The sequence below is a fragment of the Condylostylus longicornis genome, unplaced genomic scaffold (genome assembly GCF_029603195.1).
Source record: "Condylostylus longicornis isolate FDR11 unplaced genomic scaffold, ASM2960319v2 ptg000004l, whole genome shotgun sequence".
NCBI lineage: Eukaryota > Metazoa > Arthropoda > Insecta > Diptera > Dolichopodidae > Condylostylus > Condylostylus longicornis.
The window spans coordinates 10,972,832-11,037,008 of NW_026577973.1; the positions used below are offsets into that span (position 1 = coordinate 10,972,832).

The 64,177-nt window shown below is 25.7% G+C and overlaps 3 protein-coding genes across 3 annotated transcripts; 2 read left to right on the plus strand and 1 right to left on the minus strand.

Annotated features, from left to right (window-relative positions):
* Positions 1-1,389: 1,389 nt before the first annotated feature.
* On the plus strand, positions 1,390-2,741 carry LOC129613162 (probable isoaspartyl peptidase/L-asparaginase GA20639). The gene is made up of 3 exons (XM_055527125.1): positions 1,390-1,395; positions 1,627-2,182; positions 2,263-2,741. The coding sequence occupies exons 1-3, from the start codon at positions 1,390-1,392 to the stop codon at positions 2,667-2,669; spliced, it is 969 nt and encodes a 322-aa protein (XP_055383100.1). The 3' UTR covers positions 2,670-2,741.
* A 372-nt stretch (positions 2,742-3,113) lies between these two features.
* LOC129613174 (uncharacterized) lies at positions 3,114-29,469 on the minus strand. The gene is made up of 4 exons (XM_055527137.1): positions 29,466-29,469; positions 13,278-13,481; positions 4,645-4,863; positions 3,114-3,424 (listed from the first exon to the last, which is right to left on the minus strand). Exons 1-4 carry the CDS (start codon positions 29,467-29,469, stop codon positions 3,114-3,116), a joined length of 738 nt encoding a protein of 245 aa, XP_055383112.1.
* A 5,282-nt stretch (positions 29,470-34,751) lies between these two features.
* LOC129613181 (uncharacterized) lies at positions 34,752-35,759 on the plus strand. Its single transcript, XM_055527149.1, has 3 exons — positions 34,752-34,816; positions 34,888-35,251; positions 35,635-35,759. Exons 1-3 carry the CDS (start codon positions 34,763-34,765, stop codon positions 35,757-35,759), a joined length of 543 nt encoding a protein of 180 aa, XP_055383124.1. The 5' UTR covers positions 34,752-34,762.
* The last annotated feature ends 28,418 nt before the right edge of the window (positions 35,760-64,177 follow it).

Consider the following 64,177-nt stretch of genomic DNA (forward strand, 5'->3'; position numbering starts at 1 on the left):
CTTCCTTTACTTGAAAAGAAAAAAAAAATGTTTGAATTTATTAAAAAATATTTTAACATGATTTCTCTCTAAAGTCCAAATAATAAGAGATGTAGGGCCGTTTCAAAACTTTTTCAAAAATTTGCTCTCAAAATATCTCAATTTTTCTATCCAATCAATAGATAAAGCAATATTCATTAAAGATTAAACATTAAATAACTTTTAGCACTACAGACCTTATAAAGAGTGCTAGTATAAGTAAGTTGAGTTGAAGCAATATATATATATAAGTGGTATATACACATAACATATTTCCTCTGATATATTATAGATTTAATATCGCATACATATTGTGTTAAAATGTATGTGAAATGATAAGAGTACGCGGATCATTTTAAATTTTTAGTTTAATATTAGTTACGAGTCCGGTATAATAATAATATAGAATGCAAAAACCAATATTTTTCTTTTGTTATACAAATTATAACAAAAATTGTAATGGCTACTATAGATCATAACAAAAATTCAAAAATTAGCTTGAGTATTCATAAGTAATTTTTTATGATCTCGACTCTGCTTTTCTTTATTTTGGTTTTTAGCAAATCTGTATAACAAATCAAAGATTTGCACAACTTAATATTAATAAAAATAATTGCGTCTACTCTACTACTTTTCCAATAATGTATATGGACGTTTTGTGCTTTAGTTTGTAAAATAGATAATCAATTTTTATAAGCGAATTTCAAAAAGATCATTGAATTTTTTAAGTGGCACTTATAAACTTTATATGAAAAACAAAATTCTATATTTGGTGGGACTTGAAACAAAAATGAATTTCCGTTTATAATATTGTACGAATGCAGATAAGTCAATTATTGTTTATTTTTAATTAAAAATTGCAACCTTGCAAAAATAACATGTACAAAACGACCCATGAGCAATAAATACATAGATCAATTAAAAGTCAAACGGTGTTATGAATGTCATTAGCATGTAAACATAATAGTGCTTAAATTTCCTCTATTTGTTTTATCGAAAATCTTGAAACTTTTTAATATACATAAATCAGTCGGAAAATAATGTACTTGCGAATTAATTCCACAAAAAAATGAGTCGAGCTGGAGTCTATAATCTGTTTGAAATTATAAAATTTTTCAAATCTTGTATCTACTTACCATCTCAAAAAATTTTGAAATTCATAATCAATATATTTTATTATCCTATAGTTGGTAAGAACATACAATTCATTCTCAATTGATAACATATCGAACGGCATAAATATTAAACTATTATTTGATTAATAATGATTATAGCGGTAAAAAAATTCCAATTTATCATCACTAAATATTAAATTATCAGATTTAGTTTGAATTTAGTTGTCGCACGGTACGCAGCACAGTAAAATCAAATATGATCGTAAGTTGATTTGTAAACATAAAATAATTTTTATTGCGATCGGGTTTAATTTTTGTTATTAAAATGTCAACAATAATTTACTTTAATAAATTCTAGCTAAAGTCGTTTCTTAATTGCATACTACTATCATGCATTTTATTGTCGAAGATTGAGGTTTATTGCCATGAGGTACATAAATGAATAACAACATTTTCTAAGACACTTATAATTAAATTAAACTGAATATTTTAGAGAAAATTTGAACCAATTGTTCTTGTTCATGGCGGAGCAGGTGATATTTCTATTTCATCGATCCCATTTAAGCTTAAAGGTGTAAAATTAGCAGCACGAACCGGATATAAAAAATTATTGGAAACTGGTAATGTTTTGGATGCTGTTGAAGAAGCTGTCCGTAGTATGGAAATCGATGAATATTTTAATGCTGGTTTTGGAAGTGTTCTAACTTGGAATGGTACTGTTGAAATGGATGCTTCAATAATGAATGGATATAATCTTGATGCCGGTTGTGTTTCATTAGCCGAAAATATATTACATCCGATTTCATTGGCCCGGCATGTTATGTATAAAACTAGGCATACTTATTTAGCTGGTGATGGCCTAATGAATTTTGCAAAAAATGAAAATTTTGAAATTCTACCACCGGGGGCTTTAGTTACCAAAAGAGCACAAAAAGCATTAGAAGATTATAAAAATAGTTTAAATGAAACAATTTTTGATTTAAATAAAAATTATATGTGGAAAAAACAATTTGGTGAACCTGGAACTGTTGGTGCTGTTGCTATTGATGGTAAAAATTCAACTTTTATTTATTCTATGCATAAGATGTAAAAAGAATTTAATTTTTTGCCTTAATATTTTAATTTAAAGAATTTGGTAATGTTGCTGCTGCAACATCAACTGGTGGAATAACTGGAAAATTACAAGGTCGAATTGGTGATTCACCAATATTAGGTGGTGGAAATTATGCTGATAATGAATTAGGTGCAGTATCTGCAACTGGTCATGGTGAAGCCATAATGAAATTTAATGTTGCCCAAAAGATTCTTCAACTTATTGAACATAAATCGTTTACAGCTCAAGAAGCTAGTGAATATGTTTTAAATGAAATGTTTCGAAAATTGAAATGGGATGCAGGAGTTATAACAATTGATCGAAATGCTAATGTTGGTATTTATTTTACAAGTAATATGATGTCATGGTCATATAAGAAAGGTAAATATGTTCGTTACGGTATACGACGTGGTGAATCTGATGTTGAAATAGATCCTGAATAATCATTTCCTGAATTTTATAGCAGTCTCTGTTCATTTCGTTTGTGAAATAATATAAAAGTAAAGTTGTTTTTAAAAATATGTAAGGTTTTTAATTTTATTAATATAAGCTTAACCAAAATATGTACATCTAAAAGGAATAAGGTAATAGCCAAAATTTGAAACACGCAAAAATGTATTTGAAAAAATTAAAACCCATATAACTTACTTCTTCTTTTGCTTCTCAAGAAATTCAAGACAGATAAGATCACTCATTTATTGTTAAAATCTGTTTTATTTTCAATAAATTAAAATAAATTACATAAATAAATAAATATTTCCAATTTAAATAAAAATTCATGAGATACACACTTAAATTTTTCCAATCATTATAAAATTTTTCAAATTTTTTTCAAAAATTATCAAATATTATTCTATCTAATACTTTAATTTATTTTAATTATTTTATTATTTAATATTTGGATCTTTTAAATGATCTGGCAATACAATATTAAATGATCTTCCATAACCGCTATAACCATGACCACCATGACCACTATGACCATGTCCACCATGAAAATCTTCATGGCTAACTGAATGCGAGTGACTAACTTGATGTACTGGTTTAGCAACAATTTCATATGTTGTTGATTTATGTCCACCAGATGTTAATGCTTTAAGTCCAACAATAGCTGATAACATTAATGCCATTAAACCGGTCATTAATGCTTTACCAGCTAAAGCAGCTAAAGCACCCATCGCTATGGTAAATAACATTCCTATATATAGAAAATAAAGAAGAAAAATAAAAGTAATCAATTTAATATTCAAATTAATAATACAAAAATTATATGAAACATTAATAACAACAACCAGAAAAAAAAGGAAACATATGATGTCCCTAACTCAGTTAAAATATAAAAATACCCACGTATTCTTAAAATATATTTGCTTCAACAAAGTTTACATAAAAAAATTGTTTCAGTCCTCATTGCCAGTTCTTTTTTTCTAATTCTATAAAGAGTTGAAAATTCGTAAAAGGAAACACCAAAAATGTATAAAAGATAATGGAAAAAATGTCCTTTTAAGTATAATTTTTTTCTTGTTCAAAATTTTTTTTTGTAACCAAATTATATTTTGGATTTTATTTTGGTCACGATTTAGTTATGTAAATGGACAGTATATGTAATTTATTAAATAAATGATTCAATCGCACAACATTTTTTTAAAAATGAAATTTTAGAGATACAAACTAAAAAGGATACAAAAAAAAGGAAAATATTTTGAATTTAACAATTTTTGTCTATTATTTCCCATCATTTTTCAAAAGAAATTTTTAAATTAATCCTTTTGCGTTTTACTTAAATTGTAAATTTCAAATACGTTACGAATTTTATATGTAAAACCTTTTGTAAAATGAAATTTTGTTACAATTAAAATCATGTTCATAACAAATTTAAAATATATTAAAAGCGTCCTGTAGAATATTAAATTTAAGTTGGAATTTGAAAGATTTCTTAAGTGTTTTGAATATGCCTGCTAAATTATTGAGTTTAACTACTACAAAAATAAATCTGAAAATCTTAAACTATTCGCCTTCATTATTAATCTTACAAATGTTAATTGAGAATTTTAATATAATAGTTCCAAATTGCAATTTGTGAAAGCGAGTAATTTTGTTCCAAAAACAATGGATTTTATAAGGCCATTGTGTTTTAATTTTCTTTGCTATCGGGTTTCAGTATGAATTGTCCTTATTAGGTTATTTAGAGCAAATTAAAACAAATTTTCAAAAAGCCAATATTCTTAAGTATTGAAATCATCATAATTAAATTTCCATAAAATGACAATAAAAGCTAATTTAAGGGAATTTGCAAATAAGCTTTACAACTTGCAATTCTATTACACTTCATTTAAGTAAGAGAATGAAAACAAAATTCACATTTTATCATAAAAATTGCAAACAAAGACTGTATATACAATGCATTATAAAACTTACCTTTCATCATCATACCAGCTGCAATAATTGCTTCTAAACCACCTTTTTTACCAATTTTATTACTTCTACGTCCAGCAAATTCAGATTTAGCATCTTCTATTTCTGAATTATCCGATAATTTGAAACGTAATGATAATGATTGTAAAAAATTACCCAATTTTGTTATTATATAACCATCTAACCTTTTATCGGCATCATTTGGAAAGCTTCTTGATATTTCTAGAAAAAAAAAAGGAATAATTTTTTTTTTTAATTAAGAAATTGGTTTTTTTTTTTCTTTAAATTAATTTTTAAGTATTTGATCATATAAGAAAGATATAAAAATTAATTAAATTTCAAAATTAATTATAAAATAATTTCATTTTATTGGAATGGTTTTCTGAGCAAAACTAATTACGTAGAAAAATGAGATAAGCTAATTACAAAATTTTCGAAAAGAACCTATAAATATGTGCTACATAGAGTTAGGTAACCAATATATCTTAATCATTGTAGAAATGTAAGTTAAATGAGATTAATTGCCTATACATTCTTGTTGTCTGATATTTGAGTGAAATTGCCGTCAAAAATTCAAAAGTTTCCAACTGTATTCTTGACACAAATACATTTTCGGCCTTTTATTTACAAATTGTAATATTTAATAAATTTTTCCCAAAATAACCCGACAGCGGAAATCAAGTTTCAATGAAATTTACTGATACTTGCAAAACAGCATTCACAGAAAATCTCTTAAATATGCTAGAATTTCAATTCAGGAAAATTTCTTCATTTCATCTTTATTCCATACTATCTATATTTCCTTATTTTCTTTATAAATTTAAAACACCTTTAAGAAATTAATATCTTTACATTATTATGGCAATAATATTTTAATATGTTTGAGTATTAATGTCGATCACTGTCAAATATAATGAGATTAATTACCGTTATAAATATGAGAAGGTGTCAAAATATATAACGGTGTAAGCGTAAGACAAAAAAATAATAATAAATTATTTTTACAATATTTTAAGATGAGAGATTAACAACTCCATACGAATAATGTAACTTGAACGAGATACACACAACAGTACATATTTGAGAAAAAATTAATTTATTTATAAAATAATAATTGAGAGAGGTTTTCATAATATCACTTACATATGTCATAGGATAAGGATAAATGATATTATTTAGAAACAAATATTATTAAAATTTTTTTGTGAACTAAAAAAGATATTCGAAATAAAAATTATGTGACGTATAAGTATGTACGTAGGCGTCGTATACATACGTGCGTATTACAATATTTTGAGTCGTAAAAATTCAACTACCTTGAGATATCGAAAGAGGACATTGTACCACTTCATATTTTATTATTAGTAAAGTTTTAAAGTTGATTTTATTTTTGTTTGGAGAAATCATAAGTTTTTCTCGAATTTAGAACAATTCGAGTTTCGAAATGTTTCTTAAATTCAACTGGAATTTGAAAATGTTTCTTAAATTTGAAATTGTTGCTGTGAATCATTATCCAGAAAGGTATAAGCACCTCAGATATTGGTGGATTAAAGAGCCCCCTGGATTAAACGACCCGGTCAATTTATCTAAATACGGGAGGAAAATAAAAACGATAAAATTGTGCTGCAATATAAAAACCTTTAAAATTTAAAATTCCGGTGAATTTAGAAAAATTCCATTGAATTGTATAAAAATTGTTTAATAAGGAGATAATTAAAAATTCTGACGCTAAGAAATAAATTAGATTTAACACCTAATTTGTCGCTTGTTTTCGTTTTTGGAGTTGAGAAATTACCTACGGCTACAACGCCCCTCGCATAATTGCTTTGTTAAAATTTTGGATGGTTATAACTTGAAGGACAGAGCCGATTCTATTTTCGCAAAATTATCGTGCCATTAAGATGCATTCATTTGTTTATAAAATTTTAGCTCAGCATCATTATAAGCATAAAAGACTTGTAAACGAATTCACTGGACACAAAAACTAATAAATGAACAAAAGTCAACTTTCTAAACTAAGCTAAGATAATTTTTATTAATGGAAAATAATTTCATCTTCTTAAAGAAAAATTGCATAAAAATTTTCTTTCGAAACTATTTTCTGCAACCTACAAAAACTTAATAAAATTATATAATAATAACTTAGAATTTATATCATTTCAGAATGATAAGAATTGAATAATTTTAATATTTTCATAATAAATTCAGAATTATACTTAAATATCCCTTAAATAACATTCGCACGAATACAATTATATAAACTAATCGAAAACACATGAGTGTGCTTGTATATTTTTATTCAGCTAATGCTTTAATAAATCTATATCTAATGCATTAATATAATAGAGTGTATAATAATAAAAGTATTGCTGGTATCCAACATTTTTAATGTTCAAATAATTTAAGATTCTGATTTAATATTCTATCCTTTCTCTAAATATTTTGTTCCTGGAACAAAATGTATGAACTTGAAAAGTAAATATTTTTATTATTTCAAATTTTATTATATTATATACATAAGTACATTCAATGGAAATCAACAGATATACATATTTATATGTATAAAGAAGACAATGTTATCTTAAAACTAAAAGCAACGAAAAAAATCTTTAAACCTTTATAAATTCTGTTGTATTTGTGTATGTGAGGTGATGCGGGCTATTTAATTTTGTCTTTTGATAGAATAATTTTCAATCTTTATTCTATTCTAATAAGGAATCTTATATTAAATTTACTTTATTCCATATGATTCTAATACAAATTTTTAACACTTAAATCTATTCTGTTGATAATTAGAATTTACTTAATTGAATATATAAAATTATTCGGAAAAAATAAGTGTCAACAACTCAGTATGACGAACACAGTCATAAGATGCTAAATAAAAATTTTTTTTAATATATTTTTATCCAGTCTTACTTTAAAATCCTTGTTTAATTAAAGTTTTCCATTATAGCATTTTTCTAATAACTTATACACAAGTTAAGGACAATATTTGAGAATTGTTGGAATGAGCAGAAAGTGCGAAAAAGCATTGTTTATAAAATCACAAATATTTAGAACAACGTGCTATATAGTAACTACTATAGGTACAATTCTTAAGGTTAGGTTACAAATAAATTTGTTTGTATTGCGTATTAGAGTACGCAACAAATAGAGTTGTAACAAATCAAGTTCAAATATTTTGCTCTAGCATTTTCAGAAAAAAATTGCTTTTGACTCTTTGAATACAAATTTTATAAACAATAGTGCTTGGAAATGCATTGAATTTACTATTTGGTTTTAGAGTTTTTAAAATATTTTCGAAATTTTTGGAAAACTATAGTGGTTTTCAAATAAATCAGCAACAAATATTGTTCAATAATATTTCTGTTGGTATTACTCAAAATATCATATAAAAATTTTAAAAATTATTATTCACAATTTCTCCCTTTTATTGATTTTTAATATTGCAAAACTCAATTCGAATTTCGGGCTCAAAACTTAACTAAGATGATTTTCCAATAAAAAAGAAAAATGAATTACGAAAAATACCTGAAAAAAATGTAAATTTCATAAAGTTATAATTTTCAAGAAAGATTTTCGAAGAAGATTTGTTTTTTTTTTTTTTATTGTTCTTTGGTTGAGAAAAGGGCCATTGTTTTAAAATCCAAAAATCGATCAAGAAATTTCTTCACAAATTATCAAACTAGAGTTATAGAACCAGTAAATAAAATACCGATCTGTTTACTGCTGCTTTCACGGCAAACTTTATATTTTGAATAAAAATTCAATAAAAATCAATATTCATTGTTGCTTTTACGTAAATAAAGAATTTATTTTTAGGAAAATAGGATCCAAGGCAATGAAATTCAAAACCAAATTATCGCCTTGCCCTGGATTCGAACTAGTGAACTATTTCTTTCTCTGCAAACATTCTTCAATTATATGCTTAATTATAATATTAGTAGTAATAATTTTAAGAGATCTACAGGGTTTCAAATTTTTGATTTCTTCTCTCTACTAAGCCCTCCAAATTATTTCTGATTTCAAACCGAAAACAATTCACAAAACTTAATTTTAAACAAAAATTATTCAATTTTATTTGAAAATCAGAAAGTTTAGAAATCCTTAAAAAAAGTTCTACCGTAAAATTCTTTACATAATAATAATGTTAGGGTTATTTTAGTATATTGCACGGATTTTGATTTCACTGATTATATTCTTATTCTATAGATAAAAACATCCAACTTTAAAAGCATCAATGAAAATTAAAATGTGGTCGCTTCTTATTTATACTATTGGGTATGCTATTCACATTAATTTTACTTTTTCCATTTTTTGATTTCTTTCTGTTATATTTTATATTTTTCATTTTTTTTTGTTTTATTGCGTGACTTGAATATCCGCAATTTTTATTCAAAAAGAAAAACTCTACCGCAATAATTTTCATGGCAACCACAGAAGTAAGAACAGGAAAAAGAAAAAAAACAAAATATTTCCTTTTGGGTCAGGAAAAGAAAATTTAATGAAAAAGGATTTTTATAATTCTATAAGAAATATTTACTTAAAATTTAATACTTGTTTTATTGTGAAAATTCTTTAAAATAAAAAAATAAAAAATAAAAATATGGAAAAAATGAAAATCATACTTTAAGACTTCCAGTAAATAAAAAATTTATAGAGAGAAAAGTTTGTATGTTTATGAGTGTATTCATATGTTTACATTGTACATACATAAAATATTGAGTAAAAATTCTTTTTTAAAGATATTATTTACAATTAAAAGTTTATCTTATTTAAAATTTATTGGTTTCATTAAAAAAAATAAAAACACAAACAAACTTCATCCTTTTCCCTCTGCCTCATTTTATTCCTTATTCTCTTTGCTTCTTATAACAACGAAAAAAAAATATTTTCTAAACTTTTTATTGTATTTAATAACTTTTTATTGAGTTTTGTACGATTTTTTTTGGGGTGAAAATATTTAAAGACTTTTATTAATTTAAATTTTTAATTTTAATATGAAAATTATGGCTTTTGTTAAAGTTATTGCTATTAAGAGCTTACGTTAGCAGTTTTCTGTTGATTATTGCAGAAATATGCACAACAAGAAAAAATTAAATGGCAAAAAACCGTCCCCAGTTGAAGGACACTTAAGTTTTGTAAATGAGCTTCAGGATCAATAAAACTTATTTTAAAATTAAAATTATAGCAATGACAATAAATGATTTTTCACTCATTTAACGTCATTAAAATTTTTCACCTGAAAAAAAGAAGAATAGGGTGTGAAGTGTTTATGATTTCACATAACACGATTCAAAATTAAAAAAAAAAAAAAAGATTTTGCATACTTTTAGGGAGCCAACATTTTAAGAAAGAATAAAATTTGAATTGTATTACAATGAAATAATATTCAGCTGCTTTAAATCTGTGAAAAATTTGTGCAGATGAAATGAAATCATCCCCATTCTGGCAAAATGGCGTTACAACTTGACTGTATATGCCAGAACGTTACTAAACAAATTAAAACCAATTATGAAAATTTTTTGACCAACTGTAATAGGAGCAACGTAAAAAAAAATTAGGCCCAATTCTTTGATAATTCTTAACTTTTTACTGTGTGTAAATAAAATTACTTGACTGAGTAAGTGATTACATTATTACATTATTGGATTTAATCGCACCATATTTTTGCATCCTACAATAATTAAGACCAAAAACTATAAACGATATAAAGAAAAATAATAGTTTTTTGAAATTCTAATATGCCAGAAAGCAACTATAAGAAAATCTATAATTTGACTGCGGCTTTTCAAACTTCTTCTCTTTAAAATTTTTTTGGAAATAGCGCGTTTGCTATTGACTATTATTACTGAAGATATTACCTTCTAGCACTTGTTTAAAAATTATTCCAAAAATTTGTATGTTGGAATAATTATTCCAAAAATCCATGTTGTAAACTTACAAAGAAAACATAAAAACAAAATTTGAAAAAATTGGCTTTTTTAATTTACAAAAAAAATGCTTACACACAATTGTCATGTCCTTGACCGTTTTCAAAAAACAACAAAAAGAGAAAAACACTTGAATCACCTCAATCCAACTATGCACAAATTTCACAAATTGAATTATAAATCAAATGGGCGATGTTCTCTTAAAATTATACCTAAGCGATGGAAGACACCAAAAACAAAAATTCAGCTTTCTTTTGAATTCCAAGAAAAATATTATGTATGAGTTTTTGTTTCTTCTGCAAAAATGTACGTAAGCTTCAATTGATAAATTTGAAAGAAAATATTCAAATTAAAAAAAAAAACAAAAAGGTTTTTTCCCAAATCATTTGCAAAAACATAAAAATTAGAAATGAAATTTTACCATTTTATCCTTAGGGATTTTAATGTTTATGACACTACAATGGTTATGCCAAAATATAAAATGTGAAAATGCTTAAGTTTGTGTCTTTGTTGAATACAAAAATCATTGAGATGTGCATAACGTGTGTTTCAAATTACTTTCACTTTCAAATACTTTACTTAATTTTTGGAATTAGTTCATTGGTACTGAATTAGTAAATGTAACCAAAAAAAAAAGGCTTACTTAAAAAAATGCTTTTCTTACTGCTACCATTCTCTAACACAATTCATTTCTTTTCAATAACTTTAAAAAAAAAGTGAAATTTTTTTGGTTTGTCGAAGTGAAAATTTATTTTAATTGAAAACTATGTAAAAAAAATTTTTTTTTTATTTCAATATACTTAGGCTACGCACCAATAATTCTAACTATTTTTGCATGACAAATTCCTACAAATATACCCACTTTACATATAGATATTGTCAATTAAATGGTGGACAATAGAAACATCAAAAAAACAAAACTAAAAAACTAAAATTAATTTAAAGAAAGAAAAGATTTTTTTAAGATTAATTTAAAATGAAAAATTAGATATAAGGGTACTGAAACTTATAATTATTGTGTGAGAACAATAGACTGACGCTATTTTTATTTTCATTTCGGTGACAATTTCTTTGACAATAATTATTGCTACTGTAATTGTTAATTTGCCGGGAGAGTCATTGTTCTTTTAATGTCATATAACTTTAATTATGTACAGATGTCACTCAAACAAAACTATTTAATTGGGGCAAGTATTTTGAAAACAAAAAAGTACTAAAGAAGAAAAAAGATTTTATTTAAAAAAAAGTAGTAAAATTTTAAAGAGTTGTTAAAATTTTAAAAAACAAATCACAATTTAATTAAATTTAATAAATTTTATATGCTGTTCTCCATTTTTATAGAATTCAAAGTATAATATTATAAAAGAAGAAAATTGTATAAGAACTCATTCTCAATTATGTTAGTTAACGTAAGCGAGATAACATTATGCTATTCCCAATTTTCTCAATCGAAATCTAACTTTGGAAAAAGCCCAAACAGATGTAAGAGAATCCCTCGGTGGGATAAAGCCCACGAAACATATATAATATACCCCACATTGAATATATTATACATATTTCGTCATAATATATTGCATTTCTAGTTGTATTATTATTTTCAATGTAAAAACTTCTATCGTAACTTCTATCTGAGAAATTATAAAATTGTCCTCCCTAATAATTTCAACATAAATATTTTTGTTTGATATTTCATGTAAAATATATTGTTCTTGAAGCATTCGCAATATACCTTGGCATTGCCTTTCGAAAAGCCTCAGCTTTTTCATTAATGAAGCATTTATGATAAACCTTTTACTAGTATGTTTCGACTGAAATAAATTTTTAGATATGAAAAGAGCTTTATGTTAGCTGTTAAAACTTGATTTTTTATGTGATGAATGCATTTAAAATTATGTTGAAGTAAAACCGTATTCAAGTACATAAAAAAGAATTGCTTTCAGTTTCTTCTGACCGAAACATGACAATTATCCAAAATGTTTCCGAATAGAATTAAATCCGATGTGGTACAATTAATTCTCAGTTTCCAACAGTCATTTTAGGCCACGCACAAAATTAAATACAATTTGGAGCTCATTTTCAGTTTCACAAAATTTTCTATTCCCTACATAAATGGTGATATTATCCGTGTAACTATATTTATTTAGATCTAACAGAACAGTAAGTAACCATGGTGATTTTTTTTGTTAATAATTTCATACTGCGCACATACTGCGTGATAACACCTTCTGATTGTTCACAATCTAATTAACGATGGTAAATGATCGAATTTATTCCAAATTGCATCTAAATACATATCGAAAATTGATCAGATAACACGGTATTGCGGCATAAAATAAGGGAATTAAGCGTTAATTTTCATTAAATTTTTAAAAAAAATTTCAGAGAATTTTTTGGCTTAATACCAAATAAATTAATTAATTGGATGGGAAATTTTACGAATTACTTTTAAAATAATCGATTGAATCGATTGAATCGATTATGAATACTTGAATATATTGCAGGTCTAGTACTCTAATTCTGGTTAATATTATTTCAAAAAATTCTAAACTCTACTTACACATTCTAAATATTTTTAATTTAAAAGCTAAAAAATATTCATATGGTTTTATAAATCTACTTTTCAATATTTTTATAATTAATTAAATTTTAATTAATTTAAAAATTTTATTTAAAATTAAGTATAAATAATAAATTTATTACCAGAAATAATATCAATTGTTTTTGGATCGCTCTCTTTTATTTCACGTACAACACTAATACCAGGCAATATTGAAAATTCTTTACGTCCCGATAATTTCTCAATAAATCCAATAATATCCATTTTAATACAAGTTATAGTATATTCAGTATTACAATTTTGTCCAAATTGTGAATTTGATCGACTTGTAGAATTTTTTAATAATTCTTTGGCATTAACAAAATTTTCATTATTAATTATAAAAAATATTAATAAAATGTTAATAAAAAAATAATTTTGTTTTAAATTTTTTATCATTTTTAAAATATTAAAAAAAATTAATTTTATTTTTTTGTTATTGTTATTATTATTTTTTTTTTATTGTCCTTGAAAATTCTTTATTTTGTATTTGAATTTCCACTCGTAAAATTTATATTCCAAAGAAAATTTTTCACTCAAATATTTTAACACTCAATATTTAAAATTTTAAATTTTCTTATTTTTCCTTTATGTGTGATTTATAAAGTTAAAATAAAATTTCTTTTTTAGTCACTCAATATTTTGTGGTGGATAATTCTTTGAGAACGACTTAAAACCAACTAATAACTGAATAACAACGGTAGTATCTTTTTATACTGATTTAACATTTATTTCAAAAAGAATTAACTATTGAAAATGGAAAAACTCATAGATTGTATAGAAACGGTGTACAGGTGAAATGTTGGTTTTTTCTTTCTCTCCTTGTCATTTTTCTTTTCTTTTTGTTTTTCTAATTTTCAGCTCCATTATTAACAAATGGAAAATATTTTACTACACATATTAGAAAAATTTTCAATTAAGTACAGAATGGTAACAAAAAAAAACACAAAAAAAAAAGAGAATGGGCAAAAGAATTGTAAAAACAAGAAAAAAAAACACAAAAATTTTTTTAATTGAAAACCAGGTACACACAAATATCAATAAAAACTTTAGGAAAAAAGTACAATATTGAAATTTTTACCAAAAAAAAAAAACCAAAGAAAAAAAGTTCAGTTCCCTCTTGAATTATTCTCACTTTCATTTTGAAAATTTTCTTATATGTACATAGGTAGATGCTTTTCTCTCTTTAGAATGAAAAAGTAAAATTTTTGGACAAAAAAAACGCGCACTGAACACGCAAAAAAAAGAAAAGTCAAAAAATAAAACACACGTAATCAAATTGCGGCATTAAAAAACAATGGAGGAATCAGACACAAGGGGAGGTACGGAAAATTTAAGTTAGATGAATGAAAAAAACATTAATGATCTACTTAGATAATAACCATTTGGTAATGCATGACTTACCGCGCAAAGTTTAAATGGCAACCAAATTTAAAATATAAAAAAAAATTAATTTTTTTTTCTTTCAATTTGTTTTGCCGTTTTTAACTTCCTTCTTTTATTTTCGAATTCCTTTATTCCCTATGTATTAGAAAGAGAAAATATAGATAAAATAAATTTCTAGTTCAGCCTCACAATGTACATTTCTAATATTAAAAATAAAAGTTATGAGTGGGAAAATTAACAGTGTCGTATAAGCCCTACAACATTTCAGTATTTGACCTTTACACCTTTGACAAAGAGAAAAACAATAATTACAAAGAAAAAAAAACTTTTCATTTCGATTTTCATAATTTCAATGCGTTCTGATTAGATTAAAATTTGTGTTTTTTTTCCTACACAGTCGAAATCTAATAATAACGAAAATAGATGGAGTTGATCGTGTCAACTCTGTGATGATGTGCCATAAAAATTCCTGACGTAAACTACTATGATATCTCAAACAATTGGAAAATAGCTATTCGAATTGCTATAGCAACTCAAATTGTTTGATTTGCTACATGGTAGCAGCCTCCATAAAAATCAAAAAATTTAAAATAATTTTTTTAGGAATTGTAGCCATATTAGTCATATCGTTTCTGCACCACCGTTTCTATATTGAAGGGCGAAAATATGCAAATTTATTAAAAATCAAACGTTCATGCCACTAACCAGCCGTTTAGCGTTCTTTACACCGACCAGACATCAAAATTTTTTGGAATCAAAGTAGCATATTTTTAAACAATTTTGATACTAAAAGTATACAAAACTAAAACGACAAAGTTAAACTTGAGAAGACTCAATAAGACCAATTTTACTTGATAACAGTTGGAGAGTTTTGTTGCAATTTCTTCCAACGTAAAATTTATAGTGTCAATTTTAGTCATTGTCAACTTTATCACTCACATTTGTGTATACAACCGTTTCTAATATCAAAACACTGTTCTGCAGGGACGGGTTTTGAAATCATATTATGACAAACTATTCACAGCGCTGTTCTGATTGCATTAAAATTAATAGGATTTTTATCAATTTTTAAGTTAGTTTTTTAGCTAAAAGGATTGCTACACTCGACTTAGTTAGCTTGGAATGAATCGCCCGAATAAGGCTTTGTTTATATTTATAATATCAATTCATTATTTTTTAGTGGTAAACAAAGTGGTAAGTTTATAATATATTTAGGATGCTTGTACAGATATAACAATAATAAAAATGATTTTTCTATAGTTACCGTAAAATTATATCGAACTTCAAAGGATATTTAAGGATAAAAGGTGTAAAAATTTAACATTAATAAATCATAAAAGTGAAAAAAAGTTGGAAAGGTTAAAGGTTAGCACAGACTACCTAATACAAAAATTTCATACCACCGTTCAAAAACAAACTTTTAATGTCGTCAAACATGTCTTGTTTTAGTGTCATAATATTTAGGTATAGCGTGAATATTGTCATTGCATATGCAAATATTCAACAACATAATCTAACGTTTGGTATTTAAATTAATAAAAGTATAAACAAATTCCAACCAATCGTCCTTCCAAACACAGACGACAGAACTCACTCTCTACCTATCCTATGCTTTTCAGATGGACCGTAGTAAGATAACGTCCAGTAAGGATCCCAACCACCATCCTTACACATATATGTACATAATTATTTTATCTTCATAACAACTTCTTTTTATCTGTAAATCAAAAATTTTCATAAAACCTTCACATTAGTTCGTAAATTAACCATGACCTTTGGAAATTAATAACACAATGCAAATGCAATTTGTTCAGTAAATATTAAAAAACATACAATAATAAGACCATTATTTGTTAATGAATTCTCTTATTTCTCTTATTATTTTTTGCTATCAAACTTAATAACACTGTTATGTTAGATAGTCACATTGAGTATGAGAAAATATTGCAGGAATAGAATGTATTTATATTTATGTGGGTGTTTGATATCACTGTTAATAAACGTAGCTAAACTAGGTTTTGGAAAAACAAAGACTACTTTTTATTATACGTTTACGAAAATTAACATCCTGCTGATTTTGCATAATTAGTACAGAAAATTGTAAACGCAAAATATTAGAGGAGCAGTACAGCATTAATCAAAACAAATATACATAAGAATACTGCTAAAAGGATAATAGGATAACATTGGGATAGTTGATATAGCTTTGTATACAAATGTGCTTAAGAAAACGAAATGAAATTGTGCATCTTCTTTTATATATTTTATGGAACTTCCACTGACACTATTTTGTCATTAATAAAAGTCAAAATTAAACTGCTACAGAATTTTTTTTTTCTTTTTGTGAGAAATTTCAATTATACAAAATTTGCAACAAAATCCAGCATTTGCCTTAGCTTCATGAACTACCCTTCTTACCGACCGCATTGAATTCAATAAAAGACGTTTCTATGATAGAAGCGAATTTCACATGTCGAGTACACTTAGTCTGCACAATCTGCCTATTAGTCTGCCACTACACTACACTATGTGTCTGAAATTTGACTGAGTGGTGTTTAATCGAATCTTATACCTAAGTTTACTTTGCTCAATTGACGGAATGAGAACTTTTAGCAACTCGACCTGTCCCACGTGCCAATATAACGTTTTCAGCTGTATTCAAGATAATAATCTACGGATTTTTTTGAAATTTTATAATTTTACTTCAACATGGTAACACGACGAGCCACCAGTTTTTGTAAAATTTCAAGGGAGAAAAAATTGCCTTTTATTTTGGGCCAAAATAATATTTTTACCCATATATTGACAAAATATTAAAATTTACATGGAAGTAATCTGAAGAAATTGTCTGAAATTTTATATTTGAGTTCTGTTTGTAAACAAAACTAACTGAAAAACTTGTCAATGATATCGGATCATAGAAAATCAAACTGTCCTAAGAACCAAATTTATATCATTTCTTGAGGTATATTAAATAAAAGGTTCTTAATTTTCACAAAAATTGTAATAAGCTTATGAAAAACATTTTCAAAATTTTAAGTAACTCTTTCAATTTTTAAAAAATTAAGAAAATGAACATTGCTACCTTGTCGAGTATGTGCTGTTCACATCACATTTTCTTTCCTGTCATACACAGCTAATCTAATTTAAAATGCAATAAGAAATGGTTTCCCAATCTAAAATTAGAATAAGTTCATTTGGATTTTTAGAGACCTTTTTTTAATACAAAAACTTTTTCTCCCACACACATTTTCAAAAATTTCATTAACTATACGAGTATTAGGAAAAATAAAAATTGAAAAACTTTAAGAGAAAAAAATTAAATCCAGCTATTTGATGAAAAAATGAAAAACTAAATTTAATTTCAAAAAAATGGTTTCTGACTACACAATATCAATGTGTGAAAATGCTACAATATTAATAATTTTGTAGTACTAAAAACGTGAATTCTAGTATTGTTAAAAATATTGAAAAATAGTTGCTAAATAGGTTGACCTTGTGGAACTCCTGACCTTGTGGAAGTCCATTTAAGTAGGTGAACGTCAAAAATCATGTTTTACAGACTTTTTTCTTTTCTCCTTTAGGAAGAAGCTTTTGCAATATGTATTTAAAGAAACTAGATCCTTGCTTAATTTGTTTACAACCAAATTGAGCCGCATCTTCTCCAATATTTTTCAATTTACTCTACTAAATTATGAATATATTACCATAGAATTTTAGAAAAACATACACATTATTGACCAAAACAATTAAACGACTGCTTATTAATCATATTGGAAGAAAATTACGGAATTACCAAACGAGAAATTTTTAAATTATTCTATGCTTACGTATATCATAATAATTGTAGGTTCCATAAAACTCAACAAAATTGCATGAATTGCGATAACAAAACTGAAATACTCTACTTTTTAAAGCAAATAGTTTACATTTTGATTGCATTTTGAAAATCTTTTTTAATTAAAATTTCTTTTTTTTTGTAAAATTTATATCAAAAATTGTGATAACCCAGATATAATAACCTAAAAAGAAATTATTGTAAAAATTAACAACCCATGATCGCACTAATAATAAATCACGTCAATGAAATCTTACAAAAAATGTTCATGAAATATTTTCTTTTACTATACTAAATACTAAAATAGCAAATATGTAATTACAATTAAACACATTGATATTACTAGAATTATTAAAACATAAATTGTAATTAATAATATTTCTTCATTATAACGTTCTCTCTTTCTATAGATTTTGTATATAATTATGGTATATGTATTACAGGAAATGTAAGTGTCACATAAATATTATACACTTGTGCATGTAAATGTATTAACATACAATGAATGTGAATATTTAATTTTAGTTTCTTAAATATTCAGCAATTCCAAATTTCCGGAACTTAATTTTTACATAACTACATATTAGGTTCTATGAAATTCTCATGCAGATCAGTAATAATATCACCATATGACATTTATTATTACTGATCTACATATATTATACATATTATACATAATATATTTTTTTTTTAAATATGCAGGAGGTATTAATAATAGAAGCAATGTTTTAAAACTGGTTTTAAACCGTATATTCACATACAAACTAAATACAATGACATTGCAAATTTTCTGCTTACATTTCGAACAATAAAATTTTCGTTTTGTTGACGTTGACATATTTATTTTTAAATTTAACATTGCAAAATTTATAGTCTATCTGAAAAAAAGCAGTTTGTCAAAAATCAAAAATAAGGTGTTTTCTGTTCTTAATTTGATCTACGCGATAATTAAGACGTAGCTACAATTTGGACTAAGGCGATGTGTAAATTTTGCCAAACTTTTGCTATAATAATCGTAGAATATTTAAATTTTGTGAGAATATAAATTGCAATATTAAAAATTTATGGACTTAGATAACTCTTATGAACTTAGATAACTCTTATGGAGACAGAAATAGTATTATTTCTACCATCATTTAAAAAAACCAACTAATTACCAATTTTCTACATCGAATTTCAAAGGAAGAAGTCTAAAAATTAGCGTTAAGTCAATTTAAATATTGCAATATTATACGGTAATACAATTCCGAACGCATAAGATTGCAAAATTTTTTTTTTGATACAATTCGGAACATCGTCAAGATTTGCATTTTTTTCTATAATCCAGATACTAAAGCAAATGTACGAGTATACTCTTGAGATACTTAAACGAAATATTCTTAATATTTTACAAAGCTTTAAAAAAATAAAAAAAAATTTGTTTACGATTTCAAATTATTTTTCAGAAAGTAAACATTTGATCCATTATATGTCCTATTCGATACCATGAACCAAATGGTGAACATTTTAGTCCACTATATGTCCTATTTGATGCACCAAATTATGAAGCATCAGATTTTTATACCCGTACGAACGTATGTTCGAAGGGTATACTAAATTTGCCTTACCGTTTGTAACGCTGAGAAATAACGGTGTTAGACATAGACTCAAGTATATTTTTTTGATCAGCGTCAAATTCTGAGTAGATTTAGCTCTTTTTGTTCGTCCCAACAATAGCTCAAAAATTAATTGAGCTAAGTTCACCAAATTTTCACAAATGATTCACTGTAGTAAGTGCCAGAACCCTATTTAAATTGGGAATGATCGGGATACTGGTTCGGATAGCTGCCATACAACTTCAAAATTTATTTGGCTATATCTCACAAACTATAAAAGCTGTGGTATTGGAATTTCACACAAACGAATATATTAGTAGGGCCAATGTTTTTAATAAAAGTCGTTGAAATTACTTAGCTCCTTCTGGTACCTGCCATACAACTTCTAAAGTTATTTGGCTGTATCTCAGAAACTATAAAAGCTATGGTATTGAAATTTCACATAAGCGAATATATTAGTAGGGCCAATATGTTTGATAAAAGTCGTTGAAATTGTTTGGCTCCTTCTGGCAGCTGCCATACATCTTCAATAGTAGTTTGGCACACACAGTATTGAAAAACACAGTACTGAAATTTTGCATAAATTAATATGGTAATACGGCAACTTAAAGTCACAGTCTGTCCCATAGTCAGTTATGGCATATTTATTCGCACATAGGATAACATAGAATTCGAGCCGTACGAGTATCACAGAGTTGACAAAGTCAATTCTATTTTTTCTCGTTTTTTTTTTAATTTTTTATTTAAATTTATAGGTACATAGTGTGGTAATATACAGAATACAATAATATTTAAGATACAGAGATGTTGCTACAGTCCCACATACACCATTTCAATCAAAAACTGAACTTTGAACATATTATATGTACTACGTACTAATTAGACAGTTAGTATTCATAATAATTATTTATCGTAAATAATATGTTGTAATAGGGCGGAAACTATTACTTGTTTTAGCTGTAATTTTAAATTTTTTTTTATAAAATATTTTCATCAATGGTAAATAATAAAAAGATTGTATAATATTTTTAATAATATTATCTTTTCTTAACAGACGAGTTAACCTCTAAAACATATTATCTCTATACATAATGTAAAAATGTGTAATATTACAATAGTCTTAACATGTCATTTTCTTTAAGCATTAATAAACGTGTTATTTAGACAACGAGATTATAAAGCGCACCTTAATTTTTTTTCTTATTATGTTTTTTATTCATTCTCGTTTGTTTGTTTGTTGTTGCGATTTTTACATACAATTTTTCTTAAAGATTTAATCTACATACTGGTGTTTGTGTTAGTGTTACACAAAAAAAATTAATGAATGAATTTGTTGTACACAACAATGAATTTTTCGTAAAGGTATAGGAAATTTTTTTTGAAATATTCTAACAGTAAGGAAAACTGAAGGTAAAGTAAAGAATAACAAAAAGTTTTTTCACTTTTTTATTTATAAATTCCGCGGTTTTTCTCTTCTTGATTTTTTTTTATGTAAGCTGCAATGAAATTTACTTTAACACTCTTGCGTTTTAAACTTCTTTATTTATTAATGTTTTCTTTTAACGAATTAGTTATTTTTCTTTTTTTAAAAACCGTGCTCAATCATTTTTTTTTTTGCCATTCAATTTCAGATTTAAAATTTTTTTCATCGTACAACTTTAAAAGAACTAGAGCATCAAATCGATACTAAGGTACTAAAGTAAATTTATGAATAGAAAACATTTTTTGTTTTTCTTTCCTTTAAAATGGAAATTAGCATTGTGAAGAATAAATTTTTTTAAAGATTCAAAAAAACTTTATAGTTTAAGCAAATTAAAGAAAAAAAGCCAAAAATTCTGTCATCAATTCTGTCTTTGTATGGTCATAAAGTATAAATTTTACTTGCATTTTTTATCTGTAATTGCTTCTTATAAATATCCCCCTCCTCCCGTGCACCATTTGCCAACGTGTAGATGATAAAACAAAAATTTGCAAAAAAAAAAGGAAAAGGAAAAATTACAAATTTCGACCATGAAAATTTTTCTTTTAAATTACTTTTTTTTTTGTCAGTATATTGAACTTTACTTTCTAAAGAAAATTTTAGGGTAAGTAAAATTGGTCAAGAAAAAAGTATGGTTTTTCTTTAATTTAAGTTTTGGTTGAATGATGACAAAAATTTAATTTCCTTTCATTTAAAATCTTAATTTGATTTTTAACCCGACAATTCGATTTGTTTGTTTTTTTTTTAAATGTTTTTATGATTAATGAATCTATTTTAATTCGAACACTTTTAATGACAAAAATGCCAATATTTTAATTAGTTCCTGGGTAAACTAAATAAGAATAACCTAAAAATGATTTTATGAAGGAAATAAAAATTTTCGTTAATAAACTCGTTATTATTATTTAGAGGGACATGTTCCTTTAAAATTGGATCCAAATACTTTTCTTCAGGAAGAGCCTGGAGCTTATCGTTGACCTTAAACTTGATATACTAAAAAAAATTATTTTGTTATAATTTCCTTGAATTCGATTTTTCAGTATAAAATTTTTCGATAATTTTAAATTTATTTTCCTTTTCGGTTCTATGCGAGAATTTAAAATTTTATGAATATTAAAAAATGATATGAATATTAAAAAAATTAAATAGGGAAGACAGGTGACTCTATTAGTTTCCATGTACTATAGGGGAAACCTAATAACTTTCTGATTTTTATTGCAAATTTATGTTACATACGAGGAAAGCCGGAGTTGAATGGATTAGTAAATTATTCATAATGCTCTTTGAGAGCTATCGAAAGTACAATTCTTGGAATTATTGTGCTCGGAATAATATAAAGTTTTATATATATTATATATAAATACGAAATTATTTTGGAGTTATCTAGAAACTGTTTTTAGAATTTATAGAAGTATGCAACCGATTTTTTCTTTTAATCTTGACTTCATTGCCTAAAAGCGATTCTCTTAAGTTTAGTAATAGTAAAAATTTAACATTTTAGGCTTTACAGTTTCTGAGATATGACTATTAAATATTTTGAAAGTTCTGTAGCAACTGGCAACTAAAGTAAGAAAATATAAAACTAAAACCAAATTTTATCAGAATACAGGCAGCGAGGCAGAATACTGCACTCTTTTATTTTAAATTTTGAACTATAAATATTCTATAGTTTCTAAGAAATGATGAAATTATTTTTGAAATTTTATGGCAGCTATTGTGAGAACGAACGCCACTAAGGACGCTATAAAACTTTAAATTACTAGTAACTGTAAATTAATAGGAAAATTAAGTAACTATATAGACTTCATAATTTCCAAGAAACACAAACAATGTTGCGCTTATATTACACGCTCATTCCCTAGTTATTCCGCAGGTGTATAATTATATGCCCGTACAAACGCTTGATTTTCTATGTAATTTTATTTTATTCTTGAATTTGCAAACTATTACATGTGTTAGCTGTTATTGCTTAATGTTTCCATTACTTATAGGCGTTGCACCAATTACCATCTACTTACTTATAGTTCAAAGATTTTTAAATTTGACTTTCCACATAATTCTTACACCTCTTACACTATTAAAGACTAAAAGTGAGATTATGAAAATCAAAAACAATATTTTTTTGTCAATTTTTCCACCTCTTAGCTTCTCAAGTTTTATTTTACGATATTTAAAACCTTAAATATTATAGTGAAAGCATTAAAAATTAACAATTTAATTAAGATTTTTTTTAAAACTCTTTAACTTTATTTTAATAAGTTCATTAACTAAAAATCTACTACTCTAATAATGAATATTGGTAATCAAAAAAGTGCTCTAATTCAATAAATTTATTTTCAGCTTCTGTTTAAATATTTTAACAGTTTTCATCTCATATATTGTTCATTATATACAAAATTGAAATTTTTTAAGGGTCGCAAAATTAAGAATTAAAAACTTAGTTGCTTTAAAAAGTATGAGATATTTCTGTTTTTGCTCGTAAAATTAAATAAAGAAAGCCATGATAAGGTCCTTGAAAAAAAAATTTGCTAGCTCATATTTTAAAATGTTAACAGTCTCGCAAAAAAAATAACTGAAAAGTAGAAATAAAATTCTTAATTTGATTTTGCACGAATTTTTGAATCACGTTAGCGCCTCTTGTTAGAATTTTGAAATACTTCTTAAAGTTCTTCATCAAAAGCTTCTTATTTAATTTTTCTATTTAGCAAAATTTTTTACAATCCTACGTAAATTGGTAGATTTGTAGATCCAAGACAACCAAATGGAACAATAACAACCGCAGCCATTCGCGGCTTACTTTAGCCTTCCCACGCTTTCATTTATTATATGACCGTCCCAATAAAAATGGAGATATCTCAAGGTAATTAGACAGCAGTTCTCAAATACTCAGGAAATCCTGCCCAAGACAATTGCGACGCCGGACTGCCAGTACCGTGACTAATTATGTCGATTTCCCGTGATACATAGGAATCCGACATGATTATTCCCAGAATCGGATAACTCTCAGTGAAGTCTCTATGAGTCCTGTTGGCCAACTTTCACCCCGTCTCGTCCTAGCCAGAGAGAAGTCGGTAAGTTGTTAACCGAGCTTCGTTCATTATATGGAGGACAATCCTACTTACTTACCTCTATCTTGATCATATCAATCTATACTTCTAATTGAAATCTTTGTTGTATACACATACTGCAAATTCTGGAACGAAACGAATTTGTTTAAAGATTATATAATGACATAAACTTAAATTTCTGTAAAACAAAGTTCCAAATGGAATTCTTTTCATTATTCGTAATATGATTGACGTTTCACATTTACTATCAAGAATTTAATTCCTTTTTACAATATCCAATTATTTTATTTAAATTTTATTAAAATGTTGAAAATCTTTTTTAAATGTTTTCAAATCGAAAAATCAAATCCATAATACTATTACATGAACCATTTAAATGCTATAAAATTGGAAATAAATTTTGTATGATTCTAATGCACCATGAAATTCGAAAGTCAGTAAATTTTTAAAATAACCATTAAAGTATTTTGTTAATGTTGATCAAATAATAAAGTAAACACAGTTAACAAAACATAAAGAGAAAAAAGGAAGTTACAATGCTTATAATAGAGCAACTAAGTTGTGCCTCTTGGAAAAAAAATAAAAATAAATCCGGATCAAATTGATGGTTTGTAAAGTAGCACTTTTCACTTAAACAAGTCATAATGATGTTTTTTATTTTAAAAAACAGTTTCGTAAAATTATTTTACGAAAAATGCAAAATTATTTCATACTTTTCGAAAAAAGAACCAAAATTGAAAAAAGCATTAGCATATTATTCGAATTGGAAGTTCAATTACGTGACCTAAGACAAAAATAATTACATTTTTGGATGCGTTTACACTCTTCATTAGCTGGCTGCATTGATAGAAATTTAAAATACCTTGCAGTTTCGAAAATATGAGACGAGTTGCAATACGCTTTTTAAGCAGATGCATGGACCGGATGACGGACTTAATGAAACTACCAAGCACTTTTATTTAAAATTTTTGTTAGAAAATTACTAAAAACCAAAATTACACATCTGGGTGACTTACTTTTTTATTACATCTTGTATGAAATTTTCGTATTTCCTTTGATATTTTAGAAGAAAGAAAGAAAAAATTACGTTATGTACCCAGCTACTTTATTTTCTTTTTTTAGGAATTTTTGCTTTTTATTTTAAAATTTGTATTAGAAAAGCGTCCAGTTTTCTTTTTTAATGTTTTTTACATTTTAACTTTTAATAGTACATTAAATTAATTTATTCATATATGTACAAACGTATGTATGGTATGGCATTTTATGGTAGAAAAAAAATTGTAAAGGAAAAGATTATCTGACCATATAATTTAAATTAAAAACAAAAGTTACATACTAAAAATCTAATCGAATTTAACAATTAACTATTTTTTATTTAGAAAAAGAAAGTTATAAACGATAGCTTGTTCAATTAATAAAAAACAAATGTTGAGAAAAAGGAAATGGTTTCAATTGAATAAAAAACGAAAGGATAATCTTTTTAACCATAGTAATGCTATCCGGAAGCAGATTAAAGGGAAAATATGAAAAAAAAATTTTCATTAAACAATTAATTTTAATTATTATTAGATTGAAATTTCAAATTTCCGATTTATAAATTAAGATTTTTCAATTACTTAAGAACAAAATTAATGCAATGGGTTTAACATACGTAGTAATTGAACACAAATTCTGAGGAATAAGAAAATTTTCGTGGATGACTGAAAATATGACTAACAGAGCAGTTCTTTTTAACTGCAGTCTAATTATTACTATTATTAATAATAAGAGCGTTACAAAACAAAATATTCTGATTAGAGCAGCACATTACCAACTGACATTTGCCATAAAAAAATTCTGTTTAGAACAATTTTATGTGAGCATTTATTTTGATTATAAAAATTATATTTTTTTGCAAAGATCAAAATCCCGTGTATTGTGGAGCACTATGCCTCAGGTATTTCGACACTCATTTTTACATGCATTTTAGTTTTGTTAAATAAAATTTAATTTTTAATTAATTTTATTTTCTAAATTATTTTTATGCAATTTTTTTTCCCTTGGTTAAATGTACCATAGGCCAACTTTACCTTACGAATGGGCTGAAAATGAATTTAAAGCAAAATTATTAAACATAAAAGGCTCATATTTTGCATTTTAAATGGTAATATAACATTTTTTGATTGTGGTCCTTGTTCGAATTAAAAAAATTTAAGATAACGGAGAAAACTGCAAAAACAAAATAGTTGGTTCACGATCACCGCTCTTACTATATGTACAAATAATGTAAATTTCCCTTTTAATAAGAATTCATATAGATTTGCAAAATTCTTTATAAATTAAAAGTTTCAGAATGAAAAAACTGACTTTACATGAGACTTTTACGAAATGCCTTTTATTAACATAGTACTATGCTTGACATAATCTTAATCAGCTAATACTCTATGTGAACTCAATACCAAATTCAATACAAAATAAATTCAAAATACAACATTTTTCACGAATTTAGTATAACAATTCATTGTACTTGCAAGAGATTTAAAAAAAAAAAATTTAAATTAATCAACTAATGGACTTATTCTAAACCTAATGGAAATAATAATTTCCATTTGAAAAATATTTTAACTTACTTATTATAAGCGCTTCCGCTCTCGCTGTAAATGTAAGTTAATCTTCACTATTGTACAATACTCGCTATGCCTTAAACGCCAACTAATTATGATTTTTTGTTGTTGTTGTTGACTGTTATACGTTGCTTTTCCATTTTTTTTTTCATTTTAACGTTATTAATGTTTATAAGTACATAATATGGATCTGGAGGCATACCGGCCATTCCGCCTACAATATTTAATTAATTTTTCACTTTCTTTACAACAAAATTATTTTTCATTTTGTAAAACAAAATAACAAAAGTTTCTGCTCATAATGAGTAGTAAATCATATTTTATGGTATTTGGGCATTTTACTTTAATTTGTAATTACCTATAATAAAAACAGAAATTGAAATATGGTTAACGAAAAAACAAACAGTCATGAAAATTGAATAAAATTTTGTGTTCACAAAAATTTCCAGTTGGAAAATTTAAAAATTTGTAAAAAAAAAACCCCCATGCAAATGACGGTTTCATCGGACTTCAAAACGAGAAACAAAAAACAATATTCAAAAAAGCAAAATAATTTTTAGAACCCCTAAAACTTTAAGCCGAATAAAAAATTTCCGCTCACCAAATTGCGAATTATGATTTTTAATTAAATTTTTATCATTAATTTGAAATTATCCATGTGGTATCTGGGTTCTGTGCATGTTTTTACATCATTTTTCCTGTTTTACAACAGTTGTCATTATTCGGATTTAATGTTTTTTTCATAGTACACAGTTTCAAATAATAAAAAAATTTATAATGATTTTAAATTGCCTCGTATGATTAACATTCTGTGACATTCAAAAAAGGCATGCTCTTTACGCCACTTTTAAATTTTCTAATATTTTCCACTAGAGTCGCCAACTTAATATTAAATCAATAATATTAATTTTCACTGCAAACAATATTAACATCCGTCAAAATTGCTTCCTCTTGTTGTTTTCAATGCGGTCTATAATAAAATTGATAACAAATGGATTGAATTAAATTTAACAAAGCTCTTATTTCGCTTTTGGAAAATTTGTAATTTATATAATGTATATCGAAATTCTGTTTGGTACCAATAGTTAGGGCTTATAGAATGTAAGAGAAACAAAAATATAAGTCAAGAGTATATTTTTCAAAAATATTTAGTATACGAATAATATGAGGTGATTCCGAAAGGAGTACAATGTTATATTTCATCGTTTAGCTCTTTCAAAAAATGTTTAGAAACCTTCTATATTTTTCGAAATAAAAATTATAAGCTGAAAAGATTGGGCAACTAGATATTTCAAGAAAAAACTTGGAAAAGGTAATTTTATTCATTTTTGATGCCCTAAACGATGATATTTAATACTGTAATCTTTACTGAATCACCCTGTATACGTTCATCTTTAAAACCCCATACAACACCATTCAATATTCACTATTCGACACCTAGTTATTACTGTTCAAGAAAACTCAAATTGTTGAAACAGTCACAAGAAAAGTTTAAAGTAAGTTATTTAATAATCTGGCATGACTGACGAGCCAAAGTATAAGAGCATGCATTAAAAACATCAGACTCTAGATTCATTATAAATATTTTGCCAAAAACAAAAGAACAATATTTTTTTGTTATTTTGGAAATAAAAGTTTTCAAAGACAATTAATTTTAATAAAGAAGTACAAAATAAAATTTTGTGAGAATTTTAGTTTTTCCCTGGTTTTTCCTTTTTTTAATAAATTTCAGTATCTCTTCAGAATTTTTATCAAAATTTATATATACATACATATAACTATTTTTAGTGACATTCACATTATATAGAGAGAAAATTCAAAGTCAATATACAAATTTACATATTTACTATTAGTATACAGCTTTTTAGTAGCATTTACATACATTTATAAACAGCAGTAGTATGACACAAAAAATTTGTTTATCACAACGTAAGAAAAATTTCCAAAATTTTAATTAATATTGCCACATCATTGTTAAAATTAATTTTATAAAATTAAAAAATTCTTGCAGAAAACTTGAATCTTATAAAAAGTTTTTGATATCTAGAATCAAGCTAAAATTAAAAGTTTTCGTAAGTTTTCAAAAGTTTCTTTGAAAAATTAGAAATTCCAAATAAATTAATTTTTATTATTAAAACTTAACTTTGTCTTAAAACCCGATAATTGATATTCAAAACCATAATTTGGTTTTAAAATGTTGTACAGTTTAAAGTTTATAAAAAAAGAATATTGTTTAGGATTTGCGTAGCCTGATTATGCATTTCACCTTTTCAATTACCTTATTCTCTTAATTTTCATATCGGAGTTTCCCAATAAACTTACTCATTTTCTTTGACTAAATTTTCTTATTTTATCTCAAAATGCTCAAAAAACAAAGTGAATGAAATTTTCAAAATCCAAAGAGTCATTTTTTTGAGGTTATGAATGACAAATTATCTCATTGTAATACTCACAAATTATCTCACCATAATAATATTGGTTGTAGCACTCGTGTTAAGACAACGTTTATTTCACTTTTCTCAATTTATTCAACAACTAAATTACGTTTTCCATTGATTTCTACTAACTGATACTGTCGAAATATTAGTATTAAGTTACTTGTTTCAATTTAACATTTCAGCTGTATTTAGTTTGAAGGATACTAAATCGGGAATGTTACTTTTTTTAATTATTCTTTGCCGCTCAATTAAGGTTTTTTTCTGTTTCGAAAATAAATGAAACCGCAGCTTCAGTCAAGTGTGCTGAAATAAATGTTTTTCGTTGTAAAAGGGTTTTCCAAGCATACCAAAATTTACGCATCATACCGAAGTTGGAACCATTGAAGTAATTCGTGAAACCAAAGTCTTATACTAACCGTGGCAGCGGATTAAATTAAGAAAAAAAATTTTTCTTATCGTACTCGGATTCGTATAAGGAAAAAAAGTTAAATGCGACAAATTTATTTGTGTTTATAAAAGGTTTAAAATGTACAAAACCCAAATTTTGTTTTGCTAATAAATCAGCTTTGGTTTAATGCGAGTTTCTTATATACAATTTCGACTGTACATGTAAACAATTTTGAAATTTAAAGAAAATCTTTGTTAATTGAAATATTGAAGTGAAAAGATCGTTTTCCTACAACTAGTTTTCTTCGTAAGGCCTGAATTAAAAAGCACATTGCTGATTTAAACATGGTATGTAAAATGTGATCTAAAGAGAATTTTTTGTTTATTTAATTAAATTTAAAAAAAATTTTGTGCTCGAACTGGACTCGAACCAGTGACCTCGACTGAGCTACAAAGGTATGAAGAAATTGCCGACGAGATGCTCTTCACATTGCTTTATACTGTAATCCACATGATTACACTTTTGTTTATTATGTGCAATGTGAAAAAACTTTTAAAATTGTTTAGCCTTTATCTGTCTCTATCTGAATCAGGAAATAAATTTGAACTAATAAGTAAATAAGTTTCCTTTATTAAAAGAGATTTCAAAATTTTTAATTTTGTCAACTTTAATTTTTCTTATTCAATAATATTTTAAAGAAAGGTCTTTTTAGAGGCAATATAAATTTCTTTTTTTTTGTATGTATGTGAGAAAAAGGTGAAAATGTCACAAAAAATTAACAAATATTTGACAAAAAAAACATAAAATTAATCACAATTTCTCTCACATTGATTTATCACCATTTATAATACTTTTAATTAATCACCAAAACTTTAAAACACGTGTTTTGCTGATTCATTGAATATTATTGTGAAGTTACACACTCTATACATTATATTATGGAAAAGTGAATGAATAGCCCAGAAACTCCATTATAAGATCAATTTACTAAGATGAAAAACTAAATGACTGGTTCGGTTGTTACCCTTTTCTTAAATTTATTTAAAATTTTTCTCAAATCCATTGTAAAAAATTCAAACTTAAGAAATTCCATTCATAATTTGCATAATACTATAAAAATTTGTTAAATACCACAGCAAGTATAAATTTCGCTGTGTTTCTCAAAATAAGATGAATAACTTGTGATCATGCTAAAAGTCTATAATAAAATCTTAAATTTATGGCCCTTATTTACATAGTTTTAAACACAAATTATAATAACCACCGCAAAACTTGACACAATCATATCAAAATTTTATTTTTATAAGCCATTAAATAACACCTTTAACAATATCAATCGTGAAAATCAATATACATATACATATATATACCAGTTTTGCCTATTTTATATACATAAAAGAAAAAAAAGCAAAAAAATATACAATTCTACAATAACATATTAATAAAAGAAGAAGACAGTAATTGAAAGAGACATACATACATATAAATATGTGTATGATTGCGAACTTGTACTCGTATATACGATGGAATTCCGAGAACGTATATAAATCTTTTAGAACAGTTTTAAAAAATTTTCCTGCATCATTATAAGAAAATAACAAATCGAGATGAGGAAGCTCACAAAACGTGAAATTTTGTCAAAACAGGTACATAAACAAGTAAAAACGTTTCAGTCGGTAGAAATCTATCCTACACCTAGAAAATCTGAGTAAAAAAATTTGTTTTCGAAATATTTAGAATTAGTTTTTAATTGTTTATACCAATTCTCCGAACCAGTAAAACAATTTCATAGAAACTTCGTGGATATATCTGACCTATGATTGGATACACGACTGTCAAGTTTCATGAATCTGGCTTTATTATTTTTTCGAATATTTAAAATTTGCTTTTAGAGTTGTATGGGAGCTATCCGAACAAGTGCAGCTATTCCATTAAAATTTTCATAATGTAAAAATTAACGAAAAATTATCCCAATTACAATAGTGTCCGTCCTTGGCAGAAAAAAAAACCTGTGAAAATAGGGTGATGTTTGCCTTATTCGTTTTTCAGTTATCGTGCGATCGGACAGACAAACGGACATGTATAAATCAACTCAGAGTTTTACGCTGAGCAAGAATGTATATATGTATATATGTTCATACCACTTACACTCTTTCAAGCTAAGGATAGCAGGCGAATTTTTCGAAGAAAACATCCTTCTTAATAGTACTTTAATAATCCAGTGTCTTATTAATTTTAAAATTTAATTCGAAATACCAAGGTTTTGACAAACTGAGCCTAAATTGAGTCGCAAGTAAGTTTTTAAACTATACGATTTAATGATTTCTTTTAATAAATAAGTTTTCGGACCTTAACAGTAAAAATTTAAATACAACTAAATTTATACATAAATATTTAAACGCTGCGGGCGTTTTGAAAGCTTAATCATATTTTCCAAATTTTAATACTGTTTTTACTATTTTTATCTTAAATATTATTATTACAATAGATTCGTAAACAAGCGTGATTAATATTTAAAACAAATCAAATCAAAAACAATCTTAATTTATGTACGAAAATAAAAACATCTTTATTCTCATTAAGAAACCGGTCGGTAATGTGAGAAATATGGTGTAAACAAGAGTATTTTTACCCAAATATTTAAAGTTCGACTTTAAACTAATAAGTTAATATTGATTTAAAAATTACAAATAATTACAATTAGTACATGTGCTGTTAATTTTTTAATAGTATTAGGCGTCGTTAATAACTAATTACCGACGTTGGATACCTTCTACCTTCAGATTATTCAAAATAATATTTTCTTTCACAAAACACCATTTTATCCATAGGTTGTTTTTCGATTTTAAAAAATTCCAAAAAATTTGATATTGACTACAATCGCATTTTGTTTGCACCTGCCTGGAATTCAGTATACCGATTTTTTCAATTCCAAATGAAAATCGAAAAAAAATTCGAGGGATTCCAGCATAACTATCGAAATCTTGTACATTTTATTCAAAAACTAAAAAGGGTTTCAAGAAGAAAATAAATTTTGAAAAAGGTTTAAATTTGGTGTCGATCAATATCGGAAGTCTTAAAATTTCTAATACATTTCTTATATACCAGAAAGACATTAAGTTCTTTTGAGTCCAAAAACGTATTAATAATAATGTTTTATAAATTTTAACTATGATATTTTTGAGATAATGAACGCGATATTAAAAGATAATGACGCTTAAATGTGCTGCTATATAAGTACGATTTTTAATTTTTGTCTGCTTATGTTTTGCATACTTTCATTCAAAATATTTTTTATATTTCATAAAGTATAAGAAAGAATCTTTTATAAGAACGTTTTATCAGCCCCACAATTCTTTTAATAAAATTATTAACAAAAATTTAATCACGCATTGCTAGCAGTAGTAATAAAGTGGGCCCCATCTGGACAACCACGGAAGCCTGTGCACTAAGCTAACAAAAAGACTCATCGGCAATCATGCAGGGATAAGTCGTTAACAAATAAAGGAGAAATTTCTCTGTTTAATAAATTAAAACTTATACAATATTATTATTCTTTATATAAAATAAATAATCAAAAACTTTCTAATATTAATAAATTCATCAAAAATTTTATTACAGTAGAAAACTTAGTACTCGTATTCACAATTAGTAAAAATCCTCAATAGTCTAAAGTATAACAACAAAGTATACCCCCTACTTCTTTCTTCAAACTTAAATTTTTATAGTTATTTTATTCCTTTTCACATTTATAACATTGCAAAGCATTTTATAAAATAAAATAATTATTAAATTATTTGTCAAACGTTTACCTTTTTTCTTCATACAAATGAAAGGCAGAACACACTGATATTTTGAGAGCTAAAAATGTTTAAACAAAGTGAACTACATTGGTATTCAAAATATTATAGAAGGTTACTTACTTTAAAAACAAAATGTAAATAATTGCCAATTTAATTTCTTTTAGTACTTTTTTTTATTCAAGGTTTCAGTATACATCGTCCAATTGTTTCAACAGTGACATATGTAACTCAAAAAATACAATTTCTAAGTTATTTGTAACTTAAAATGTTTCTTTTTTATGCAAAAGAAACATTTTTCTATTTCTCTATGAATCAATTCTCATACAAGGAGAAAAAAATATTAATTCTAAAAATTTACGAAATGCGATTTTCTTAAATATGTAAATTTGGAGTTATGTAAGGATAGACGCAAACAAATGACATGCAGTAAAATATTATTTTAAAGCAGATGTTTGTAACTATAGATGAAATTGATTAATTTCCTTACCCAACCAAAATGCCTTGATTACATTAAGATTATAACGTTTTCTGTGCTTAAATAAAATTGCTGCTGAAATTGACTACAATGATTGACGTAAATTTTCCATTGAACAATAATGCTACCAACATATTTTGTCCTCGTGGAAAATATTAAGTAAATATTTTTTTAAAAGTGTACTTAAATTTGTTTTTCATATTTCACAGCCCTTCCAAATTAGTAATAATGTTTTAAATTAATTTGCAATTTGTTCAAATTTCATGCACTTCCAATAAATTCCATTTACATTTTTTCAACTAAAGGATCGGTCTAACTGGCACTAATTTTTCTTTTAAGCAATACTGTGCAATTTTAATGCATTAACCGGTTTTCCTATAAAGAAAACAATCCTCTTTTTTTTTTCTTCAAGATTCAAGTTCAAAAAGCATAACTTTGATTTCATTTTCCCAAATGGGATCAAAAGAATTGAACTTCTTAAAATATTTTAAATGTAGTTAAGAAGAAATACTTAAATGAAGATGTTGGATATTATCAAATTAAATTTTATTTTATTTAATTTATTTTTAGTATGTAGTTTTTATTTTAAAAGCATTATAAATATTTAATTTTTATTTATTTTTTCTTTCCATTTAATAAGGTGGTTAACTTAAGTGAATGTGGGAAACGTATAGTATTCCCTGATGATAAAATTTTACAAAAATCTAATGTGACAACATCAACAACGATTAAGTCATTTCATATGTATCGTGATAGAACCCGTGATAACACACAATTTACAAAAGTTAATAAATTGTTTTCAAATAAAATCAATGAATATCCTAAAAGCGATTCGACTAAGATGCCTTTAAATAAAATTGAAATGACTACACAAATATATACGCCACCACCAAGTACATTGAGGCCAAGAAAATATAAAAATTGTGCATGGTGTTGTGATAATAGTACAGTTGAAATTGATGATGACACTGATATCGACAGTTTGGCAAATGTGAATTTTAATGGTAAATTGAATTTTATAATTTATTAAAAAATATTTATTAAATTAAGATTCCGGACACTTAAGAATCAAAGTATGTCGCCCTGCATCTAAGAATAATACAATCAATATTAACAATTTAAAATTTGTATCATTAATGTATGAATTGAAAAAGTTCCGTTCGACGAGGAATTTACAAATATGGCAATTTTTATTTTATTTTAACCATTCGGGCCTATGTAACATAAGAGTGTGTACGTCAATCTGCGTCAATCTAACCAAGCGTAAAATACATTATTAACGAAAATTATAAGATTTTATGTCTGTTATACATATATATACTCCACTGTGTGTAACTTACTAAAATTAAAGTTTGAATTAAAAATTTTTATTTTTATTTATTTTTAGATTTACCACTCTGTTCAAAATGTTGTTCTTTCCAACCGCAAACAGAAGAAGAATATGCAGCTGAACCTGATGAAGATGACAAACTTGGTAGTATTTCAATTGCAACAATTTTAGGAAAAAAATAAATTTTATGTACCGAAATGGAAAAATTTTACCTTAAACATACGTTAAGGGAAAAAAGTTCAAATTCTAAAAAGAAATATTTTTTTTTAATTATTTTTGCAAAAGGATTTTAATAAAAAATAACAAAGTTTTCTTAAGTAAATTTCATTATTTATTTTTATTTATGGCAAAACTTAAGTAATTTTGCTTCTCAGTTAAGAAAATTTGTAACAGTTTTTACCTGTAAGCGTCTAAATCATAAAAAAGTAATTGAATTTTAATGTTTTAACCATTACGAATTGAGTAAACCTTTTCAAATATTTAAATATTTTCTAGTTAAATAGTAAATAAATTTATTGCGGCAATAAGACCGAAATGTTAAACCGAATAAATGTTAATTTAATAAATTTTCCTATTACAAAACTCATAAAATAAAATACCGATCATTACTCATTTTAATACAAAATCCTTAAATCTACATAATTATTCGTTCTGTTTCTGTTATACAGTATATAAATTGTTAAGTATACATAATTATTTTAATTAAATAAACTTAAGTGGGTTATTACTTAAGACATTAAAAAATAATAAGATTGCATTTTCCAAAGAATAAAACGACATTATTCACATACGTTTGTAGGTATATACATAGGTATATTATGTATAATTACAAATATCTATAGAGCCCCTAAACGATTACTCTTTAGATTTTTAATATTAGAATATAATTTTTCTCATTCAAAATTATATATACTTACAAATTAAATGCCTATACAAGTTAGGTTAAGTTAGGTTAACGGAGCTACCGCAAGGTAGACATAGGTAAGCATGTCCAGTTCTGATATCGCCGGATCCGGAAAATCCCCCGCCCTCACGAGAAACAGGCGGAGCTTTTCAGAAACCAAGTAAGGCCCAAAGCATTTACACTCTTCATATCCGTAGTCCGTAAAAAGACAAATGATCTAAGAAATCTCCGCCATCTTCCTACCAAACCAATGCTTAAGAAGAGGACATGGGCCATCATCTTCTTCTCCTCCTCGTCACACCAGCTCCTGCAGAAATAGTTCCCATGGCGGCCAATCCTTCTGGCATGTTTTCCAATAAGACAATGATCCGTTATGACCACTATCACTAAAATGCCTATATGAATATATACTTACACATGTATATTATAAAGTTCTGTAATAACGCCATTTATTTAGTTATAATGACAAAAGAAAATAATCAACAAAAAAATACCTAAAAAGTAATTTGAAGAAATAAACAACTCATGCACTTTTGATTCAATATCAAATCAATTGATACGAATAACGCATTTATCATTCATTTTAAAAAATATCACTCACCTGTAACAATAACATTTTTAATCAATGTGTAATAAAAATTATATTTCCATCTATTTTTACTCATTTAAAACAACTCAATCACATTAAAATTGCTATCATAATAATTTATGGTCTCATATTATAGTTAAAATAATATTGCATATATCTAGGATGAAATAGAAAAATATTATATTGCTTAGTTGAGTGAATACTATTAATTGTTATTGTGAATTGTTATGCAATATTAATTTGATACTTAAACCTAACTTTAAGACGGATTTTAACTACTTTAAATAATTATACAAAAAAAAATTATTAAAAAATTAGTGTAATTATTAATTTATTGTTGTTGTTTAAATTTAATTATACATTAGTGTTATCAACGTATTGGATAAAAGTTTAAAATGAAAATTTTGTAATTCAAATTCAATAAATACTTAATATAGTTAATCATTACTACTTAACTACGGGATTTCATTGAGTTATTTACAACACACCAAATTAATATTTTTCAAAAATGGTTAATTCAACACCTTTATAGTGTCATCAATTTAATTGATACTTTGAACTTAATTAGTTGTTTAATTGAAAGTGTAATTAAAAATTTCACAATGCAGTAAGATTCCGAATTTATTTAATTATGTAAAATTTTATTAATTAATTGCATTATTGAACTTCAATTAATAAATCCTTTTATTTAAAATTAAAGCAGTTTTTTACAACAAAGAATAGAATTAAGCAACTCTTCATTAATGCTTTCATTTAAAAATCTTCCAGACACATACAAAAAAATTTTGCTTTATTTGATAAAAATATAAAACTCGTTTTTTATAATCTTGCAATTAAAATCCATTTCAATGAAATCCTTTTTCAGTTAAGTTAGATTTAAGTAAAATATAGCAAAAAAGAATCAAACTAATAAAATCGAAATTACTTTCATTAAAACACAAATACTAAGTATTTTTATACAAATAAGTCTTTAACCCCCGTTTGAGTTGATCGAATAGGATTTTATGCAGACGACTGACTGATTAATCTGTTGTTAATAAAACAAATGAAAAATAAATAATGTTAAAAGTTTTAAAAGAAAAAACGAAAACACTTTAAATAAATTTTATGAAGTAGAAGAACTCACTTCGGTTTTGTATTTGTACTACAAGTAGAGCTAATTTTTTAAAAATGCGTTCATACCGCACAATAAGCAAACAATGCATTCATTATTTAAAATAAGTCTGAATCTAATTTTTAAGATAATAAAAATTTAAAATGCTAATTTGTAATTATTCAACTTAAATAATTCATCAAAATGAAACTGTCTCTAGTGAAAAATAAATTCATGAATTTTATCAAAATATTAAAAAACATTTTTGCACAAAAAAACAAAGAAATATTTCGTTGACATGGCAAACTTTAAGACACCTGTATGTAAAACTTACACTTTTGTTGTTAACTATAAGATCATGAACAAGTTAAAATGGAAAATAATTAGTGATATTTCAATTACGAGTATGCTAAATACCAACTAATGTAAGTTAAATAACATAAAATATTTTATATAAAAAAGCCATAGATTCTTATTGAATTATTTTGAATGTAAAATTCAGAATTCTTTAAATGCATAAATTTAGCAAAATGATTATTCAACTTCATTTCAACTTACGGTCCCTTTTATCGAATGGTCACTTACGGAAAAACAACTTCAAAAGAATCCTCCAAATAGCAAAGAATAGAGAACAAAGACCTTCAAAATTTATCTAGCCTGATATAAAATTTGGCTATAAAAACCTTTTAAAATGTAAAATATCAAATTACTAAGCAATATAAAAAAAAAAAACATTTTTTTCATCTCAATATTATCACATCATTTGTTTCTTATTTATTCGCATTCACATAAAAAGAATCCTTTAAGGATACAGACGGTTATTTAACTTATAATCAGAGAGGGAAACATAAAAGAAGAACTCTTTGATAATAAAAACAAAATCCATATGGAAAATACAATTGCAATTTATTTATAAAAAAAAATTTTTAAGATGAAAGCAAGTTTAAACTTTAAAGGTATAGAAATTCTAAATTTGCCATTTTTAATTTTAATATACTCGAGGGTAACATTATTGTACTGAGGCTGCTTTAAAAATTTTTAAAAAATTTATTGCATATAATTGAGATATTTTGAATTTTCAACAGAATTACAGGACTATCGCTTTATAGCAATTTGTAAAAGTGATAGAAATTCATTTATTCAAAAAAAAAATAAAGTGATGAAAAATCAATTCAGTGAATATCTATGCAAATAATATAAAATAATATCATTAGCGTCACAAGATTACCGCTTTAATCTGATTGAATTCATTTCATTCAAAAAGTCATCAATTTAAAATTATTTTATTACAAAATTACTGTAGTGTGGGTGTTCAGTTTTAATTCTAGAATTTTTCAAACAACCTTAACAATTGATAAAACGAAAGTCAATCAATATTCTCCAATATTTAATCGCAGAGCAGAACAAAGAATAAAATTGAAGCAACCAATTTTTACGCACATCAAAGTTAGTATTAAAAATAAAATGATTTTTAACCCTTTCTATTGTATAAATTTTTATGATGACTTTAAAAAAAAAAACATAATTTTTATTATTACCGTTCTATGTTTCATATATTTTTATTACTATAATGGTAAAGTAGAACACCACATGCAGAGTTGCCATTAAATACTACTATATTAAAATACTGAATTACGATACTATGTTTCAATTAATTATTGATGAATTTTTGGTCAAATTGCTATATTCATACATACATATGTGTATACTATATATTTACTAACTTTAAGTGTAGAAAATATGCAAAATGAAAGATAACAAACAGCGTGTATCCTATAGTAGTATATTGGCTTATACCAGCGTATAAATTTATACACAATTTGTAAACAATAAAAGGCTCAACCAACCCCATATAGGAGATAAAGATAAAGATAGGCTCTTACAGGCAATTTTTGTTTGCCTGTCTTTGTAAAAACTAGGCTATAACTTCGGCTATGTCCGATATAACAGTCCTTTTATGTATATGTTAGAATGATCGTGTGATACTCTATTTAAGAAAAACACAACGAAGTACATACCAATTTCAATCCTGGTACTAAAAACGTTTAAAAAATAAATTTTTTGAGAATTTTAGTTTTTTTTTAAATAACAGTATTTTTTTGATGTAACGTAATATTGTAGCGGACCTAAAATTTTCAAAAGTAAAATAGTGTCATTATCAAAATTACTTTTGTGACGACAATTTTTAGTTTTTTCGCTGTTACGGTTTGCAAAAGAAATGACAAGCAATATTGCTCGTTTCCTGCAACTGTCGCTTACTGTATAATTACAATATAATGCTATCAGAAGGAAAACATACATTAATTAACTTCAAAACTTTGAAATAAGATTTTCTCAAATGTTCAAATTTGAATTATGCCAGTGTTGTAGTAAAAGAACAATGGGTTTTTTAATCAAAGTTAATCTTATAACCCGTTTTATATAACATCAAAGAAAAATCATGCTTTTATGTTTTTGTGTACCTACCTTACAATCAAAGACCTACACCCTCATACATGCTATTGCACCACGATAGGGATCACTTTGTATATAAGTCTGTGTAAAACTTGAAACTGTTGTTTAATGAAGTTCTTTAAAGTCATAATATTTGAATATATTCGTCTACATCCATAAACTTAATTACATCCAGCATAATAAGAACTAGATATTGCGGTAACTATACATTGATTCGGCATTGCAAAACATAATGTAGATCATTGCAGAACTAAGAACTTTTAAATATTTCAAAATTATTTTAAGAACTAAATAAACTTTCGAAATTTAAAATTTAGATGAATTCTGAAAAATTGCATTAAATTTTTTTTTGATGAAATAATTACATTTTAAGGAGAAACATAATAATTCTCAGGACGGATTAAAATCTTACTATAAATAATCTACGATTTTCAGATACCTACATATTTGCCATAATTGAAAGAGTTCCGAGAAAATTCGAGTGAATGCATTTTTAAAAACATTATTGAACTTTAAATTTTTAATTTTTAATTACAGCCGGCACTAAAACTATTTCCCTAAAAACTCAATTAGCTTTAACTTTTAAAATTATACTTGCAATAACAGATTGACGAAAAAATGAAAAAGTTTGTTTCATTTTTCCTAAATTCTGAAAATATTTGGAAAATTCCTAAACTTTGTTCAAATTAATGCAAAAGGATTCTTATGTGTAACAGTTTAATACCACAACAAAAAGGTCTATTAAACTTGGCAATTTTGCTTTGAAAATCTTATTGCTTATTGTTACTACAATAAATGAAAGAAAAATTAGGAAAATTTTTTTTTATAAATAAAAATTACCATAAAATATTTGTAATTTTGTTCAAAAACCATAAATAATTTCATTTTACTCAATAAAATGCTTTCCATCACTTGTTATGAAAGTCATTGAAGAAAGTGAAAAATAATTTATTAATGAACACAATTGAAAAAAATTCTAAGTTTTTCCTTATTTAATCAAATGGTAAACAATTAAATCATTTTTTTTTATAAGCCTTTATTGCTTTTTTTACTATCAGGAATAAAAACTGTAATTTCACTTACTTTAATAACATCAGGTTAGTACAAATTCCCATACATAGTATATATGGGAAAACCGAATCAAATTCAATATAAATATTAACACATGTAAGTAAAGTGTGTTCTAATAAGGCTTGTAGTTCCTAACCTTAAAAAAACGCAGACGATTTACGAAAGCCTTAATAGTTAAAGTAAGAGATAAATTAATTTTAAAAGTTGTTCACAATTTTAGTTTTAAAGGACTTTTTCATTCATCCAAAGTAATCATTGGTAAAAATATTGAAAAAAAAATTTTCTTTACCCAAGGGCCTAATATCAAGAGTATTCGCTTTATTTATTTCGAATTTCTCTATCAAAATCAAGAGACTTCTCCATCTATCTTAAATTTCTCTATCGAGAGCCATATTATCAAAATATACTTGCTTTTTCTATTCATTTATTTCACATCTCCATATTTCCAATAAATTTTTAAAAGTCTCTAAGTTTTTTGACTTCAATCAAAAATACTGTCCTCTGCCTTATCTCCTTAAAGTTCTGCAATTAGAATGTAAAGAAATCAATAATTATACCACAGACTTCTAACTGAAACACTCTTTACCCTTCATTTCTTTATAAAATTTCATTAATATGTGATTTCTTATAATACTTAATTTTGTAAACTCAAATGCTTATGAATGATTATAGTTATTTTGAATAAATTATAATCCTTAAATTCGAACACTCATAATATTAAGATTTTGTAATAAAAGAGTTACGAAAATGTCAAATCATTATTTAAATGATAAATAATGTAAAAATGAAAGTTAAAAATATTATTATTGTGATGATAAAGTAAAATCAAAAACTTCATTTCATTGAAAATTACAAGAAAATGTTAACTAAATCGAAAAATTATTAATAATGTGAATGCGTAACTCTCTCGAGTCTGGATGCGGATAAAAATTTAGCAGAATTTTCATTGTGAATTGATTGTCGGGATATTTGTGTTGTATCAAATTAATGAGAAGTCGGAAAAGAATTATAATAATAATTACATAGACTTGAGGAACTAATGACAACTTTCAATAATAATATTAACAAATTCCAGTAAAGTTACTCAACCGCGTTTGTTCTAATCATCGTTATTTCATTTTCACACGCTTGAATTAGATCGTAACCTGCTTATAAGAACCAGAACTGCAATATAGATGATATAAAACAAAAATTTAATATTATTTGTAAATTTTTGGCCAATTTCTGAGTCACGATAACTTTTTCTAAATGTCGAGAACATATGGGTTTTTGAATAATCATTTAATTTCCATATCAAATTTTACTTGCAATGAAATGCTACTTTTTATTTTTTTTTTCTTATATTCACAATCAATATGAGAGGTATGTCAAGTACATTCATCATCTTAAGTCTAACTAAAATGAAATTAAAAAAAAAACAAAAACAATACAGGTAAGGTAACTATCCTTTAAAAAAAAAATGAAAACTTTAGGAATTTCTTAGTATTAGAAAAAAAATCTACTCAGCAAAAAGAAACAAACTTATAGCCAATCAACAGGAATAAAATAATTATGATAAATTACAAGTGAATGCTAATTTCAGGTTTAAAACCGTCATATTATAATAAATGACCTTGTAAATGCAATTCATCACTCAATAACGGATGCATTTAAGATTATCAAACTGTTTATTTTGGGTTTTTAAAAGCAATTGGCCGAAAATTCTCTACACTAGAGCAAATTATAAGACTTTCATAAGAGATTTTATTTTTTGCAGCTCCGTACACTGTTGACAAAATACAAAATTCATACATAACTAACCATTCATATCGGAAATTAGAAAGTGCATATGTGACAATGAGGGGTTTCATAAAAAATTTTAAGAAGATTTTAATCAACAAATTTGAAGAAAATGCTTTATAAATTAAAGTTGGCAAACAAAAATATCAATTAAATTTTTAATATTTTAATAACGGTATAATTTTTTAAAATAAACTAAATTGTAAAAGCAATTAAAAATATTGAAAGTCCCGTAGGCCATATTTTAACAAGAAAACTCTTCGTTTTCAGCTATAGTTTTTGTAGTTCATCAGTAATTTGGTCTTAATATTAATGCATTCAGTTATACATATGATTTATATTGTCCTACAGGCACAGAATTATGGATAAATGCTCTTTATTTTTACAACTTAGATATTATACAAAATGTCAGATGAAACAATTAAAGATTTTGGCATTTTAATATTGCCAAAGAGGATTTACTTGAAAAATCTGCATACTTATAAGATGAAAAATTTTATTTTGATTTTTTAGCTCATTAATGATTGATGATAATTACTTCAAGTTATTTTATGAACATTCATACAAATAAATAATATGCAATTAGTGACATTGTCACTATAAAAACTGTACTATCTAAATGTAATTACTATATAATTATCTTTTATTAATAAGAATAATAGTAAAAACTTGTGATTCTTACACTCACTATGCAAAAAGGATTTTCACTTTAAATTAATAAAATAAAGAGGTTTAAGAGTATTTTTTATTATTTTAACAATAGGAACTTTCAAATTATTTTAATAATTATAACCAAAAAAAATTTTAATTAGCTGTAAAGCGGTTTTTGTTGATTAATTAATTAATTAATTGCATTTTTTAAATTAAAATTTCAATCAATTATTGAATCTCCACTTAAAAATAATTTTCCAATTAAATGTAACAAGGGATCGAATCACCATACAATTATGAAAATTAAAATATTTTCGTTAATTGATTTATTTGATTTCAATTAATTTATCGCTAATTCTTTCGTGGTTTGAATTTATTAATTCGATTTCAATCGATTCCAAATTAAACATTTTCAATTCAAACCATTTATAATTAGGTGAAATATGATTAATTAATACAACTCATTATGGTCAATATCCTAATTTATTTAAAATTTAATTATTATTTCATATTTTAATTAAATTTTCATTGTAATTTTCCCATCTTGTTACACCAATGAAAATTACATATTACATTTTTTTATTTTTTTAATCCTACTTCGCTCCTGGGACGAGCATAGGGCTGATACACGATCTTGTAAATAACCATGAGCCAATTTCTTACGTCATTGAGTTCACTAGGTAGGTGACGAGCCTACCGTAGACCTAAATGTTACATTATACCTACATGTATTTCCATTTTCATTTTAAAATTTAATAAATAGATTTGAGAGCAAAAAATTGCAATAGAATTTTAAATTTATATACAATTACGAACCATTGATGAGATAACAGCGTTATAACAGACACCTCATAAATTATCATATACATGCGACGTAAATCTACTCTGATTATGCAATATTCATGCGTTTCTATAGAAAACTCGAAATTCGAAATTTGATTTAATTGCAATAATAATATCTAATTTATTTGATAAAGGAAATTATTCCCAGTAATGACACAATTTCTTTTAAAACATTCAAAACATTTTTATTATAAAATGAAAATTTTCTGCAAATTTTTTCAATTTATTTTAATTACCAGCATTGCAGAATTTTAATTCACATTCGTTTACAGGCAACCTTATCCTCATATCCTTATTCTATTTTTTATTCTACCTTCAATAGAAATAAACTATGGAATAAAAATTTTTCTCAATAATATGCTAAGAAATTTCAGCCATACATATATACATATACTAAAGAGGGGTACTAAAGAGAAAATAAAATGGAAACACCGGGCTTAACAGATATTCTTTGTCTTTGTTAACAGATATTCGTGGAACAGTTGTACTTGTTCCACGAATATTCTACAAAGTATACGAAGAATTTTTAATACTCTTATTCCATAATATATGTATGTAGATTGAGAAAAAGATTCAATTACAATTAATTATAAAGTTTGTTGGGATAAGTGCCAAAAATAAAAGAAAGTTACAACAAGTAAACTAATCAATGATAATAATTTATAACGAAATTAATTACAAGTACAACTTTTAGAAATCTTCTCTTCTTATATTTGTTTTCTATTTCACAGGAAAGTTTTCAATACTTTGAATAAAATTCTTTAACATTATTTATGGTCTGCCATAAGATCTGCTTTCTTTATAACTTCTTTATATGAAAGAGGAAATTTTAGAACTATGGAGAATCTCAAAGATATTTTTTATCTCAAAATAATTATTTTGCAAGTGTAATAGAATAGAAACTTTGTTTTCATGATGATCCTTAAAAGATTAATTAATCTTATAAAAAACTATTTTCATCTAAAAATCTTGTTCTTCTCTATTTTCTTTTATTTTTCTGAAGAAAACAAGGAGAAACTGTTTTCATTAAGTTTTTCATAATTTTTCAAATTTCGGTTATAATCAGAAAATCGTAATTTTTTTATACTCTTATTACTTAGAAAATGTCTAAATAAAAAAAAATATGTACAAAAAATCGAGTAAATCATAAATTAGTCATGAAATTAGACAAATTTTTTTCTTTGTAATTTTGATAAATTTTGTAACGCCGTACTTACTTACCGATTGCATTAGCTTCTATATTTCCGAACAAATTCAACAAATTTCAATATGAAATTTCATTATATGCTTTTTAAAATCAAAAGAAGCACTGCGATGCTCCAGTAAAATTCCAACTAGTCAACCTCTTTTCAATTTCTCCAATTAGCCGACTCTCAGAGTTATGATGGTAGTATGCTTTGAAAGCAGTTAATTGCATGTAGCATATAACAAAAATTATGAAATTTAATAATGAAAATTATGACAGAAAAAGCCGGATGTGTTCGGACAAAACCGACCAAAAAGTATTGAACTGGATCAAAAAATGTCTTTTCAGCATTTCACTGAAAATTTAAGGATGCTAGTAAACTTTTAGTTAACATACCTAAATAGAAGATGAAGGCATTTCATTTTTAGTAAAAGCTCGATAACTATACAAAGTTCCATTTCTCTGTATGTGAAAAAATATTTTCGAAACCAGAAATATCCTACAAAGTCAAAAAAATGATCAACCCACAAAATAGCTAAGGTAAGCTCAGTTATAAAGTTTTAACTCGAATCAGTTTAGTCAAAATTAAAAACACGTGATTGCACACACAGCCCAGCAGACTGGTAGGTAATTAAAGAAAATTTTAGAATTTAATAACAGAATTTTAACATTATCTTTCTACCTGCTTAAGATGTTTTAGTAATGTGGTATATTCTTAAAAATTGCATCATTTATCAATAATAAGTAACCAATCTTAAGAAATATAAAAATTTGCATTTCTTACTTCTCACGTCTCGTAGATTTACTCTTCAAACGACATGCATTCTTAACGCAATATCCACTAAGACAATAATTGTCTAAAGTACTCGTATGCTCTGTATTAAATCAAGTTTAAAGTATGATTTGAGATTCTTAGTGAATAATAATAATTTTTTTAATGTTTAAAATTAAATTAAAACTTCAGTGCCTTCTTTCATCTTTCTCGTAAATACATGTAGTAACGCTCGGTTGCAAAGGAAATTTTTAACTTACTTTTAAAAATTACAAAAGTGCATAAAAAATGATTTTCACCCCTCCGCAGTCTGTGAATAAAATGCAAAGTCTATATCACAAAACATATTAAAAAAATCGATAAAAAATTCATTTTAATCCCCAAGTGACCCGAAAGTTTATTTAAAAATGAGAAAAAATCTAGTTGACCTTGTCAACTCTGTAATACTCGTACGAATTTGTTATCCTAAGGGACATACTATGACTTTAGACTATCCCTTCGTCAGCTAAGGGGCAGACTATGACTTTAGACTGTCCCTTCGTCAGCTAAGGGACAGACTATGACTTTAGACTGTCCCTTCGTCAGCTAAGGGACAGACTATGACTTTAGACTGTCCCTTCGTCAGGTAAGGGACAGACTATGACTTTATTATTTACTGGTTTAATTACTGTAAAATTTTAGTACTAGTATAGATTATTACATAGTATAATTTGTAAGATATAGATAAATAAATTTTGAGATTGTATGGCAGCTACCCGAACCAGTATCCCGATCATATCCAATTTAAATAGGGTCCTGGCTATTACTATAATAAATCATTTGTGAAAATTTGGTGGACTTAGCTCAATTAGTTTTTAAGTTATCGTTGGGACGGAAAGACAGACGGACAGACAAAGCTAAATCGACTCAGAATTCGACGCTGATCAAAAACATACACTTGAGTCTATATCACAGAGCATTATTTCTCATCGTTATAAACGGTAAGGCAAATTTAGTATACCCTTCGAACATACGTTCGTACAGGATAAAAACCAAAGCCTAAAATATTTCCATTTTATATTTTTTTTTTAAAAACAAAACAACAAAATGTTTGAAATTGTAAAATTTATGAAAAATTTTGCACAAAATAAATTTTATTGTTTAGATAACAAGATGTTTGAAAAACATAAAAAACAATCAGCACCGGTTTCCCCTTCCGAAACTCTTGTATAATCGACATAAAAATATAAATTTTTTCAACTGGAAAAATCAATCAAAAAAATAAAGTTTTTATCTTCTTAAGTTCTTTGTTTAAGCAAAGATCTCATAATTCCCTATTTCAACTGACGAGACAATAAAAGTCACTAACCTTGCATTTCCATTTATTTTTTACGCTTTTGTTTTACAAGTTTTAAAAGAATTATGTTTATTGTACAACATTCCTTGTTGTCTACCGACATTTTCAAAGTAAATAAATATCCTGGAGAGATTTTTCATCTTATAAAATTGAATATTTTTTTTGAGTATAAAAGGACAAATTGCATAGAAAATTTATTATGTTTCAAAGGATATACTTAAACACTTACATAAAATAAATTAAAATAAAATGACAATTTTTTTATTTTAGATTTTGTTTTGAGTTTATCACTGCCCCCATATTTTTGTTATGAATTTATGGTATTTTTGGATTCACAATGAAATCTTATACCACTTATATTTTTAATTTTAACAAAATATTAATTAAAGGCAATAAAATTCCAAATTCGAGTAACAGTTTGTCTTTTGGAACAGAAATATTAAGTCTTGCTAGGACTTTTTTTTCTCAATTGAAAAGGGTCGCATAAACATTAAAATATTAAACATAATTAATTGCTAACTCCTGCGATTCATTAGGTTTTACAGTATTTTATATAAATTAATTTAAAAAAATTATACTCATTGAAATATAATAAATTTTTAAAGAAATTTCTTTCAAATGTAGCGCAACGGGTACAATTGAATGTGCGGCTAGAATAACGTTGTAATCAGCAAATTAACAACTTTTCATGGCGCAAAAAAAACTGTTTGCAAGTGTCGTTTTTGGTTTATATTAATTTTTTTGGCATATTCTGATTTATTTCATAATTCTACATTCACTCCAAAAATTATTAAAATATGATTAATGTAAGGGGTCGAAACCGAAAAAATGAAAATTTTTGCGTAGAAAAACATTGTGAATATCCATATATAACAATATTCCATGTTTGTCTAACTAGAATTTTTATTGCCGTCTAAAACTTTTTTCCGCTAAAAACACACATGTAAATTTAAATTAAGTTAAGTTTTGTATTAAACTCTTAAATTAAATTGTGTATGAAACACTCTTCGATATGTGCGGATGTTGACAGAAGAGTCTGAATATTCAAGCTTCCACAAAAAACTCTTTTTGCAAAATTTATTAAATTCCAGCTTCATTACATTTGTTGAAAAATTTCCACATCTAAAATTACATTTGCGATCTGAAAATTGCATTTACAAAATTTTGTTATATACAACGTTATTCCATGAGTTATTTCTGGAGCTTTTTTCTCAGGAACAATTTTATTTTTTCTAGTTTTATAAGACTTTTCTACATTCTTTAATCTTTTGCTTTTGATATCTTTCCATTCACGAACTGGCGATTTCTGAAGCGAGATTGACCGACTTCTAATTCGAATTTAAGGTACCGACCTTATACATCAAAATGTAGAGTTTTTCAAGTACAACATTTTTGGAAAAAAAAATAAGAAAGTGAAAAATGATGGTTTCAACGTTATTCGATTGCGCATTCAATTATTGACTCTCTTAACCGATATTTCTCACAAACCTTTTCTATACCGAATTATGAAAATTTGAGCATCGTATAAAAATATAAATTGAATATTCCTCTTCCATAATCATATACTAAAATTTATCAATTGTTAAATAAAAATATTTAAAATTAAATTTATTCGCGTGAATACCACAATGTACAATATTATTGACACCCTAGTTCAACTATTGACATTAACGACCCAATAAAGCTGTTGCCATGGTATTGCTGTAAAATTATCGATATAAATTGTTATAAAAACATAGAAAGCAACGCAATTTAAATGCATAAATAATAGCTTAAATAATAATGAATATACACTAACAAGTTAGAACCCATATACCATCGGTTAGAGGGTCGAAAATAAGCACAATTTTTGTTCGAAACATAGTATGAAATCGGAACCATTTCCGAGCTACAGGGATAAGAAAATGTGGAGAAATTTTTAAAATACTTAAGTGCTTTTGCCTATGAAAAAGTGAAACAATTAAATTAATAATGTCCAGGAGTCTTAAAAATGACTATATTTACATATTGAAGATCTTACAATTAAAAGCCTATTACATAATTTAAATTTATTATATAATAAAATTTGAATGAAGAAAATGTCAAATAATTTAAATCCGTAATTAATTTTTCTCATTAATAATTAAAAATACGCGAATCACCCATGGTACTGTTGATGAAACTGAGATGGCTGTCCGGCGGCGCAATTGTTTTGGACAGGTTTTCTTAAATGCTCTTGAACAACTGTCCAACTCCCTTAGGGATATCTCCGGTTTCATACTTGAAACGGGTACATTGTAAGAGGGGCGTGGGGAGGCTACAATAAGTCGCGAATGGCTACGCGGCTCTCGGGATATTCCCGTCCCACTCCGTTCCTTTGGAAAAAGTCTACCATCTATAAATCTACCATGGGAATCGAGGTGTCAATAATTGTACTGAATTTTAATAGTGAATTAAAGGAGTGTCAATAGTGTTTGTACCCGTTACTAAATAAATTTTTGTTCTATAAATTTGAATACAGTTTTTTATTAAAAAGCCGGCTTTGCTTATGAAAATAATAAAAAAAAACTAATTTTAAATGAAAATTAAATACATAGGTAGAAAAATTAAAAAAAATTACTTTGAAAAACCCAAAATCCTGTTAATAAACTATTAAATCCATTTTAGATTTAGGACACATTAAAACGGTTCAATTGTTAATAACACACATATATAGTATATGTGTATTTCATATAACAATCACATATTCAAATTTTTCTATCTGCTGCAACAATTTTTATATGTGTACAACGAGTAAAATTACCACATGTATATAATTCCGTTTATAACATTGAATATAAAATTGTAAATGCTTTTTTATATTGTATGTTGCATTCATACCAAAATATTGAATAGCTAAGAAAAGGAGCACCTGAGTCCCTTTAAATAACTGTTGATTTAAAAACTTACCGTGCAGCTTATTTTAAATGTTAGATTTAGAAGTTAGTAGAGCCAATAGAAATTTCATTTTTTTGTATTCAAGTTTCTTAAAATTACAATTAATTCTATACAAAATGCATAATTACATCTTTTTTACTTGCATTCCTCGCAAAACACCGACTCAACCATAATTTTCAGTGCCTTTAATGCATTCATATCATTGCGGTATTTACAAACAGAAGCATGACATTCAATTTTTCGTATGTAAAATTTTTTTCTTAATATTCTATTTATTTTACCCATAACTTTTTTAGCATTTCATTATTTTTAATCTTTAAAATTAACTTTCGCCATAAATTTCCTTTCGATTTCTATAAATTTTTTTTTTTAAAAAAAAAGTATAAACCGTACCCAATCAATCAAAATTCGTTACTATTTTAAGGTCTAATTCATTTTACATTTAATTCTACGCGTATACTATAAAGAATTAATGGTACTTTGTTGCATGTAATTTGGAAAAAAAAAATAAATTGTTTTAATAGTTTTTCAAATTGTAAATTGAAAATTTTGTCACTGTTAAAAAATGAAATAGATTAAAAAACAAAAATTAATTTCATTCAAATTGAGCTAAAAAATTTATAAAAAAAAAATTGTTTTAAAAAAGTGTCTAATTAAGTAAATTAGTGTTACAAATCAAATTCAATAAATTGAACCAAAATTTAAGTAAATTTTTTATTAGAAAGTGAAATTAGTTTAAAGGTTTTTAAGAAAAGAAAGTTCAAAGCAATTTTTGTCCGACAAAAAAAACTCAATTAAATTCTTAATGATTATGCAAAACGCTAAAATTCATATTATATGCTGCACTGAAAGTAACGGCAATTTTGATAACATAAAATGACAAAAATTTAATTTAATACGTAAAAAACTCAATATTTTTCATATAAAACGTAGAAAACACGATATTTCTCATATAAAATATAAAAAACTCAATATTCGCCACTTAAAACGCAAACAGCTCAACAATTTATCGTCGTACAAAACGTAAACAACCCAAAAATTTTTCACACAAAACGTAAAAAGCTCGAGATTTCTCATATAAAACGTAAGCAACTCAATATTTTTGTGTAAAACACAATAACTTAATATTGTTTACATAAAACGTAAAATACTTATTATTTTTAATATAAAACAAAAAAAAAAACCATTTTTCTAATATAGAACGTATAAAACTTAGTGCGTCCCCTATAAAACGTAAAAAACTGTATACTTCTCAAATAAAACTTAAAATACCTAATATTCCTCATAGAAAATGTGAAAAACTCTATATTTTTCCATATAAAACGTAAAAAACCCTCTATTTGTTAAACAAAACGTAAGAAACCTAACATTCCGCATGGAAAACGTAAATAACTCTATATTTTGCATATAAAACGTAAATAACTCTATATTTTACATATAAAACGTAAAAAACTCTATATTTCTTTTATAAAACGTAAACAATCTAAAATTCCCCATAGAAAACGTAAATAATTTTCCATATAAAACGTAAAAAAATCTATATTTCTTTAGTAAAACGTAAAAAACCTAACATTCCTCATATAAAACGTAAATAACTCTATATTTTGCATATAAAACGTAAAAAACGCTATATTTCTTAAACAAAACGTAAAATACCTAATATTCCTCATAGAAAACGTAAATTATCTAAAATTCCTCATAGAAAACGTAAATAATTTTCCATATAAAACATAAACAAATCTATATTTCTTTAGTAAAACGTAAAATACCTAATATTCCTCATAAAAAACGTAAATAACTCTATATTTTTCCATATAAATAAAAAATACTCTATATTTCTTTAATAAAACGTAAAAAACTTAATATAACTCAATACGAATAAAACTTAATATTTCTCATATAAAACGTATAAATACAAAAAACTCAATATTTGTTACATTAAACGTAAGCAACTCAATATTTTTAAGAAACTTAAATTTAGAACATAAACAACTTATGATTTTTCATTTAAAACTTAAAAAACCCAATATTTCGCCGTTTAAAATTGTATTTATAAAATAGTGGCTGTGAAATTCGGATAAAATTTCTAACATTATACGTACTTCCGTTTTTATTTTATTTTCCTCAAAATTCACATATTCTCACCATAACTTAAATTAACATCAATATTTTTCAGCGCATAGTTTACACTTAAGTCGCATTATATCGCTTCTATTACAGAAAGATCATCATATAAATATTATCATAAAATATCCAGTAGCATAATATTTAAACTCAAGTTTTCTTTAAAAATAAAATGTTTTGAAAACCTAAAAGAAAATCAATAGTGTGGAAAGATTATCTACCTTGATCAACTCAGCATAACATGTATAGTACACCGAAATATTAATGTTGTCTTGTAAATAACGGATAATTATATTTAAAACCCATTTTAACAACACAAATTTTTTCAATTGCCATTTTATTGTAATAAAAACCAATAATTACACCTTTAAAACCTTTTGTTCTTGTTAAATTACATAGATTAGTGTTGTTCTAGATTGTCAAAAATATGTAATTTGAATTTTTGAATGAAATATACCTAAAATCATCATGTGGCTGATGCAGTGTATATGCCATCTACATTTGTATAAAATATCAAAACATTTTCCTATAGGTTTTTCGTTTATTCCTCTATTATTATTCTGTTGATAATATCACTAAGATTTTTGCTACGAGTATTTACAAATTTTTCTACTTAAAGTATTTCTGCAAAAGTTTTTTATAAAATTTATGAATGAAAACAAAAGTAATAAAAGTGTAATAATTCACGGTGAGACAAAGACTATAACAAAATCGTGGGGAATTCAAAAAAGTAAAAGATAGCAATATAAGAAATTGTAAATTCTTAATAAAAGATTTTTATATTTCCATAGTATCTTTTACGTATTTGGTATCAAAAAAAATTTATTTTAATTTTTAGTTTACTTTTAGGATTAGCCTTCTACAATGTTTTCATCTTGTTTCAGTGTTTTTAATTTAAAAATTATAGTGTCATGTTCGCTTCCATTGTAAGCATTCCAGACGGATTGCCTACGTTTTTATAAGATTATATATTACATTCTACAGGGTTTACAGAATTGCCTATTCACAAAACTTTAATGTTATAGAAAACATGTTTTCATTGTTTTAAAATCACATAATTTTCTGATACTGCAACTCAACAACAAAACCTCTTTTTTAAATGTGGTAAAAGAGGGGAAATGAAGCAAACGAATGATAAACGTGTACTTTGGAAAATTAACAATTTGTTGTTCATCTTACATGTATGTCTTATTTTGCTCTAAACTAAGTAAATTCAAGACAAAATTGTCATATTTTATTAGCACATATTCATAATTCAGCTTGTAAATCAATGGGTGTTTTTGTTACTCTTAAACGCAGTTGCGGTTTATTTAGCTAATTTAAATTTTATATAATTTTAATAAATGATTTTGTTATTTAAAATATAAAAAATTTATTTTTAGTGAATACGTTTAAAATGAAAATGAAATAAGAGTCGATTGCATACATATAGGATGAGCAAAAAAAAAAAATTCAAGGAAGCGTTATCATATTGGCCAAATTTGACAGTTATAAGTAAGTAAATTAAGTAAAATAATTATATTATTTGGTAACATGAATTTTACTGTTGTCTTTTTGCTTTTATTGAAATTCGAAAAAGCTTATAGTTTTGCAAATATAAGATACGGAAAATCAAATTTTATGAATTTCGAGAGTCGATAACTTGGACCGGTTTGGAAGCGGAGAAAAATTTTCCGCTAAGAAAACAATTTATTTATTTGTACCTAAAAGCCATTAAAATTCCAGACCTTCACAAAACCCTATCTAATACCTTTTTTATGTATGTATTTTATAAATAAAAAATATCTTTAAGACTTAGTATCAAATTTTTAAATAGATTTTATTTTTAAAAAAATGTGGATGCCATGTATACGCCATGTATTTATCAATTTGTTCAACTGCTTTTGATAAAAAATTATTAAAGAATTTAATTTTTTAACAAATTCGTAACACAGCCTTTAAATCATACACAATTCATTCTATTATACTTAACGCAAAATTATTAACAACCTAAAATTTACATATGTTACATCTCTGTTGAAAAACTCACCACATGTAAATATCAAAATATAAACAAAGTTTCTCTCTTGAATTCATTGATCATTTTTTTTTATCGCCACTATTTTTTTTTCTACTCTTCTCTTAACTCTTTTTCTCTTTCCTCTTTTGCTTGCATGCAGAAAAAAAAATACTCAAAATCTGTTGTAAATAAAGATAATTGGTACTTCTGCAAAGTTTTAAATAAAACTCTTGTGCTTCTTAAAATTAAGTTTAGTTCGCCGGTATCAAGCTTAGGTGAAACAGTGTGGGTGTACTTAAAGTATCTTTCTTTGTTAATTTTTTATGGAAAAAAAATTTTTTTATTTTGCTTGTTGTGCTTTAAATGTTAATCGTGAATTTTTGTTTTGCATTTTAAGTATTGAAAAATTATTTGAAATGAATTTTTAATAAAGTGAACGAGAAAAAAATTTCATTTTTTTTTCAAGACGAATATAGTAAACGAAAATACTCAGATAAAATACATACATACATACAAGCATAATATGACTTCATATTTTTTTCTCGTAACGAAGAAATGTCTTACTTTCTTTTAAACTGGTTTTTCTGTTTAAACTTTAAATTCTGAAAAAAATAACTTTTAAATTACATTAAAATTTAAGAAAAAAATTTTGTTTTCGTAAATTTTTTGTTTTGTTTTTAAGTAAGTGCAATTATATTTGATTTTCGCTCATATATGAATTTAACACGTGTTTACAAGTTTCAATTAATGTTTTGTCGTCTGTGTAATTGAGGGTTTTTTTTTTTGAGTGAAATTTTTGTTTTTTAAAAATGAACAGGAAAACAGCTTAAATAACAGAAATAAGAAGTAATGATAAAAAAATAAAAGCATTTTTAAGCATTGCTTTTAAAAGCTATTTAAAATTGAAAACAAATTTTCAAAATAAATACGAAAAAAAAATGAATATTTTTTGAGTGAAATTATTAAATTTGAAAATATAAAAAAAAATATAAAAAATAAGAGCGTTCTTTTTAGCGTTAATGAAAAGGTAAGTGAATAAAGTAATTTCATTTTACTTTTGCAATAATTACTTTCAAAGATTTTTTGTTTCTAATAGATTTTTTCAGTTACATTATGCTAAAGGTACCTACTTATGCGTAATTGTTTTTACAATGACTTCATAAAAGACGTAACGTTATTCTGTGTGACATTCAAAAAACTTCGTCTGTTAATTTTAAACGAAACCTTATATTATTGTGGTGTAATAGTTTAATTAATATTACGCACAGGTAAATATTCTTGTTAATTCTAAATCGCATGCTTCATAGTAAAATTTGGCGGACACTTCATATTTCCATTTAAACACTAACATTATTTCCCTGTTCAACTCATCTAATATTTTATCGAAATTTACAAAATAGCCAATGAATATATTGAAATTTTAATAAGAAATTTTTAACAATTTTGAACATTATTTAAAAATAATTGTTTTTTCCCCGTCGGAGACCGAAGCGCTTAAACTCTTCCTAGGTCGACCCATAAGATCTTTTGTGATTCGTATCCCAACCTACATTAGCCTACACCACTGACTAACTGCATTATAGCAGCCAGCTTAAGCCGCGAGATTTCCATCGGGGTCACTCAGGCTTTTCCTCAATTGTCGAATAAATCTTTCGCCTTTTTTTTTTAAATAATTAACTTATTTAGATATGTAATTCAAATTGAAATATTGTTCATTATTAAATGCTTTATCAAACTCATTGAATTCTTTTATATTTTATGTTACTAAATAACCGGAGATATAGTTCCAATTATAATTCAATGAAATTTAGAGAAATAATCTACTAAAGTTAACTTTAAAGCTTTGGATGGTTGGAATTTAATACAAATCTTCATATATATAAATTTATTTAGTTTATTAAAAAATATTTGAATGCTATGAGTAAATTTTAGCCTTCAACATCTTTCAAATTTATATTTTGAAAAAAAAATTATATATGACTAAATTTAACTTTCACTTTCAATATTTTTTTGATTAGCTCATTGATTTTAAATGTATGAATACAAAAGAGTATATTAAAATAGCCTAAAATTTTCACCAAAATTTTTATAATTATTGGATGATACTATCCAAAATTTTATAAAATGATTTTAATATTAAAGTATTCGGTTTAAAACGGTACAAAATAATATTTGCGTCTATGACTTAATATAAAAATGGAAACAAACTTTTTAATGTATAAAAACAAAGATAAATTTTATTAATCTGCCTATTGGTGGAATACCAAATGAAACTTTATACATCCAAAATACCAAACAACCCAAGTATTCATTATAATCATAGTTTTAAATATTGTTATTGTATATATATTTGTTAACAGCTTCCATTAAGAAAACTATTTCTGAAATTTATTGAAGTTTCCGGTTTGTACAACATTTATATTTTTGTGTTAAAAGAATATTTTGCAAAAACAAGGAAATTACGACTGCTAAAAAGTTTTTCTATACAATATGCTCTACATTTTTTGGGGCTCAAGAAAAAAAACTCCTATAAAATAAAATGTTTAATAATATTCAAAGAACCTTTTCTATTTCATGCAAAATTTTTATACATTTACTTCCATACATTCGAGGTTTTTGAAAAATTAAGCTATAATAAATTCTAGACTAGTATATATAGAAATAATTCAATACTTAAAGTATTCTAGCAAAGTTCAATAAAGGAAACAAATTTAACTACAAATCCAATTTAATTACTAATTGCAATTTGTTCTCTAATGGAACCTATTCTAACTTCTACAATTTATAAATCAGAATAATGTTAATATTCCTTTCGATAAAGTGAACTCATTTCATGTTAAATTGCAATGTAACATTTTCAAATATTTTACTTATATACATAGGCTCAATATGCATCCTTATCGAAGTTATTAAAGATAGAAGATTAAAAATAAATTATTTTAAAAATCAAAAAAATTCCAATTTTACTTCAACTTTTTGAAAATAAAATCATGATTACTTAATCATAACATTTCAACAAAAATATACAAATTTAAAAGTTTTCAACTTAAAAGGTATTAAAGAAAGTTATTTCATCAAATCTTTAGAAAATCAAATTTCTTTAACAATATTTTCAGAATTTTAATATACGCTCTTGTAATGCAACAAAACTTATAAAGTTTTCAGATAATACAAAAAATATTAATTTTTTTTTTTTTGTGTTCTACATAAAATTCTTCTACCCCAAACTTCTCGAAATTTTTGATTATTGTTACAAAAACTATAAAATTGTACAAGTTCCGTTTCCGTAACATTTTTCATATGATTTAAAAACTTTTGAAGAACTTATTGTTAAAGTTTTTTTCAAAGTTTATAATTTAAAATTTTTTTGTTTTGTTTTGGTAAATGTTCATAATATTTCTCAAACTGAACAGCATAAAATAATTGCATACAAAATATTTAAATTGAACTTTTCACGGAAATTGTTTAACATCTTGTAACGTACATGTGTAAAAATATATGCAAAAAATAAGAAAGTGAAATAATAATGCAGAATTTGTAGAATATTCATCGGAACTACTTATAAATAGTCTTATGCATAAAAAACAAAGTAAATATTTAAGAGTATAAAATTATTTTATAGCGTGTAACGATGCCATATTTAAAACTTCGTAGTGAAAATACTTATAATTTGAATTGGCAAATGAATGAAAATTACCAAAAAAAGAAACTACTACAAAATAATTTAAAAACTTTAATATTAATTTTTGTCACAATTTGGTTAAATTAAGAACTTATTTCTAAAGAAAATATTTACAAAATATTTGAAATTTTAATTAAATGCTGAAAAACTTTTTACTATTTAAATTACTTAATATTAATATTAAACTATGGAATACTTATACACTATACTTTATTAGTTCTGGCAAGTAATAATATAAAATGGAAAATGTATATCGTTCCCCCAACATTATGCACTTTATCAAAGTTGACTTTCTTCCATATTCTTGAACAGATTTAAATATAATATATTAGCAGAAATAAAGGGATTCGAATTAAAGAAAATTATTTCTTTATTTTTAAAATTCTTTTCGGAAATTATGCGGGATTTGGAAAATTGTAAATTCATTTTCTAAAATTCCTTTTGAAGAAAGAAAATATTTTATTATTTCACTTACTTATTTATTCTTTCTTATTTTTAATTCTCTATCTAATTTTAACAAAATATTGAAAATTTTCATTTAAATTTGCATTGTATTTGCATTCACTACAAAATTGCAGTTAAACATTTAATAGGAAGAAAATGACAGCTTTAAAATTGCGGGATCTTGTAGAATGTGAAGCTAAAATAAATACATTGTTGTTATAAATTTCAAAGTTCTACAATTCATTTTGATAACTAGCAATATAGTCGGTCAAAAAAGTTTTCATAAACTTTCAATGTTATACTCGTACTTCCTTAAGCTCCAAAGAGTGCCATTTTTAAATTAACTTTTAAAAATAAATTTTGGCAGTCGTTTCTTTTGGATATTAACAAAAAAGTTTATGTGTTTATGTTTATACGAAATAGGGAAATTCCAGTATTAAACAGAATTTTAAGTATAATTTTTTATCAAAAAAATTTCAATAATTCAGAGGAGTCAGGGTTTTTTAAAAAATTTTTTTTATTAATATTCAAAAAAACATTTTATTATTGTGTTACTATCTTTATATCAAATATCTTTTCGAGAAATTGGAGCCAATGTGAATATACGTCGTACAACGGTTGGACCGTTGTGATAAAAAATTACAAAAAAAACAGCACAGTAGCTATATAAAGCCACGAAATGGTCGACCCCAAATATTTACTTAAAAGGAAAAACGAGTTATTTTCAATATGGTAAAAAAAGAACCAAAACTTTCAGCTCTATTAAACAAAAAATGGAAGATTTAACAGAGAAGAACTGTAATCCTTAAACAGTTCGAAATATTTTACTTGATACTGGTTTTAATTGCTGCTTACCTAAAAAAAATCTCTCATATCAAATTTCCATACATCAAAAACTTTTAGAATAACGTCATTTTTAACGATGCAAGTAAGTACATTTTTGGTAGTGATGGTCATTCTAAAGTGTTAAGAAAACCAAATTGTGCTTTCAATAAAGAAACTATTTTGTCAGTAATAAAACACAGTGACGGTAATGGGATGATCAGATGGGGCTATATCAGTAGTGCTGGAAGTGGTAACATGATTTTTATTGATAACATTATTGACAAAAGTGATTATTCGCGTATTTTGAAAAATAATTTAAAGCCATGTGATGAAAAACTGTGCAGTCATTCATGTTTCAATAAGATGATAATTTTTTACTTATTTCTTTTTGAAATAACGTGAATAATAATATTACCGTATGTTTTAATTTTTTTGTTGAATTAAACTTTAAAAATTCCAAAAATTAAATTGGATGTCTTTAGTGGTTTAAGATCTAGAGCTAAAATATATTGATTCATTTAGTCTATGCAAAATTTTATGACCGACTCAAATATAATGAATAATTCACATAATTCGTCTTCAATTAAATGAATGTTTTGCTATGAATTTTCAATATTTTTAAATTTAAATTTTATACTTACCATTTCTGTTTCTTTAAATTTTCATTTCTTTTCCTTAAATTCATCAATTCGTGAATATTTCGTTTTATATTATGTTTGTAATCAATCATTAATACTTATTTGTGATGATGTTGATTATATAATGATTATTAAGATTATCAACATCATCTGGATGTTGATGAAATGAAATTCTTATATACTTGCGATAACTTTAAATAGAAAAACTCATAATTTTCAAGGACTTCAATCTAAAATTTAAAATATAACCAAAAAAAATTCCTCAAAACCTTAAAAGTATATAGGTTAAAAAAAATTTCATACTTTATAGAGAAAAGTAATATTTCGGTATATTTTCCATCTTAAGTAAGACAAAAATTCTAAATATCTTCTCTCATGCCATTTTATATAGGTGAGAGATAACTAAAACCGTTTTTTTTTGACAGTTATTACTGTAAACGCACCTCACTTCATTCACTTATTTACAACTTTTCAAGTTCGTAAATGATTCTATCAAATTTTTGTTATTTTACTTTTGTTTTTTCTTTTTGTACTTATTCTTTTATAAACGAAAAACTTATGATGAGGCTGGTTTTTTCTTATTTAACACTTCTTTTATTTATTTTTAAATTATTCTTTTGACTTTTTGTATCTAAACATTGTGGGTATTAAAGTTCTAATAATTTTTTTTCTTTTTTTGTGGCATAATTTAGAGTAAAGTCATAAAAAATAATACTAACAATAATGGTAATAAAAAGAAGAATAAAAAATAACAAAAGAGAAAAAAAGAATAAACAAAGCCAATTTTACTCATTCCGTTTTGTTCTTTCTTTTTTGACAAGAGTTTTACAATTCATACGAGTATAATAAAGTCAATGAATAACATTATTAACTGAATACCACCACGAACGAGTCTATGGATTCAAAAATCAAACGTATTGACTAAATTTAACCAAGTTTAAGTTGGAAAATTTTAAAACGAAACTTAAGTACATATATTTTATTAAAATGGCGATTATAGAAATATTAATATTGGTTTAGGCTTAAACTGCTAAAATTCTTTTCTTTCTTTCTTCATGGAACCATTTAACTTTAATGCAACAAACATAACTCCTTTACCGCACTCTATTTTTTGTTAATTTTGTTATTTATATCAACTTCTTATGGCTATCGACCATGTCTTTTTTACTTACACCAAGTCAATCCCAAGCTTCCTACTTTAGGTTTTACTTGTGAATTTCATTCTAATGCTTGATTTGTAATATGATTTAGAGTTTTCTTAATATATGATTCAACCAACACCATTTTCTCATAGGTCTTGATTATATTAACATAAAATCTTCGTTTGAGAAAAAATATGCAAATTGACAACTACCAGTATTGAAAAAATCTTACACAAGTTACAACTTAGTACAGATTTCAAAGTAAAACAATGCTTCAACATCCATTTTTATACCCTGCACTTCGTGAAGGGTATATTAACTTTGGTATGGAGTTTGTAACTACTTGAAGGAGTCATCTGCGGTATGGACATATATATATATTCTTGCTCAGCGTAAAATTCTGCGTCGATTTAGACATGTCCGTCCGTCCGTCCGTCCGTCCGTCCGTCCGTCCGTCCGTCCGTCCGTCCGTCCGTCCGTCCGATCGCACGATAACTCAAAAACGAATAATGCAATCGACACCAAACTTTCACAACTTTTTTCTTTTGTGCCAAGGACGAACCCTATTGTTATTGGACTAAGTCGGACAACGGGTTCGGGTAGCTGCCATACAACTCCAAGAGTTTATTTTAAATATTTCAAAAACTAATAAAGCTATAAATATAAAATTTTGTATACATGTGTCCAATTATATTCTACACATGCTCTAAAAATTATAATGGGATAGCTGCACCGGTTCGGGGGGCTGCCATACAACTCCAACAGCAAATTTTTTATATTCGGCAAAATAATAAAGTCAGATTCATGAAACTTGGCAGTCATGTGTCCAATTATAGGTCAAATATATTTCCGAAGTTTTGGAGGAATTGCTTGACAGGTTCGGGTACCTGCCATACAACTCCATAAGCTAATTTTAAATATTTGGAAAAATAATAAAGTCAGATTCATGAAACTTGGCAGTTGTATGTCCGATTATAGATCAGATATATTTGTGAAGTTTTAGTGGAATTGCTAGACAGGTTCGGGTACTTGCCATACAACCCCAAAAGCTTATTTTAAATATTTGGAAAAATAATAAAGTCAAATTCATGAGACTAGGCAGTCGTGTGTCCAATTATGGGTCAGACATATTTCTAAAGTTTTGGTGCGATTGCTTGACAGGTTCGAGTAGCTCCCATACAAGTCTAAAAGCTTATTCTTAATATTTGGAAAAATAATAAAGTCAGATTCATGAAACTTGGCAGTCATGTGTCCAATTATGGGTCAGACATATTTCTGAAGTTGTGGTGGAATTGCTTAACAGGTTCGAGTAGATCCTATACAAGTCTAAAAGCTTATTCTTAATATTTGGACAAATAATAAAGTCAGATTCATGAAACTTGGCAGTTGTGTGTCCGATTATAGATCAGATATATTTGTGAAGTTTTAGTGGAATTGCTAGACAGGTTCGGTCACTTGCCATACAACCCCAAAAGCTTATTTTAAATATATGGAAAAATAATAAAGTCAAATTCATGAGACTAGGCAGTCGTGTGTCCAATTATGGGTCAGACATATTTCTAAAGTTTTGGTGCGATTGCTTGACAGGTTCGAGTAGCTCCCATACAAGTCTAAAAGCTTATTCTTAATATTTGGAAAAATAATAAAGTCAGATTCATGAAACTTGGCAGTCATGTGTCCAATTATGGGTCAGACATATTTCTGAAGTTGTGGTGGAATTGCTTAACAGGTTCGAGTAGATCCCATACAAGTCTAAAAGCTTATTCTTAATATTTGGAAAAATAATAAAGTCAGATTCATGAAACTTGGCAGTTGTGTGTCCGATTATAGATCAGATATATTTGTGAAGTTTTGATGTAATTGCTTGACAGGTTTAGGTACTTACCATACAACTCCAAAAGCTAATTTTAAATATTTTGAAAAATTATAAGGTCAGATTGATGAAACTTGGCAGTCGGATGTCCAATTATAGGTCAGATATGTCCGTGAAGTTTCTATAGAATGATCTCACAGGTTCGAGTAATTGCTACATAATAACGAAAGGTGCAGGGTATAATTCAATCGGTTTATACCGACTGAAACGTTTTTACTTGTTACTCTTAATTCTGTTTCGTATATCTTCTAAATGATTTGCCATGCCTTTGATTAAAAA

Excerpts from the sequence above, each read along its gene's own strand:
- LOC129613181 (XM_055527149.1), top strand. The coding sequence starts at position 34,763 with ATGAAGATGTTGGATATTATCAAATTAAATTTTATTTTATTTAATTTA. Across the intron at positions 34,817-34,887 it reads TTTTATTTAATTTATTTTTA|GTGGTTAACTTAAGTGAATG; the intron begins GTATGTAGTTTT and ends CCATTTAATAAG. Across the intron at positions 35,252-35,634 it reads GGCAAATGTGAATTTTAATG|ATTTACCACTCTGTTCAAAA; the intron begins GTAAATTGAATT and ends ATTTATTTTTAG.
- LOC129613162 (XM_055527125.1), top strand. Across the intron at positions 2,183-2,262 it reads TGGTGCTGTTGCTATTGATG|AATTTGGTAATGTTGCTGCT; the intron begins GTAAAAATTCAA and ends TTTAATTTAAAG.
- LOC129613174 (XM_055527137.1), bottom strand. Across the intron at positions 4,864-13,277 it reads AACAATTGATATTATTTCTG|AAATATCAAGAAGCTTTCCA; the intron begins GTAATAAATTTA and ends TTTTTTTTCTAG. Across the intron at positions 3,425-4,644 it reads AGCTGGTATGATGATGAAAG|GAATGTTATTTACCATAGCG; the intron begins GTAAGTTTTATA and ends TTCTATATATAG.